Source organism: Tenrec ecaudatus (genome assembly GCF_050624435.1).
Source record: "Tenrec ecaudatus isolate mTenEca1 chromosome 2 unlocalized genomic scaffold, mTenEca1.hap1 SUPER_2_unloc_17, whole genome shotgun sequence".
In the NCBI taxonomy this organism is placed as follows: Eukaryota; Metazoa; Chordata; class Mammalia; order Afrosoricida; family Tenrecidae; genus Tenrec; species Tenrec ecaudatus.
In genome coordinates, this window is record NW_027457577.1 from 153,288 (window position 1) to 224,954 (window position 71,667).

Consider the following 71,667-nt stretch of genomic DNA (forward strand, 5'->3'; position numbering starts at 1 on the left):
GTGGCATCCTCCCAGTGGTTGTTTGCTTGCGCCCATTGGTTCAGCCACTGTGCTAATCAATCTTGGGGCTGCCTCTCTTTTGCTGCCCTTTTACTGCACTTGCGTCTTCCTCTGGGATAGTGTTTCTCAACCTTCTTATTGCTGCGGCTCTTCCATAAACTTCTCAATGTGTACTGGTGACCCCCAAATTATAATTTTTTCTATTGCTACTTCATAACTGAAATTTTGCTACTGTTATGAATCCGTCCACCCCTGTGAAAGGGTCGATCGACCAGCCAAAGTGGTCACGACACAAAGGTTGAGAACCTCTGCTCTAAACTAAGATTAGTTTTCCTTATGGTCTATTTAAGCATATTATTGGACGCATGAGTCCTGTTCTTATTGTTCTTTGGGGCTGCCCAGTGGGTTTGGCTCATAGGGACTTTATGCACAATATCATGAAGCGCTGTCCCATCCTCTGCCATCCTCACAGATTTCTTTTGCTGTCATTCTTTGTTGCAGTCACTGTATTAATCCATCTTTTTGGGGAATGCCTCTCGTTTGCTGCCCTTGTACTCTACGTAGATTTCTTTCTTCCTCTAGAGCAGTGGTTTTCAACCTTTCGAATGCCTCGACCTTTTCAAGTGTTCCTCATGCATTGATGATCCCCAGTAATAAAATTATTTTCATTGCTACTTCATAACTGTAATTAAAAAAAATTATGCATCCAGCCACCTCTGTGGAAGGTTTGTTAGACCAGCAAAGTGGTCACGACTCACAGGTTGAATACCGCTGCTCTAAACTAAGAGTTGTTTCTCCTGTGATCTAGTTCAGTATATTGTTAGACCCTCGAGTCCTGTTCTTATTGTTGTTAGAGGCTGTCAAGTGGGTTTGGCTCAGAGCAACTCTATTCACCGTATCATGAAATGCTGTCCCGTCCGCTCCATCCTCACCCTTTACTTTTGCTTTTTCTCATTGTTGCAGTCACTGTGCTAATCCATCTTTTTGAGGACTGCCTCTGGTTTGCTGACCTTCTACCCTACTGAGATTACTTTTTTCCTCTAGAGCAGTGATTCTCAACCTTCTTAATGCCACAAGCTTTTTAGAGGGTTCCTCATGTATTGGTGACCCCTAAGTAATACAGTTATTTTCATTGCTACTTCGTAACTGTAATTTTGCTCCAGTTTTGAACTGGGCCTCCACTGTGAAAAGATTGTTTGTCTCCCCAAAGGGTCCGTGACCCACAGGTTTAAAACTTCTGTTCTAAACTACATGGAGTTTTCCGTAAGATATAGTTAGGCACACTGTTAGATGCACAAGTCCTGTTGGTACTATATTTAAGTGCCCCGGAGTGGGTTTCGGTCTATAGTAACCCTGTGAACAATATAATGAAACGTCGCACTGGTTTGTGCCATGCTACCAGTGGTGGTTTGCTTGTGCTCATCGTTGCAGCCACTGTGCTAATCAGTCTTGTAGGGGCTGCCTCTCCTTTGCTGCCCTTCTGCTGTACTTGTGTCTTCCTCTAGGACAGTGGTTCTCAACCTTCCCATTTCCACGACCCTTCCCTACACTTCCCAATGTGTAGTGGTGGTCCCCAAAGCATAAATTTTTCCTATTGCTATTTCATAACTGTAAGTTTGCTACTGTTATGAATCCGGCCACCCTTGTGAAAGGGTCGTTCAACCAAACAAAGTTATCTAGACTCACAGGTTGAAGCCCTGGAGCACTTTCTGTTTATCGCAACCCTGTGCACAATATACTGAAGCGCTGCCCTGGCTTTTGCCTTCCTTACTGTGCTTCTTTGCTTGCCCTCATTGTTACCTCCACTGTGCTAATCCATCTTTTTGGGAATTGCCTCTCATTTGCTGCCCTTCTACGCTACCAAGATTTCTGTTCCGCTAGATTAATTGTTCTCAACCTTCCTAATACCACACCACTTTCATACAATTCCTAATGTAGTCATGAATGTCGAACTATAAATTTTTTCATTGCTATTTCATAACTAATTTTGCTACTGTTATGCCTTGGGCCATGCCTGTGAAAGGGTCATTTGCCCCACCTCCTGCCTCCCACCCAAAGGGTTTTCGGCCCATTGTTTAAGAACCACTACTCTAAACCAAGAGGTGTTTCTCTTAAGGTCTTTGTCAGTATATTGTTAGAATCACAAATCCCTTGTTATTTTGTTAAGTGCCCTCGAGTGGGTTTAGGCTCATAGAAACTCTATGCTCAATATAAGGAAACGTTGCACCCCGTGGTGCCATCTTCACAGTGGTTCTTTGCTTGCGCTCATTGTTGCAGCCACTGTGTTAATCCACCTTTCTGGAGGCTGCCTCTCTTTTGCTGCTCTTTTCCTGTATCAAGTTTTATGTCTTTCTCTAGGACAGTGATTCTCAAACTTTCTAATGTTATAACCCTTTGGTACCTTTCTTCATGCAGTCATGAGTGCCCAGTCATAAAATTATTTGCATTGCTACTTCATAGACCTAATTTTGGTACAGTTATGAACGGGCCACCCCTGTGAAAGTGTTGTTCGACGTCCAAAAAGGTTCATGACTCAGAGTTTGAGAACCACTGCTCTAAACGAAGAGGTGTTTCTAGTAAGATGTAGTTCCGCACATTTTGTAAAGCACACCCTCTTGTTGTTAGATGCCATGGAGTGGGTTTTTACGCCCAGCAAGCCTATGCACAATGTATTGGAGTGCTGCCCCATCCTGTGCCATCCTCGCAGTGGTTCTTGGCTTGCCCTCATTGTTGCAACCACTGTGCTCATCAGTCTTGTTGGGGCTGCCTCTCTTATGCTACCCTTCTACTGTACTTGTGTCTTCCTCTAGGTGAGTGGTTCTCAACCTTCTTATTTCCACGTCCCATTCATAGAGTTCCCAACGTAATCATGGTCCCCCGATAACCAAATTATTTCCATTGCTATTTCATCACTGTGATTTGCTACTGTTCTTAATTGGGCCATTCCTGTGAAAGGGTCATTCGACCACCCAAAGTGGTCACGACTCACACGTTGAGAACCGCTGCACTAAACAAAGAGGAGTTTCTCTTAAGGTCTAGGTCAGCATATTGTTAGATTCATGAGACCTGTTGTTATTGTTGTTAGGGGTCATCGAGTATGTTTAGCTCACGGCAATTCTATGCACAATATAATGAAACGTTGTCCCATTCACTGCCATCGTCACAGTGGTTCCTTTGCTAGCACTCATTTTTCCAGACACTGTGCTAATTCAACTTTTTGGGGCTGCCTCTTGTTTGCTGCCCTTCTACTCTACCCAGGTTTCTGTCTTCCTCTAGGACTGTGGTTCTCAACCTTGCTAATGCCACGACCCTTTCATACCTTTCCTTATGTAGTGCTGACTGCCAAATCATAAAATTATTTCTTTGTTACTTCATTACTCTAATTTTTCTACTGTAATGAACGGGCCACCGCTGTGAAAAGGTCGTTGGTCTCCCAAGGGGTGACGATCCACAGGTTGAAAAGTGCTGTTCTACACTAAGAGGAGTTGTTTTAAGGTCTACTTAAGAACATTGCCAGAAGCACAAGTCCTGTTGTTTTTTTGTTAGGTGCTGTTGCGTGGGTTTGACTCATAGCAACTCTAGGCAAAACATAATGAAATATGCCCCTTCCTCTGCCATCCTAACAGTGGATCATTGGCTTGTTCTCACTGTTGCAGCCACTGTGCTATTCCGTCTTGTCGGGAGCTGCGTCACATTTGCTGCCCTTCTGCTCTACCAAGACTTCTGTCTTCCTCTAGTGGAGTGGTTCTCAAATTTCCTAAGTCCATGCCTCTATCATGCAATTCGTAATGTAGTCGTGAATATAGAACAATGAAATGATTTTTGTTTCTATTTCATAGCTATAATATTGCTACTGGTATGAATAGGGCCACACCTGTGAAAGGTTCATTCGCCCCTACCACAAAAGCGATCACGACCCACTGGTGGAGAACCGCTGCTCTAAACTAAGTATTTTCTCTTAAGGTCTTCTTCAGCATATTGTTAGAAGCACAAATCCTGTTGTTATTTTTGTTAGGTGCCATCAAGTGGGTGTTGGCTCATAGCAACTCTATTCACAATATAATGAAAAGCTGTGCTGTCCTCTACCATCCTCTCAATGGTTTTTGGCTTGTGCTAACTGTTGCACCCACTGTGATAATCCATATTTCGGGGGGCTGCCTCTCTTTTGCTGCCCTTCTACTGTACCAACATTTCTGCCTTCCTCTAGGGCAGTGGTTCTCAAACTTCCTAAGTCCACACTGTCATACAATTCTGAATGTAGTCGTGAATGTCCAACTGTACAATTATTTTGTTGCTATTTCATAACTATAATTTTGCTGCTGCTATGAATCAGGTCACCCCTGTGAAAGGGTCAACCCAGTCATCTGCTAAAGGGGTTCCGACCATGTTCACAGCCGCTGCTCTAAACTAAGAGGATTTTCTTTTAATGTCTTCTCTAGCACATTTTTAGAAAATAAATGCTGTTGTTATTTTTGTTAGGTGTCGATGAGTGGGTTTTTGCCTCATAGCAACTCTGTACACAATATAATGAAACGTAGTCATGTCCTGTGCCATCCTCACAGTGGTTCTTCCCTTGCGCTCATTGTTGCAGCCATTGTGCTCATCTATCTTTCTGGGGGCTGCCTCTCTTTGCTGCCCTTCTACTCTACCAAGATTTGTATCTTCCTCTAGGGAAGAGGTTCTCAACCTTCCTCATGCCACAACCCATTAATACCGTTCCTCATGTAGTGGTGACAGCCCAATCATAAATTTATTTTCGTTGCTACTTCAGAAATCTAATTTTGCTAGGAATGACCCACCCTTGTGAGAGTGCTGTTTGACCCACAAATGGGTTCATGACCCAGAGTTGGAGAACCGCTGTTCTAAATGAAGATTTGTTCCTTTTAAGATGTAGTTCAGCACATGTTGAGAAGCACAAGTCCTGTATGTGTTGTGGTTAGGTGCTGTCGAGTGGTTGTTCACTCAAATCAAGTTCATGCACAAAACAATGAAACGCTGCTCCATTCTGTGCCATCCTCACAGTGGTTCTTTCTGGTGCTCATTGTTGCAGCCACTGTGCTAATCAATCTTGTGGAGGCTGCCTCTCTTTTGCTGCCCTTCTGCTGTACTTGTGTCTTCCTCTAGGACAGTGGTCCTCAACCTTCCTATTTCCACGACCCCTTCATACATTTCCATTGTGTAGTGGGCGGTCTCCCAATCATAAAATTTTTCCTTGCTATTTCATAACAATAATTTTGCTACTCTTATGAATCTGGACACCCCTGTGCAAGGTTTGTTCCACCAACCCAAGTGGTCACTAGTACACGTTGAGAACTGCTGCAGTAAACTAAGAGGAGTATCTCTTAAGGTGTAGTTCAGCACATTGTTAGATGCACGAGTCCTGTTCTTATTGTTGTTAGGGGCTGTCGAGTGGGTTTGGCTCAAAAGAACTCTATGCACATTATCAAGAAATGCTGTCCTGTATTCTGCCATCCTCACACTGGTTCTTTTGCTTGCGCTCACTGTTGCAGCCACTGTGCTAATCCAACTTTTTGGGGACTGCCTCGCGTTTGCTGCCCTTCTACTCTACCAAGATTTCTGTTCCTCTGGGGCAGTGGTTCTCAACCTTCCTAATATCACATCACTTTCATACAATTCATAATGTAGTCATGAATGTCCAACTATAAATTTGTTTCATTGCTATTTCATAACTATAATTTTGCTACTGTTATGAATTGGGCCAACCCTGTGAAAGGGGCATTGCCCACCCCCTTCACCCCCCTACTGAAAGGGTTTGTGACCCATTGGTTGAGAATCGCTGCCCTAAATTAACAAATCCCTTGTTATTGTTGTTAGGCTCATAGCAATTCTGTGCTCAAAATAAGGAAATGCTACCCCCTGGTGCCATCCTCACAGTACTACTTTGCTTGCACTCATTGTTGCAGCCACTGTGTTAATCCATCTTTCTGGAGGATGCCTCTCTTTTGCTGCCCTTCTCCTGTATCAAGATTTGTGTCTTTCTCTAGGGCATTGGTTCTCAACCTTCCTAATGCAACAAATTTTAACACCATTCTTCATGTAGTGGTGAGAACCCAGTCATAAAATTATTTTCTTTGCTACTTCATGAATCTAATTTTGCTACAGTTATGAACGGGCCACCCCTGTGAAAGTGTCTTTCGACCACCAATTGGGTTCGTGACCCAGAGTTTTAGAACCGCTGCTCTAAACGAAGAGGTGTTTCTACTAAGATATAGTTCAGCACATTTTGTAAAGCACAAGTCCTGTTGTTGTTTTTAGGGGCTGTCAAGTGGTTTTTTATTCCTAGCAAACCTATGCACAATGAAATGAAACGCTGACCCATCCTGTGCCATCGTCACAGTGGTTCTTGGCTTGCCCTCATTGTTGCAACCACTGTGCTCATTAGTCTTGTAGGGGCTGCCTCTCTTATGCTACCCTTCTACTGTACTTTTGTCTTCCTCTAGGTGAGTGGTTCTCAACCTTCCAAATTCCACATCCATTTCATACAGTTGCAAATGTAGTGATGGTCCCACAATCACAAAATGATTTCCATTGCTAGTTCATAAGTGTGATATTGCTACTGTTCTGAATTGGGCCATTCCTGTGAAAGGGTCATTCGACCACCCAAAGTGGTCACGACTCACAGGTTGAGAACTGCTGCCCTAAACAAAGAGGAGTTTCTCCTAAGGTGTAGTTCAGCATATTCTTAGGTGCATGAGTCCTGTTGTTATTGTTTGAGGGGCCGTCAAGTGGGTTTGGCTCATAGCAATGCCATGCACAATAATATACTCAAACGATATCCCATCCTCTGCCAAGCTCACAGTGGATCTTCAGTTAGTGCTCATTGTTTCAGCCACTGTGCTAATCCATCTTATAGGGGCCGCATCTCTCTTTCTGCCCTTCTACTGCACAAAGGTTTCTGCCTTCCTCTAGGGTAGTGTTTGTCAACCTTCCTAATGCCATGGCCCCTTCATACAGTTCCTCATGTAGTGGTGACCCCACAACCATAAAATTATTTTCACTCTACTTAATAACTGTAATTTTTCTACTGTTGTGAATCAGGCCACCTCTATGAAAGGGTCGTTCAACCCCCCTCAGAGATCATGACTCACAGGTTGAAAACCGCTGCTCTAAAATAAGAAGTTTTCTCTTAAGTTCTAGTTCAGTATATTGTTAAATGCACCAGTCCTCTTGTTATTGTTGTTAACAGCCTTCGAGTGGGTTTTGGCTCATAGCAATTCTATGCACCATATCATGAAACCCTGCCCCTTAATGTGCCATCTTGACGTGCATCTTTAGTTTGCCCTCACTGTTGCCTCACCTGTGCTATCAGTCTTGTTGGCAGGTGCCTCTCATTTGCTGCGCTTCTACTCTACCAAGATTTGTGTCTTCCTCTAGTGCAGTGGTTCCCAAATTTCCTATCACCATGCCTCTTTCATCCAATTCCGAATGTAGTTGTGAATTTCCAACTATAAAATAATTTTTGTTGCTATTTCAAAACTGTAATTTTGCTACTGCTATGAATCAGACCACCCCTGTGAAAGGGTCATTTGCGCCGCCCCCCCGTGAAAGTAGTCATGACCCACTAGTTGAGAACAGCTGCTCTAAACTAAGAGAAGTTTCTCTTAAGGTCATTTTCAGCATATTGTTAGAAACACAAATCATGTTATTGTTGTTAGGTGCCATCAAGTGGGTTTTGGCTCATAGAAACTATTTTTACGATATAATGAAACGCTGCACCTTCCTGTGTCATCCTCACAGTGGTTCTTTGCTTGCGCTCATCGTTGCTTCTACTGTGATAATCCATCTTTCTGGAGGCTGCCTCTCTTTTGCTGACCAACAACATTTCTGCCTTCCTCTAGTGCAGTGGTTCTCAAATTTCTTAATGCCACAACCCTTTAATACAATTCCTCATGTAGTGGTGATCCCCCAATCATAAAATTATTTTCATTGCTGTTTCATAACTGTAATTTTGCTGCTGTTATGAATCAGGTCACCTCTGTGTAAGGTAGTTCAACCCCCAAAAGAGGTTGTGACCCACGGGTTGAGAACTGCTGCTCTAAACTAAGAGGAATTTCTCTTATTGTTTTCTTCAGAATATTGTTAGAAGCACAATCCTGTTGTTGTTTTTCTTAGGTGGTATCATGTCGATTTTGACTCCTAGCAACTCTATGTCTAATATACACTAAGGTTGTGCCCTCTTCTGCCATCCTCACATCTTTTTGGGGGCTGACTCTAATTTTTGCTGCCCTTCAACTGTATCAATATTTGTTTTTTCTTCTAGGGAAGTGGTTTTCAATCTTCCTAATGCCAGGACCATTTCATACAGTTTCTTATGTAGTGGTGAATTCCCAACCCTAAAATTATTTTTGTTCATTATTATAACTGTAATTTTGCTACTGTTATTAATCGGGCCAGCCATGAGAAAGGGTCATTCGACCACCCAAAGTGGTCATGACTCACAGTTTGTGAACCGTTGCCCTAAACTAAGAGAAGTTTCTTTTAAGGTGTAGTTCAGAATATTCTCAGATGCATGAGTACTGCTGTTACTGTTGTCAGGGGCCGTCAAGTAGGTTTGGCTCATAGAAATTCTATGCACCATAGTATACTGAAACGATGTCCCATCCTCTGCCAACCTCACAGTTGTTCGTTGGCTAGTGCTCATTTTTCCAGCTACTGTGCTAATCCATCTTATAGGGGCTGCCTCTCTTTTGCTGCCCTTATACTGTACCAAGAATTCTGCCTTCTTCTAGGGTAGTGGTTGTCAACCTTTCTAATGCCATGGCCCCTTCATACCCCTCATGTAGTGGTGACCCTACAACCATAAAATGATTTTCACTCTACTTCATAAGTGTAATTTTGCTACTGTTATGAATCAGGCCACCCCGATGAAAGTCGTTCAAACCCCCAAAGAGGTCACGAATCACAGGTTGAGAACCACTGCTCTGAACTAAGAGGAGTTTCTCCTCAGGTCTTGTTCAGTATATTGTTGGATGCATGAGTCCTCTTGTTATTGTTGTTAGGGGCTGTTGTATGATTTGGGCTCATAGCAATTCTATGCACAATATCATGAAACACTGTCCTGTCCTCTGCCATCCTCATAGTGGTTCTTTGGCTAGCCCTCATTGTTGCAGCCACTGTGCTATTCCACCTTTTAGGGGACTGCCTCTAGTGTGCTGCCCTTCTACTCTACTGAGATTTCTGTCTTCCTCTAGGACAGTGGTTCTCAACCTTCCTAATGCCATGACCCTTTCATAGCATTCCTCGTGTAGTGCTGACTGCCAAATCATAAAATTATTTTCATTGCTACTTTATAACTCTAATTTTTCTACTGTAATAACCAGGCCACCACTGTGAAAGGGTTGTTTGTCTCCCAAAAGAGGTCACGACACACAGGTTGAGATCCGCTGCTGAAAACTAAGAGGAGTTTCTCCTAAGGTCTAGTTCATCATATTGTTAGATGCATGAGTCCTGTTATTGTTGTTAGGGGCCGACGAGTGGGTTTTTCCTCAGAGCAACTCTATGCACAATATAACGAACCCTGCTCCTTCCTGTGCCATCCTGACAGTGGATCATTGCCTTGCCCTCACTGTTGCAGCCACTGTGCTGTTCCGTCTTATTGGGAGCTGCCTCTCATTTGCTGCCCTTCTACTCTACCAAGAATTGTCTCTTCCTCTAGTGCAGTGGTTCTCAACCTTCCTAATACCACGCCTCTTTCACACAATTCTGAATGCACTCGTGAATGTCCAACCATAAAATTATTTTTGTTGCTCTTTCATAACTGAAATTTTGCTACTGGTATGAATTGGGCCACCTCTCACCCTCCCGTCCCCGAAATGGGTCACGACCCATATATTGAGAGTCGCTGCTCTAAATTGAGGTGCTTCTCTTAAGATCTTCTCTAGCACCTTTTTAGAAGCACAAATCCTATTGTTATTTTTGTTAGGTACCATCGAGTGAGTTTTGGCTCATAGAAACTCTATGTAGAATATAACGAAACACTGCCCATCCTGTGCCCTCCTCACAATGGTTCTTGGCTTGAGCTCATTGTTGCAGCCACTGTGCTAATCCATCATTCTGGGGCCTGCCTCTCTTTTGCTGCCTTTCTTGTGTACCAATATTTGTGTCTTTCTGTAGGGCAGTGGTTCTCAACCTTCCTAATGCTACAACCCTTTAATACTATTCCTCATATAGTGCTGACCGCCCAGTCATACAATTATTTTCATTGAGTTAGGAAGTATGAGTGACCGGCCCCATTACCAGCTAAATGTACAGCACCACCCTCTTCCCCAAAAGAATTCACTTCAGAGGACAACACTGATGCTACAGCTCAAGAAGAGGGGAAGAGGGACTGGTCTGGTTAGAGCACACAGGAGCTAACGAGGGGAAAAACAAAGAAAAGAGTGACACACATCCTGGCTCAACAATCCTTGAGGACAATGTTCCTGCTCCGAAAAGCAGTACACAGAGATGACCACAGGGCCAGCCCCACCATGGGACACAGCGTTGTTCATTGACCCATAGCACCATTGGGGACAACACTGGAGACACACAACGGGAATCATGTCCACCATGAGCTCATCACACCAAATCCTGCCTCTGGGGCAATGCAGCAGAGCAGCAGGGGAAGCAAATCAATGAAGTCCCCAGGGATAGTGGTGGTGCCAGGGCATGGCACTCCATCAGACTTGACTGGAAAGCACCTGTTAAGGAAAACAAACAGACCCTGAACTATTCATACTTTTATGTGTCTATGCGTGTGTGTGTTGTTGTTGTAGCTATTGTTTTACTTTCTGTTGTTGCTTCGTGGTACTCAGTCTTGTGATAGTACATAGAATGTCTACCTGGAATGGATAGGTGGAATATACAAGCCAGAAGAGAGAGCAACAAGATGACAGTTCTGGGGGGACAAGGGGGTAGGCGAGGCAGGGGAAAGGAAGAGGGGGTTATCAAACACAGGGACAAGGGAATAACAAGTGATCCAAAATCAATCTCAAGGAGGGGCATGGGAGGTCTGGATCATGGGCAATGTAACTGAGAGGAATTCCCAAATGAAGGCAGAACATGATAGTGGGACAAGAGGAAAATACAAAGAAACAGAGGAAAGAACTGGGAGGCAAAGGATAGTCATAGAGTTTTAAATATAGACATATAAATATAAATATATGTATATAAGACAAGGGGGGAATAGATCTATGTACATACATTTGTAGGTTTAGTACTAAGGAAACAGATGGACAGTGGACCCCCGCTTAAGTACTCCCTCAACACGAGAACACTTTATTCTAACAATTTGGCAATCTGAGATGCTCACTTGCCTGGCACGATCACTGATGACAATGGGTGCACAAGCAAATATAAATTTACTTTCATTGCTATTTCATAACTGTAAATTTGCTACTGTTATGAATCGGGCCAACCTTGTGAAAGGATCATTGCCCCTCTTCCCCCCCCCCACCCCACTAAAAGGGTTTGTGACCCACTGGTTGAGAACTGCTGCTCTAAACTAAGAGAGGTTTCTCTTAAGAACTTCTTCAGTATATTGTTAGAATCACAAATCCCTTGTTATTGTTGCTAGGTGCCGTAGAGCGGGTGTTGGCTCATAGCAACTCTACGTACAATATAATGAAACACTGGCCCCCCTAGTGCCATCCTCACAGTGGTTCTTTGCTTGCGCTCATTGTTGCAGCCACTGTGCTAATCCACCTTTCTGGCGGCTGCCTCTCTTTTGCTGCCCTTCTCCTGTACCAAGATTTGTGTCTTTCTCTAGGGCAGTGGTTCTCAACCTTCCTAATGCTACAACTCTTTAATACCATTCTTCATGTAGAGGTGAGTGCCCAGTCATAAAATTATTTTTGTTGCTACTTCATAAATCTAATTTTGCAACTGTTATGAACGGGCCACCTCTGTAAAAGTGTCATTCGACCTCCAAAAAGGTTCATGACCTGTGAGAACCACTGCTCTAAATGAAGAGCTGTTTCTATTAAGATGTAGTTCAGCATATTTTGTAAAGCACAAGTCCTGTTGTTGTTGTTAGGTGATGTTGAAAGGGTTTTGACTCATAGCAACTCTATGAACAATATTATGAAACGCTGCCCCATCCTGTGCCATCCTCACAGTGGTTCTTTGCTTGCCCTTATTGTTACAACCACTGTGATAATCCATCTTGTAGGGGCTGCCTTTCTTTTGCTACCCTTCTACTGTACACTTGTCTTCCTCTAGGACAGTGGTTCTCAACCTTCCTATTTCCACGTCCCTTTCATACAATTCCCAATGTAGTTATCGTCCCCGAATCTAAAATTATTTCCATTGCTATTTCATAACTGTAATTTTGCTACTGTTATGAATTGGCCCATTCCTGTTAAAGGGTCATTGAACGACCCAAAGTGGTTGTGACTCACACGTTGAGAACCGCTGTTCTAAACTAAAAGGAGTTTCTCTTAAGGTCTAGTTCAGCATATAGAGAGATGCACGAGTCCTCTTATTATTGTTGTCAGTGGCCGTTGAGTGTGTTTGGCTCATAGCAATTCTATGCACAATATAATGAAATCCTGTCTTGTCCTCTGCCATCCTCTCAGTGGTTCTTTTGCTAGCACTCATTGTTGCCACCACTGTGCTAATCCACCGTTTTGAGGGTCTGCCTCTCATTTGCTGCCCTTCTACTCTAACAAGATTTCTGTCTTCTTCTAAGGCAGTGGTTCTCAACCTTGGTAATGCCATGACCATTTCATAATGTTCCTCATATAATGCTGACTGCCAAATCATAAAATTATTTTCAATGCTACTTCATAAATCTATTTTTTCTACTATAATGAACGGACCGCCACTGTGAGAGGGTTGTTTGTCTCCTGAAAGTGGTCGCAACCCACAGGTTGAGAAACGCTGCTATAAATTAAGAGAAGTTTTTCTTAAGGTCTACTTCAGCACATTGTTAGAAGCACAAGTCCTGTTGTTTTTTTGTTGGTTTGTGTTGTGTGGGTTTGACTCATAGCTACACTATGCACAATATAATGAAACACTGCCCCTTCATGTGCCATCTTGACAGTGGATCTTTGATTTACCCTCACTGTTTCAGCCATTGTGCATTTCCTTCTTTTTGGGAGGTGCCTCTCATTTGTTGCCCTTCTACTCTACCAAAACTTGTGTCTTCCTCTAGGGCAGTGGTTCTCAACCTTCCTAATGCCATGTCTCTTCTATGCAATTCCTAATGTAGTCGTGAATATCCAAGTAGAAAATTATTTTTGTTGCTATTTCATAATTATTTTTGCTACTGGTATGAATCAGGCCACCCTTGTGAAGGGGTCATTCGCCCCCCACCCCCCAAAAAAGGGGTGGCAATCCACTGGTTGAGAACTGCTGCTCTAAACTAAGAGGAGTTTCTCTTTTTTTTGGTTTATTTTAACAATTTTTGGGGCTCATACAATTCTTTTCACAGTTCATACATATACATACATCAATTGTATAAAGCACATACGCACAGTCCTTGCCCTAATCATTTTTTTCTCTTTTCTTCTTTTACATTTTATTAGGGACTCATACAACTCTTACCACAATCCATACATATACATACATCAATTGTATAAAGCACATCCATACATTCCCTGCCCCAATCATTCTCAAGGCATTTGCTCTCCACTCAAGCCCCTTGCATCAGGTCCTCTTTTTTTTCCCCCTCCCTCCCCATTCCTCCCTCCCCCATATGCCCTTGGTAATTTATACATCGTTATTTTGTCATATCTTGCCCTATCTGGAGTCTCCCTTCCCCCCTTCTCTGCTGTCCCTCTCCCAGGGAAGAGGTCACATGTGGATCCTTGTAATCAGTTCCCCCTTTCCAACCCATTCATCCTCCACTCTCCCAGCATCGTCCCTCACACCCTTGGTCCTGAAGGTATCATCCACCCTGGATTCCCTGTACCTCCAACCCTCATATGCACCAGTGTACAGCCTCTGTCCTATCCAGCCCTGCAAGGTAGAATTCGGATCATGGTAGTTGGGGGGAGGAAGCATCCAGGATCTGGGGGAAAGCTGTGTTCTTCATCGATACTACCTCACACCCTAATTAACCCATCTCCTCTCCTAAACCCCTCTATGAGGGGATCTCCATTGGTCGACACTTGGGCCTTGGGTCTCCACTCTGCACTTCCCCCTTCATTTAATATGATATATACATATATACACATACACACATACATATATACATATACACATATATACACATACATACACACACTTATATCTTTTTTTTTTTTTGCATGATGCCTTATACCTGGTCCCTTGGGCACCTCGTGATTGCACTGACCGGTGTGCTTCTTCCATGTGGGCTTATTTGCTTCTGAGCTAGATGGCCGCTTGTTCACCTTCAAGCCTTTAAGACCCCACACACTATCTCTTTTGATAGCCGGGCACCATCAGCTTTCTTCACCACATTTGATTATGCACCCATTTGTCTTCAGCGATCCTATCATGGAGGTGTGCAGTCAATGGTATGATTTTTTGTTCTTTGGTGCCTGGTAATTGATCCCTTTGGGACCACTCGATCACACAGGCTGGTGTGTTCTTCCGTTCTTCCATGTGGACTTTGTTGCTTCTGAGCTAGATGGCCGCTTGTTTATCTTCAAGCCTTTAAGACCCCAGTCACTATCTCTTTTGATAGCCAGGCACCATCAGCTTTCTTCACCACATTTACTTGTTCACCCACTTTGGCTCCAGCCGTTGTGTCGGGAGAGTGAGCATCATAGAGTTCCAATTTAGTAAAAGAAGGTATTCATGCATTGAGGGAGTGTTTGAGTAGAGGCCCAAGGTCCTTCCGCCACCTTAATACTTGACCTATAAATATAGACACATAGATCTATTTCCCCATCCTCCTATATATATTTGCATGTACATGTCTTTGTCTAGACCTCCATGAATGCCCTTTGACTCCTAGCTCTTTCCTCCATCTCCCTTGACTTGAGGAGTTTCTCTTAAGCTCTTCTTCAACATATTGTTAAAAGCAGAAATCCTGTTGTTATTGTTGTTAGGTGCCATAGAGTGGGTGTTTGCTCATAGTAACTCTACGTACAATATAATGAAAGACTCCCCCCCCACCCCCTTGTGCCATCCTCACAGTGGTTCTTTGTTGTCCTCCTTGTTGCAGCCTCTGTGCTAATCCATCTTTCTGAGGGCTGCCTCTATTTTGCTGCCACTTTCCTTTACCAATTTTTGTGTCTTCCTCTAGGGCAGTGGTTCTCAAACATCCCAATGCCACAACCCTTTAATACCTTTCCTCATGTAGTGGTGACCGCCCAATCATAACATATATTTTCATTGGTACTTCATAAATCTAATTTTGCTATTGTTATGAACAGGTCATACCTGTTAAAGTGTCGTTAGACCCCAAAATGGGTTCATGACCCAGAGTTTGAAAACTACTGTTCTAAACGAAGATTTGTTCTTTTAAGATGTATTTTAGCACATTTTCAGAAGCACAAGTCCTGTTTTTGTTGTTGTTAGGTGCCATCGAATGGTTTTTGATTCATAGCAACTGTGTGCACAATATCATGAAATGCTGCCCCCTCTTGTGCCATCCTCACAGTGGTTCTTTGCTTGCGTTCATTGTTGCAGCCACTGTGCTAATCAGTCTTCTAGGCTGCCTCTGTTTTGCTGCCCTTCTACTGTACTTGTGTGTTCCTCTAGAAGAGTTTCTTCAACCTTCATATTTCCACAACCCTTTCATATATTTCCCATTATGCAGTGGTGGTACCCCAATCATAAATTTTCCCCCTGGCTATTTCGTAACTGTCATTTTGCTACTGTTATGAATCTGGCCACCAAAGTGGTCAAGACTCACAGGTTGAGAACTGCTGCTCTAAAATAAGAGTAGATTCTTTTACAGTTTAGTTCAGCATATTGTTAGGCACACGAGCCCTGTTCTTATTATTGTCAGGGGCTGATGAGTGGGGTTGGCTCACAGCAACTCTCTGCAAAATGTAATGTAATGCTGCCCAGGCCTGTGCCATCCTCGCAGTGGTTCTTTGCTTGCGCTCATTGTAGCAGCTATTTTGCTAATCCATCTTGTAGGGGCTGCCTCTCTTTTGCTGCCCTTGTACTGTACCAACATTTCTGCCTTCCTCCAGGGCTGCGGTTCTCAACCTTCTAATGCCATGTCCCTTTTATAGCATCCCCCATGTAGTGGTGATCCTGCAATCATAAAATTATTTTAATTGGTGTTGCATAACTGTAATGTTGCTGCTATTATGAATCACGCCACACTTGGGAAAGGGTCGTTAGACCCTCCCCCAAAGAGGCCACAACCCAGAAGTTTCGGAACCGCTGCTCTAAAATAATAGAAATTTCTCTTAATGTCTTCCTCAGAATATTGTTAGAAGCACAATCCTGTTGTTTTTGTTAGATGCTGTTGAGTCGATTTTGACATATAGCAACTGTATGTGCAATATAATGAAAGGCTGCCCCGTCCTCTGCCATCCTCACAATGGTATTTGGTGGTGCTTATTATTACAGCCACTATGCTAATCCGTCTTATTGGGCTGCCCCTCTTTTGCTGCTCTCTGCTGTACCAAGATTTCTGTCTTCCTCTAGGGTTGTGGTTCTCTACCTTCCTAATGCCACGATCCCTACACACAGTTCCTTATGTAGTGGTGACCCCACAATCATAAAATTATTTTTGTTACTCCTTCATAACTATAATTTTTCTACTCTTATGAATCAGGCCACTTCTATGAAATGGTCATTTGACACACACCCCCAAAGGGGTCACAACTAACAAGTTGAGAGTCGATGCTCTAAACTAAGAGGAATTTCTCTTAAGATTTAGTTAATTATATTGTTAGATTCACGAGTCCTGTTGTTATTGTTGTTAGGTGCCGTCAAGTGGGTTTGGGTCAGAGCAAATCTATGCACAATATAATGAAACACTGCTCCGTTCTCTGCCATCCTCACAGTGGTTCTTTTGCTAGCGCTCATTGTTGCAGCCACTGTGCTAACCCGCCTTTTTGGGGACAGCCTCTCGTTTCTGCCCTTCTACTCTACCAAGATTTCTGTCTTCTTGTAGGGCAATGATTCTCAACCTTCCTTGTAGCGGCTTCCTCTGTTTTGCTCTCCTTCTACTGTAATTTTGTCTTCCTCTAGGACAGTGATTCTCAACCTTCCTTATTCCACAATACTTTCATATACTTCCCAATGTATAGTGATGGTACCCCAATCATAATTTTTCCCTTGCTATTTCATAACTGTAATTTTGATACTGCTATCAATCCAGGCACCCCTTTGAAAGCATCTTTCTACCAACCAAAGTGGTCACGAATCACAGGTTGAGAAGAGCTATTCTCAACTAAGTAGAGTTTCTCTTAAGGTCTAGTTCAGCATAATGTTAGACGCACAAGTCCTGATCTTCTTATTTTTAGGGGCTGTCGAATGGGTCTGGCTCATAGCAACTCTATGCACAATATCATGAAACACTGTCCCGTCCTCTGCCATCCTCACAGTGGTTCTTTTGCTAGGGCTCCTTGTTGCAGACACTGTGCTAATCCATCTTTTTGGGGACTGCCTTTCATTTGGTGCTCTTCTACTCTATCAAGATTTCTGTCTTCCTCTAGGGCAGTGGTTCTCAACCTTCCTAATGCCACGCCCTTGTCATACCATTCCTCATGTATAGGTGACCCCCAGTCATAAAATTATTTTCATTGCTACTTCATAACTGTAATTTTGCTACTGTTATGAACTGGGCCCCCACTGTGAAAAGGTTGTTTGTCCCACCAAAAGGCTTGCGACCCACAGGTTGAGAACTGCTGCTCTAAATTAATAGGCGTTTTTCTTAAGATATCATTAGGCACATTTTTAGATGCACAAGTCCTGTTGTTATTCTTTTTAGGTGCCTCGAGTGGGTTTCTGATCAGAGCAACACTCTGCAAAATGTAATGTAACGCTGCCTAGGCTTGTCCCATCCTCACAGTGGTTCTTTGCTTGCGCTCATTGTTGCAGCTACTTTGCTAATTCATCTTGTAGGGGATGCCTCTATTTTGCTGCCCTTCTACAGTACCAAAATTTCTGCCTTCCTCTAGGGCAGTGGTTCTCAACTTCCTAATGCCACGTCAATTTAATACCGTTCCCCATGTAGTGGTGATACCCCAATCATAAAATTATTTTTATTGCTGTTTCATAACTCTAATTTTGCTACTGTTATGAATCAGGCCATCCCTGTGAAAAGGTCATTAGACCAACCAAAGTGGTCAAGACTCACAGGTTGAGAACCGCTGCTCTAAAATAACAGGAGTTTTTCTTAATGTCTTCCTCAGCATATTGTTAGAAGTACAATAATATGGATTTTTTTTCCGGTGCTGTCGAGTCGGTTTTGACTCATAGCAACTACATGCCCACTATAATGAAAGGATGCCCCCTCCTCTGCCATCCTCACAGTGGTATTTGCTGGTGCTTATTTTTCCAGGTACTATGTTAATCCATCTGATTGGGGCTGCCTCTCTTTTGCTGCCCTACTGTACTAAGATTTCTGTCTTCCTCTATGGCTATGGCGCTCATCCTTACTAATGCCACGGCCCCTTCATACCGTCCCTCATATAGTTGTGACCCACACCCATAAACTTTTCGTTGCTACTTTGTAACTGTAATTTTGCTACTGTTATGAACAGTTCCACCCCTATGAGAGATTCATTCGACCCCCCCCCCAAAGATGTACCAACTCACAGTTTGAGAACCGCTGTTCTAAATTAAGTGGAGAAATTGACAACCTTCCTGTTGCTCTTAAACGCGGCACCCCCCCACCCCCTATCATCATCCCAGTTCTACCTCGCAAACCTGGTTATACCAGAGGATGCACAGCAGTACAGATGAGAACTAGAAACAGAGGGAATCCAGGACAGATGAACCCCTCCGGACCAGCAGGGAGAGTGGCGATACCCGGAGAAAAGCGGGGATCGGAAGGGAGAACCGATCACAAGGATCTATATATAATCTCCTCTCTGGGGGATGGGTAACAGACAAGTGAGTGTAAGGAGACTCTGGGCAGAGTAAGATAAGATAAAATAATAACATATATCATTAAGTGCTCATGTGGGAGGGGGAAGCAGGGAAGGAGGGGCAGGAGAAAAAGGGAAATGAGGAGCTGATTCTAGGAACCCAAGCAGAAATCGGATGTTGAGAATGAGGAGGGCAACTAATGTATAAGTGTGCTTTAAACAATTGATGTATGTATGGATTGTGATAAGAGTTGTATGAAGCCCAATAAAATGATTTAAAAAATATTTTATTAGGGGCTCATACAACTCTTATCACAAGCCATACATATACATACATCAATTGTATAAAGCACATCTGTACATTCCCTGCCCTAATCATTTTCGAAGCATTTGCTCTCTTCTTAATCCCTTTCCATCAGGTCCTCTTTTTTCCCTCCCTCCTTGCTACCCACTCCCTCATGAGCCTTTGATAATTTATAAATTATTATTTTGTCATATCTTGCCCTATCCAGCATCTCCCTTCACCCCCTTTTCTGTTGTCCCAGGGAGGAGGTCACATGTAGATCCTTGTAATCAGTCCCCCCTTTCCAACCCACTCACCCTCTACTCTCCCAGTATCGCCACTCACACCCCTGGTCCTGAAGGCATCATCCACCCTGGATTCCCTGTGCCTCCAGCTCTTATATGCACCAGTGTACAACCTCTGCTCTATCCAGACTTGCAAGGTAGAATTCGGATCATGGTAGTGGGAGGGGGGAAGGGGGAGGGAGAGGACGCCTTTAGGAACTGGAGGAAAGCTGTATTCTCATCGGTGCTACGTCGCACCCTGACTGACTCATCTCCTCCCCTAGACCCCTCTGTGAGGGGATATCCAGTGGCCAACAAATGGGCTTTGGGTCTCCACTCTGCACTTTCCCCTTCATTCACTATGGTAAGATTTTTTTTTGATGATGATGCCTTATACCCGATCCCTTTGTCACCTCATGATCGCACAGGCTGGTGTGCTTCTTCCATGTGGGCTTTGTTGCTTCTGAGCTAGATGGCCGCTTGTTCACCTTCAAGCTTTTAAGACCCCAGACACTATCTCTTTTGATAAAAAAAATTAAGAGCAGTTTTTCTTAAGGTCTAGTTCAGTATATTGTTAGATGCACGAGTCCTCTTGTTAATGTTGTTAGTAGCTGTTGAGTGGTTTTTGGCCCTTATCAACTCTAGGCACAATATTATGAACCCCTGCCCCTTCCTGTGCCATCCTCACAGTGGTTCTTTGCTTGCACTCATTGTTGCAGCCACAGTGCTAAGCCATATTTCAGGGGACTGCCTCTCTTTTGCTGCCCTTCTAGTGTACCAAGATTTATGTCTTTCTCTAGGGCAGTGATTCTCAACCTTCCTAATGTCTCAACCATTTAATACCGATCCGAATGTAGTGGTGACCGCCCAGTCATAAAATTATTTTCACTGCTACCTAATAAATCTAACTTTGCTGCTGTTATGAATGCCCACCCCCCTGTAAGAGTGTCGTTCTCCCTCAAAAGGGTTTGTGACCCAGAGCTTGAAAATCGCTGTTCTAAAGTAAGATTTGTTTCTTTCAAGATGTAGTTCAGCACATTTTGCTAAGCACAAATCCTGTTTTTGTTTTTGTTAAGTGTCGTCGACTGGTTTGTGACTCCTAGCAACTCTATGCACAACATAATGAAACACTGTCCCATCCTGAGCCATCCTCACAGTGGTTCTTTGCTTGCCCTCATTGTCCCAGCCACCGTGCCAATCAATCTTGTAGAGGCTCCCTCTCTATTGCTCTCCTTCTACTGTACTGGTGTCTTCCTCTAGGACAGTGATTCTCAAACTTCTTAATTCCACAAGCCTTTCACACACTTCCCAAAGTGTAGTGGTGGTACCCCAATCATATTTTTCCCTTGCTAGTTCGTAACTGTAATTTTGCTACTGCTATGAATCCTGCCATCCCTGTGAAAGTGTCTTTCGACCAACCAAAAAGGTCGCGAGTCACAGGTTGAAAACCACTGCTCTCAACTAAGTGGAGTTGTCTTTAGTTCTAGTTCAGCATATTGTTAGATGCACTAGTCCTGTTCTTATTGTTGTTAGGGGCTGTCGTAAGGATCTGGCTCATAGCAACTCTATGCACAATATCATGAAACGCTGTCCCGTCCTCTGCCAATCTCACAGTGCTTCCTTTGTTAGGGCTTCTTGTTGCAGACACTGTGCTAATCCATCTTTTTGGGGACTGCCTTTCGTTACTGCCCTTCTACTGTACCAAGATTTCTGTCTTCCTCTAGGGCAGTGGTTCTCAACCTTCCTAATGCCACAGCCTTGTCATACCGTTCCTCATGTATTGGTGACCCCCCAATCATAAAACTATTTTCATCGGTACCTCATAACTGTAATTTTGCGACTGTTATGAACTGGGCCCCCGCTGTGAAAAGGTTGTTTGTCCCCCCAAAAGGTTTGTGACCCACTGGTTAAGAACTGGTTCAATAAACTAAGCAGAATTTTTCTTAAGATATAGGTAGACAGACTGTTAGACACACAAGTCCTGTTATTCTTTTTAGGTGCCTTCGAGTGGGTTTCTTATCAGAGCAACTCTCTGCACAATGTAATGAAATGCTGCACAGGCCTGTGACATCCTGACAGTGGATCTTTGGCTCACCCTCACTGTTGCAGCCACTGTCCTATTTCGCCTTGTTCGGAGCTGCCTCTCTTTTGCTGACTTTCTACTCTTCCAAAATTTCTGCCTTCCACTAGGGCAGTGGTTCTCAACCTTCCTAATGCCATGCCCCTTCACACAATTCCTTACGTAGTAGTCAATGTCCGACTATAAAATTATTTTTGTTGCTAGTTCATAATGGTAATTTAGCTACTGTTATGAATTGGGCCACTCCTGTAAAAGGGTCATTTTTCTCCCTTAAAATGGTTCGCAGCCCACTGTTGAGAACCCTTGCTCTAAACTAAGAGGAGTTTCTCTTAACATCTTCTTCAGCATATTGTTAGAAAAACAAATCCTATTGTTATTGTCATTAGGTACTATCTTGGGTTTTGTCTCATAGCAACTCTATTCACTATATAATGAAATGCTTCCCCGTCCTGTACCATCCCCACAGTGGTTCTGTGTTGCACTCATTGCTGCAGCCACTGTGCTGATCCATCTTTCTGGGGGCTGCCTCTCCCTTGTTGCCCTTCTTCCGTACCAAGATTTGTACTTTTCTCTAAGGCAGTAGTTCTCAACCTTCCTAATGCCACAACCCTTTAATAGCATTCCTCAAGTAGTCGTGATCACCTGATCATTACGTTATTTTCATTACTACTTCATAAATCTAATTTTGCTACAGTTATGAATGGGCCATCCCTGTGAAAGTGTCATTCAACCCTCAAAAGGGTTCATGACCTAGAGGTTGAGAACCGTTGTTCTAAACGGAGATTTGTTTCTTTCAAAATATAGTTATGCACATTTGAGAAGCAGAAGTCCTGTTTTTGTTGTTAGGTGCCTTCAAGTGGTTTTGGACTCATCGGAATACTATGTACAATGTAATGAAATACTGTCCCATCCTGTGCCATCTTCACAGTGGTTCTTTGCTTGCACTCATTGCTTCAGCCACTGTGTTAATCAATTTTATAGGAGCTGCCTCTCTTTTGTTGCCCTTCTACTGTACTTGTGTCTTCCTCTAGGAGAGTTGTTCTGAACATTCTTATTTCCACATCCCTTTCATAAGTTCCCAATGTAGTGATAGTCCTCAAATTATGAAATTTTTCCATTGCTATTTCATAACTGTAATTTTGCTACTGTTATGAATCGGGCCATCCTTGTGAAAGGGTCGTTACACCACCCAAAGTGATCACGACTCACAGGTTGAGAACCGCTGCTCTAAATAAGAGGAGATTCTCTTAATGACTAGTTAAGCATTATGTTGGATACACGAGTGCTGATGTTATTTTTCTTAGGGGTCGTCGAGTGGGTTTGGATCATAGTAACTCAGTGCATAATATAATGAAATGCTGACCTGTCCTCTGCCATCCTCACAGTGGTTCTTTTGCTAGTGCTCATTGTTGCAGCCACTGCGCTAATCCACCTTTTTGGGGACTGCCTCAAATTTGCTGCCCTCTTCTCTACCAAGGTTTCTGTCTTCCTCTAGGGCAGTGGTTCTCACTTTGCTAATGCCATGACCCTTTCATACCGGTCCTCATATATTGGAGACTACCAAATCATAAAATTATTTCTATTGCTACATCATGACTCTAATTTTTCTACAGTAATGAACGGGTCACCACTGTGAAAGGGTTGTTTGTCTCCCAAAATGGGTTGTGACCCACAGTTTGAGAACCACTGCTCTAGACTAAGAGGAGTTTCTCTTAAGGTCTAGTGCAGCATATTTTTAGATGCATGAGTCCTGTTGTTATTGTTGTTAGGGCCATTGAGTGGGTTTGGCTCATAGCAATTCTATGAACAATATAATCAAATGCTGTCCTGTGCTCTACCATATGCACAGTGGTTCTTTTGCTAGCGCTCATTGTTACAGCCACTGTGCTAATCCACCTTTTTGGGGACTGCCATTCTTCCAAGAATGTTCCTAGAAGAGAGGATGGCAAAATTTTGTCATGCTGGTTTTGGACATGTCGTTAAGAGAGACGAATTGCGAAAAGAGGACAGCATGTGTGGTAAATTAGTGGATCGGGGGAAACTCTTCATGACACGGACTCGCACAATAACTGCAACAAAGGCCCCAAACCTGTCAATGGGCAGGAAGATTGCGTAGGATCTGGCAATAATTTGTCCTGTAAGACCTAATGTCACAAGGAGTCAAATTTGATTTGTGGGCGACTAACAACAGCAATAAGGTCTCTCTATCTATTGATGCATTCAATTTCAACCTCGAACACACAATCTAAGAACGATTTTTCACTTCCCTTCTATACACAGCAGCACAAGAGGGGCTCAATTATTTGTCTAAGGTCTTAGAGCTAGAAGGAGATAGAGCCAAGACAGGACAATGGAGTGTTCTAACAGCAGAGACATTAATCATAAGTGGGGCCTCTGTCTTCTGTAAATATCATTAGCATAACATACTTGGCACCAGCCCTGCCACATGGTAACCTTTCAGCAGATAGTTGCTATCTTAGTGCCATCCAGTTGAAGCCAAGTCAGCGACCATGTAGGACAGGGTAGAACTGTCTTTGTGGGTTTCTGACACTAAATCTTTATAGCAGTAGAAATCCTTCCTTGTCTTGGATTCAACATTATACCCCACAGCCTCTAATAGCTCCTCTCTCCAAACCAAAACAGGCACAAGAGAGTTGATTCTGACTCATGGTGACCCTGGGCTAGGCCCCGGGTTGGCAAGGAGCCTGATGCAGGGTCCCTGGTGGGCAGTGGGCCCAGGACAGGGTTTTGGTGGTGAGCTGGCCCCATTTGGGGGCAAGAGGCCTAGACTGAGGTCCCCAGTTAGTGGGCAGGGTAGGGCGGGTTTTTTGTGGCATGCCATGCACTAGGTGGGCCTCAGATGTGGGCCTCAGACCTGGGGTGGGATCATGGTGGCAAGGCCCAGATGGGCAGGAATCTGGGTGGGGTTGGGGAGGCCACACAGGCCTCACCTGGTCAACGAAGTCCTAGGTCTTGTCCATCAGGTTGTTCTGGTCCATGGTGGCGGCTCATCTAGGGGACTGGCTTGCACAATGCTCAGAGTTTTGCCTGCTCAGCTCCTGAGCCCTTGGCCTCCACAAAAAGTGCTGGCTGGTCACCTGCCTTTTCCTCACCTGTGGATCCAGCTGCTTCCAAGTAGGCCAAGCCTTTATGGGGCCACATGCCTCTGCCTGTGTGCCCCGCCTCCTCACCCTTAAAGGGGCCGCACGACTCTGCCAGATAACTCTTTCAAAAGTATTCTTCAAAGTGTTGAAGAGCAAGAAGGTTACATTGAAGATTACGGTGCACCTGACTAAAGCCATCTTATAGTCATATTTTCAATGGCCTATGCACGTGAAAGTTGGACATTGAAAAGGAAGATCAAAGAAGAATCAATGCATTTGAATTGGGAGGCTGGTGAAGAATATTGAAAGTACTATGAGCTACCAAAAGAACAAACAACTGTAGCTTAGAAGTACAGCCAGAATACTCCTTAGAAGCAAGGATGCTGAGACTTCCCCTCACATACCTTGGACATACTGTTAGGGAGAGACCAGGCCTTGGAGGAGGAAGGACGTCCTGCTTGGTGAAGAGAGATCAGCGAAAATGAGGAAGACCTTCAGTAAATGGATTGCCATAGTGGCTGCAACAAGGGGCTGAAACATAACAACTATTGAGAGGATGGTGCAGGACTGGGTGGTGTTTCATTCTATTGTCCATAGGGTGGCTAGGAGTTGGAACTGACTCAATGACATCTAACAGCAGAAGAAATGTCTACACCCACTACTAACAGGACAGGAAGGTTTCTAACCCCTCGCATCTCTCAACTCCAGGAACAGATATGCCTCCTTCCTTCTACCTGTATAACCAGTATCTAGAACAGAGCTCAACGACGAAGTGCCTAACAAACCTGATGTAGCTGTTACTTAGCTCTTTGCCTCATAGGCCTCAGTTCCCCAGCCCGAAACAATAACATCAATGTTGTTGATTGTTGCCATCAAGTAGATTTCTACTTACACCTACCTCATACCTGTCTACCTAGAATCCCACCTTATGAAAGTAAGCCAGAACAATGATTCTTTCCTACGGTGTCTGGAGACTATGACACACCACTCTGAAGGCACCATCATGTAAATGTTGAACTGCTAACTGAAAGGTTGACAGTTCAAACCCACCAGCTGCTTCAAGGGAAAATGAGGAGGCTGTCTATTCCAGTAATGTAGTACAACCTTGGAAAACTTACATAGGGTCTCCATGAGTTGGAATTGACTGGACAGTAATGAGTTTGCTGTACCTGGAATGATGATGCGACCAGAGAAAGATGAGAGGGAAGACTGAAAAGGAAACACCGCCCTGCCCTCCATCTGGCAGTTTTGTGATTTTTTGCAGCAGATGGTTCGAAGGGAACAGGGAATAAAGAGGTGGAGTGAATGGCACAGTTGAGCGCTATTTGCCATTCTGACCAAGTGCCTCTGTGAGAAAAGGGGGAGGGAAGGCTCGACCTGGGCCTTGATCAAATTCTAAGAAAATATTTGGATTTCCAGAATGGGGGAGGTTTCCCAAGCCTGGGTAGTAACAGGAGCTGACAGCTGTCACCTGTGGCCCTGTGGACCCTGTTCAAAGAATCTCCTGGACTGGGTGGGAGGTGGGTGGTTAGGCAGAGAGACAAAGAGAGAGTTCAACTTCCTCGGGTTGTGTCTGGTCTGAAGGGTTTATAGACAGGAATTCTGGCTCTTTGCCTGCCTGAGCCTCCTCAAATCCACGCTCCCCCTTCCCCGGCCCTCCACAGGGACACCTTCCAGAGGTTTCTTGTACCCATATGTGGGTTTTGGCCCTTCTGGTTTTAGCTCTGCTCAGTGGCAAGGTACTTGAAGGGTGGTTGTGGGATTTGTACAGCTGTCTTTGGGGGTAAATATGTGATACTTTCCTAAATGTCTCCTGCAGATTAGGCTGTGTTTCCAAACTCCCTGTCCTCACAGAGGCTCCACAGAGTGGGAAATGACTCTGATTCCACCTGGCAGTTCCTGATTGAGCACAAGGATGTCCCATTCTTGTCTAGGCATGGGACCAGGGATCAGGGTGCTAGGAGAAGGACAAATGGGTCCCCCAAAGGAGATGTGTAATGACCACAAAAGTGACATGCTTGTGGTCACCTATTAATTGTACATCGTGATGTTTGCCCTTCTCAAGGTGGAAACATACAAATTAGCCTATGCCTATTCTCTAAAATCACGTGTACCTGCTTGTTACACAAGGTTTTGGAAAGTTCTTTCATGGGCCACAAAGAAGGGTGGCTGATCCAACCTTTCAGTAGCTCATCAATCAGTGGGTATCTCTAGCTGATTTAGAGTCGTATCCAGAGAGCTAGTGGTGAGAAGGGGTAGGAAGCTGTGTGGGGCTGGCCAAGGGGAGAATACAGAGTACTTTGAGCCAGACTGAGTAATGAATGGGTGGCAGGATGGATATGGAAGGAATCTGGGGAACGAGTTTGCATCTGCCTCTTCAAGGATCTCACCATTCTCTCTTCTCAACCGGATTTGTCGACCTGTTTCCAATGCAGCCTCGAGCTGCCTTCTCTGGGCTTCCAAACCACACAAATGACAATGCAGACACACACACATACAGGTGTGCACACGCATGTACACACACATACACACATACACTCTCAAGAAGCAAAACCTACTTCTGGTGAATCCAGCCAATTCAGATGCATAGCAACGCTAGAGGAAAGAGTAGAACTGCCCATGTGGGTTTCTGACACTATACATTTGTCCATTGTCAGACGGCCTCATCTTTCTCCCTCTCAGAGCAGCTAGTAGGTTTGAACTGCTTGCCTTGTGATTAGTAGTGGGATGCTTAACCCACAGCATCACCAAAGCTCCTCAGCAAGAAGGTTATTACCACAAATACGGCCACTGCCCCTTTTTCCCTTCTTTTCTGAGGGATAGGGAAGGAAAGAGTTCTGTCCAGGGTTTGACTACCTTTAAAGAAAATGGGAGGTCCAGGGTGATGAAAGCAGATGGCTGGAATATTCCTGCCTGGCATCCTGGGCCACCCAGAAATATTCTCCCTTGGGGGCTCTGTGAAGCAGGCACACTCAAAGATCACAGGATCTCGGTCTCAGCTGTAAGCCTCGGGGCTTGGGTTCCTTAGGACCTGTTCGTTGTGGAGAGGCTGCTTGATGGAGAGCCTCATAACTTAGCATCATGGCTGCTCAGACATGACATCTCTGAGTCATGTAATTTACATTTCATGCATAATTGAAGCAGCGAATGGTGTCATTATCCAAGGGGGAAACAAGTTGTTACAGTGTTAATTATACTGCAGGCATGTTTCCTCTCCTTTGTCCCCAAATGCTCCAGGGAGAGTTCCCAGGTAGCAGTCAAGTGGGTGTCCAAGAGAGTGGCTTTGGCACGCTCCACAGTGTCAGGGCTGAGGAGTTGTGTCAAGGCCAAGAATGTTTTAGATTATTGTTGCAGAAACTGTGTCCATCCTTCTTGGTGAGGGCCTTCCTCTTTTTGGAGCCCCTTTACCAAGCATGATGGCCTTTTCCATGATGTCACTCCTGATAACTGCTGATGTCCAAGTATGTGAGACGAAGTCTAGCCATTCTTGCCTCTAAGGAGCATTCTGGATGCACTTCTTTCAAGACAGATCTTGCTCCTCAACTGAAATTCTTGCAGAGAGAGTGAAAGCACACCTGATTTACCTAGAGTCTCATTTCCCACAGTGGGTGACACCACCCACCTGCTGGGCACAGAAAAACCCAGGGATCTACAAAGCAGAGATCTACATTTTATCCTGGATGGTGGGCTATGGTACAGAATTCTTTCATTGCCGGGGGTGGTAGGGGGGGGTGGGCTGGGCTGAGTAATTTCTTTTTCTGAAAAGAGTGCAGTAGGCAGAATAACTTTGGGAAACTTTGGTCTAGAGCAGGAGCTGGAAATCTGTTTTTCTGCCAAGGGTCATGTTGTGATTTATAATATCATTCATGGGGAAATACAAGTCAAATATTTAATGAACTCACCCCTAAGGTGATGGCTACAAATGTTTCTCTTTGATCAGATATGTGGTGCTGGCAAGTATTGATGATTTGTGGGGCCATATACAGCCCTCGGGCCATACGTTGGTCTAGGGTGGTGGATCTCAACCTGTGGCTCACGACTTCTTAGGGGATCGAATGACACTTTCACAGGGGTTGCCTGATTCATCACAGTAGCAAAATTGCAGTGATGAATTACCAATGAAATAATTTTATGATCAGGGGTCAACACGACCTGAGGAACTGTATGAAAGGGTCATGGCATTAAGAAGGTTGACAACCACTGGTCTAGGGAATGGTTGTGATACCCATGTAGGACACACATGAACTTCATAGGCAGTAAGGCAGTGTAGCACTTAGATTTCATTGGAGAGGAAAGAACTATTGATCATGTTTCAAGGGAAAACAAATCTGGAAGGAAATGCTATTGTGATGAAAACCAAACTAAAAACAAACTCTTGAAAAATTTCTGTATGCTAGGGATGAATTGCAATCAAGAAAATTAAATGATCTGTTAGGAGTCCAGCAGAACACAAGCCATGCAGAAGTTTTAATTAAAGAGAGTTTAATGAAGTCTATTCACAGTGGTTGGGGATGGGGTTAAGGAAACCAACAAAAGATAAGGAGGCCCCAAGGGGCTAACGAGAGCATAAAGCTGTTGCCACGTGTCCTATGGAATTTTCTCTTCAGCTTTTTGACTTCATCATTTCTTCTCATTGTCTTTGCTACTCTATGATGTAGAGAAATTCTGACTCATAGGAATTTTATACTACTGTCCTCTCCCAATTTCCTTTGTTTTCCAACTTCATATGTGTTAAAATACGTAGTATTTCATCAGAATTTACTATGCTCTAAACCAGTGGTTCTCAACCTTCCTAATTCCTTGGCACTATAATGAAGTTCCTGCTGTTGTGGTGAACATCCATTCATAAAATTATTTTCGTTGCTACTTCATAACTGTAATTTTGCTACTAATAAGGAGAGGCCCACTACTGTGAATGGGTAGTTCAAAACTCAAAGAGGTCCTGATCCACAGGTTGAGAACCTCTGCTCTAAACTAAGAGGTGTTTCTTTAAGATGTAGTTCAGTATATTGTTAGACATACAGTCCTGCTATTGCTGTTGTTAGGTGCCGTCGAGCGGATTTTGGCTCACAGCAACTCTATGTACAATGTACTGAAACGCTGCCCCATCCTGTGTATTCCTCACTGTGGTTCTTTGCTTGGGCTCATTGTTGCTGCCACTGAGCTATTCCAAGTTGTAGGGGCTGCCTCTCCTTTGCTGCCCTTCTACTGTACCAATATTTGTGTCTTCCTCTTGGACAGTGCTTCTCAAACTTCCTAATTCCATGACACTTTCATACAGTTTCCAATGTAGTGGTAGACCTTCAATCATAAAATTATGTATTTTGCTACTTCATAACTCTAGTTTTGCTACTGTTATGAATAGTGCCACCCTGTAAAAGGTTCAGTTAACCCCCAAAGGGGTCACGACCCACATTTTGAGAACTGCTGCTCTAAATTTAGAAGAGTTTCTCTTAATGTCTACTTCACCATACTGTTAGAAGCTCAAGTCCATTTGTTGTTGTTGTTAGGTGCCGTCGAGTGGGTATGTCCCATAGCAGCTCTATGCACAATATAACGAAACACCACCTGTCCTGTGCCTTCCTCACAGTGGTTCTCTGCTTGTGCTCATTGTTGCAGCCACTGTGCTAATGCATCTTGTTGGGGATGCCTCTCATTTGCTGCCCTTCTGTACCAAGGTTTGGATCTTCCTCTAGAGCAGTGGTTCTCAACTTTCCTAATGCCATGATCTTCTCATTCCAATTCTCATTTTGTGGTGACCCCCAACCATAAAATTATTTTCGCTGCACCTTCATAACTGTAATTTTGTTACTGTTATGAGTCACGACACCCCTGTGAAATTTTCATTCCACCCTCCAAAGTGGTCGCGACACACAGGTGAAGATCCTCTGCTCTAAACTAAGAGGAGATTCTCTTAAGATATAATTCAGCATATTGGTAGATGCACAAGTTCTGTTGTTGTTGTTGTTAGGTACCATTGAGGGGGTTTTGGCTCACAACATCTTTATGCACAATGTAATGAAACCCTTTCCCATCCTGTGCCATCCTCACAGTGATTCTTTGCTTGCGCTCATTGTTGCAGCCACTGTGCTAATCCATCATTTGGGGGTCTGCCTCTCATTTGCTGGATTTCTACTCTACCAAGATTTCTGTCTTCCTCTAGGGCCGTGGTTCTCAACCTTCCTAATTCCACGACCCTTTCATACCATTCCTGATGTGGTGGGAACCCCCTAATCATAAATTTATTTTCATTGCTACTTCATAACTGTAATATTTCTACTGTTATGAACTGGGCCACCCCTGTGAAAGGGTCGTTCCTCACCTCAACGGGGCCCCAGCCCACAGGTTGAGAACCGCTGCTCTAAACTATGAAGAATTTCTCTTTAGATATATTTAAGCACATTGTTAGAAGCAAACGTCCTGTTGTTATTGTATTTAGGTGCCATAGAGTGGGATTCAGCTCACAGTAACTCTATGAAAATATAATGAAACGCTGCCCCGTCCTGTGCATTCCTCACTGTGGTTCTTTGCTTGCTCTCATTGTTGCTGCCACTGTGCTAATCCAACTTATAGGGGCTGCCTCTCTTTGCTGCCCTCCTGCGATACAAACACTTCTGTTTTCCTCTTGGTCAGTGGTTCTCAACCTTCCTAATTCCATGACCCTTTCATACAGTTCCCAATGTAGTCGTGGACCCCCAGTCATAAAACTTTTTTCACTGCTGTTTCATAACTATAATTTTGCTACTCTTTTGAATCAAGCAACCCGTGTGAAAGGGTCATTCGACCCACTCGCTCCCCAAAAGGGTTCGCGATCCACAGGCTGAGAACCCTGCTCTAAACTAAGAAGAGTTTCTCTTGAGCTCTACGTCAACATATTGTTAGCAGCTCAAGTATTTTTGTGTTGCTGTTAGTTGCCATCAAGTGGGTTTTGACTCTAGGCAACTCTATGCACAATAAAATGAAATGCTGCCACATCATGTGCCTTCCCCAATGTGGTTCTTTGATGTCACTCATTGATACAGCCACTGTGCTATTCCGTCTTGTAGGGTCTGCCTCTCATTTACCGCCCTTCTGCATTACTATGTTTTGTGTCTTCCCCTAGGGCAGTAGTCCTCAACCTTCCTAATGCCAAAACGCGTTCATACAGTTCCTTATGTAATGGTGAATCCTCAATCATAAAAACATTTCAATGCTACTTCTTAACTATAATTCTGCTACAGTTATGATTTTGGCCACCACTGTGAAAAGGTCTTTTGACACCCTCAAAAGTGTCACGACCCACAGGTTGAGAACTGCTGCTCTAAACTAAGATGAGATTCTTTTAATATCTACTCGAGCTTATAGTTAGAAGCACAAGTACTGTAGTTACTTCTGTTAAGTGTTGCCCAGTGTATTTCAGCTCATAGCAAGTCTGTGCACAATATAATGAAACGCTGCCCCGTCCTGTGCCATCCTCACACTGGTTCTTTGCTTGCGCTCATTGTTGCAGCCACTGATCTATCCCATCTTCTAGGGGCTGCCACTCTTTTGCTGCCCTTCTACAGCACCAAGATGTGTGTCTTCCTCTAGGGCAGGGGTTCTCCACCTTCCTAAAGCAACGACCATTTCATACCAACCCTCATGTAGTGACAATCACCCAATCATAAAATGTTTTCCATTGCTACTTCATAACGGTAATTTTTGCTACTGTTTGGAATAAACCACACCTTTGAAAGTGTCGTTCAACACCCTAAAGAGGTCGCAACCAACAGGTTGAGAATCGCTGCTCTAGACAATAGGAGTTTTTCTTAAGGTCTTCTGCAGCATATTGTTACAAGAACAAATCCTTTTGTTGTTGTTGTTGGGTGCTGCCAGGGGGTGGGTGGGTTACTCATACCAACTCTATAACCAATATAATGAAAGGCTACCCTCTCCTCTGCCATCCTCACAGTGGTTCATTTGCTTGTGCTCCTTGCTGCAGCCACTGTGCAATTCCATCTTGTTGGGGCTGCCTCCCTTTTGCTACCTTTCTACTGTACCAAGATTTCTGTCTTCCTGTAGGGCAGGGGTTCTCAACCTTCTTAAGGCCACGACCGTTTTATACAGTTCCTTATGTAGCGGTGATCACTCAATGATAAAATTTTGTTAATTTCTACTTCATTAACTGCCCTTCTACTGTACTTGTGTCTTCCTCTAGGACAGTGCTTCTCAACCTTCCTACTTATATGAATTTTCCATATATTTCCCAGTGTGTAATGGTGGTCCCAAAACATAAAGTTTTTTCGACTGTTATTCCATAACTATAATTTTGCTAGTCTTATGAAGCTGGCCACCCCTGTGAAAGGGTCGTTTGACCAACCAAAGCGGTCATGAATCACAGGTGGAGAACCGCTGCTCTAAATTAAGAAAGTTTCTCCTATGATCTAGCTCAGTATATTATTACACACACGAGTCCTGTTCTTACTGTTGTTCGGGGCTGTCGATTGGGTTTGGCTCATAGTTGGCTCACAGTAATTCTATGCGCAATATCATGAAACACTGTCCCGTCTCCTGCTATCCTCACAGTTTTCTTTTGCTTTCATTCATTGTTGCACTCCCTGTGCTTATCCATCTTTTGGGGACTGCCCCTCCTTTGCTGACTTTCTACTCTACTAAAATTTCTTTCTTCCTCTAACACAGTGGTTCTCAACCTTCCGAATGCCATGGCCTTTTCTGACTGTTCCTCATGTATTGCTGACCCCCCAGTCATAAAATTATTTTCATTGCAACTTCATAACTATTTGAAATAGGCTACCCCTGTGAAAAAGTCTTTTGTCCCTTCGAAGGGGTCGCAACACAAACATTCTGAACTGCCGCTCTAAACTAAGTGGAGTTTTTCTTAACATAGAGTTAGGCACATTGTTGGACGCTCAGCTCCTACTGTTATTAATTTTGGTGCCCTGGAGTGCGTTTTGGCTCATAGCTACCCTGTACATAATAGAATGAAATTCTGCACAGGCTTGTACCATCCTTTCAATGTTTTTTTTTGCTTGCACTCATTTTTGCAGCCACTGTGCTAATCAATCTTTTAGGATCTTCCTCACTTTTGCTACCCTTCTACTGTACTTGTGACTTCCTCTAGGACAGTGGTTCTCAACCTTCTTATTTCCGTGACACTTCCATACACTTCCCTAATGTTTAGTGGTTGTCCCCAAATCATAAAATTTTTTCTATTGCTGTGTCATTACTGAAATTTTGTAAATGTTATGAATCCTGCCATCCCCGTGAAAGGGTTGTTCGACCAACAAAGTGGTCATGACTCACAGGTTGAGAACTGCTGCTTTAAACTAAGAGTAGTTTCTCTTATGATCTAGTTCAGCATATTGATAGATGCATGAGTACTGTTCTTACTGTTGTTAGGGCTGTCGAGTGGGTTTGGCTCATAGCAACCCTATGCACAATATCATGAAATGCTGTCCAGTCCACTGTCATCCTCACAGCTCGCTTATTGTTGCAGTCACTGTGCTAATCCATCTTCTTGGGGACTGCCTCTAGTTTGCCGACCTTCTACTCTATCAAGATTTCTTTCTTCCTTTAGAGTAGTGATTCTCAACCTTTTGAATACCACGACCTTTTCAACTGTTCGTCATGTATTGGTGAAACCTAGGCATAAAATTATTTTTATTGCTACTTCTTAACTTTAATTCTACAGTTTTGAACTGGGCCACCACTGTGAGAAGGTCATTTGTACCCCCAAAGGGGTCACAACACACAGGTTCAACTGCTGCTCTAAACTAAGTCGTGTTTTTCTATATATATATTTAGACACATTGTTAGGTGCAAATGTCTTATTGTTATATTGTTAGGTGCCCTGGAGTGGCATTCAGTTCATAGCAAACCTGTGCGCAATATAATGAAACGCTGCCCTGTCCTGTGCCATCCTCTCAGTGGTTTGTTGCTTGCGCCCATTCTTGCAGCCACTGTGCTAATCAATATTTTAGAGGCTTCCTCTCTATTGCTGCCCTTTTACTGTACTTGTGTCCTCCTCTAGGACGGTGGTTCTCAACCTTCATATTTTCATGACCCTTCCAAACACTTCCCAGTGTGTAGTGGTGGTACCCAAATCATAATTTTTTTCTATTGCTATTTCATAACTGTAATTTTGCTACTGTTATTAATCCGGCCACCCCTTTGACAGGGTAATTTGAACAACCAAAGTGGTCACTACTCACACGTTGAAAACCGCTGTTCTAAACTAAAAGTACTTTCTTTTATGGTCTAGTTCAGCATATTGTGAGACACACGTGTCCTGTTTTTTATTGTTGTTAAGGGCTGGTGAGTGCGTTTGGCTCATAGCAACTCTATGCACAATATAATGAAATGCTGTCCCATTCTCTCACAACTTCACAGTATTCTTTTGCTTTCACTCATTGTTTCAGTCTCTATGCTAATCCATCTTAAGGGGACTGTGTCTCATTTGCTGACCTTCTGCTCTACTAAGATTTCTTTCTTCCTCTAGAGCAGTGGTTCTCTTTATTCTGAATTGCATGGCCTTTTCAGACTGTTCCTTAAGTATCGGTGACCGACAGTTATAAAATTATTTTCATTGCTACTCCATAACTGTAATTTTTCTACAGTTTTGAACTGGACCACCCCTGTGAAAAGGGTTTTTGTCCCCCCAAAGGGGTCATGACCCACAGGTTCAGAACTGTTGCTCTCAACTAAGTGTAGCTTTCCTTTTCTTTTTTGTTTTTTTTTTTAACAATTTATTGGGGCTCATACAATTCTTATCACAGTTCATACATATACATACATCAATTGTATAAAGCACATCTGTACAGTCTTTGCCCTAATCATTTTTTTCTCCTCTTTTCTTTTTTTACATTTTATTAGGGACTCATGCAACTCTTATCACAATCCATACATATACATACATCAATTGTATAAAGCACATCCATACATTCTCAAAGCATTTGCTCTCCACTTAAGCCCCTTGCATCAGGTCCTCTTTTTTTCCCCCTCCCTCCCCTTTCCCCCCTCACTCATGTGCCCTTGGTAATTTATACATCGTTATTTTGTCATATCTTGCCGTATCCGGATTTACCTTCCCCCCCCCCCCTTCTCTGCTGTCCCTCTCCCAGGGAAGAGGTCACATGTGGATCCTTGTAATCAGTTCCTCGTTTCCAACCCACTCACCCTACACTCTCTCAGCATCGTCCCTCACACCCTTGGTCCTGAAGGTGTCATCCACCCTGGATTCCCTGTACCTCCAGCCCTCATATGTACCAGTGTACAACCTCTGCCCTATCCAGCCCTGCAAGGTAGAATTCGGATCATGGTAGTTGGGGGAGGAAGCATCCAGGATCTGGGGGAAAGCTGTGTTCTTCATCGGTACTACCTCGCACCCTGACTGACCCATCTCCTCTCCTAAACCCCTCTATGAGGGGATCTCCAGTGGCCGACACTTGGGCCTCGGGTCTCCACTCTGCACTTCCCCCTTCATTTAATATGCTACATATATACATACACATATATACATATACACATACATACACACACTTATATCTTTTTTTTTTTTTTTTGCATGATGCCTTATACCTGGTCCCTTGGCACCTCGTGATCGCACTGGCTGGTGTGCTTCTTCCATGTGGGCTTTTTTGCTTCTGAGCTAGATGGCCGCTTGTTCACCTTCAAGCCTTTAAGACCCCAGACACTATCACTTTTGATAGCCGGGCACCATCAGCTCTCTTCACCACATTTACTTGTTCACCCACTTTGGCTCCAGCCGTTGTGTCGGGAGAGTGAGCATCATAGAGTTCCAATTTAGTAAAAGAAGGTATTCATGCATTGAGGGAGTGTTTGAGTAGAGGCCCAAGGTCCTTCCGCCACCTTAATACTTAACCTATAAATATAGACACGTAGATCTATTTCCCCATTCCCCTATATATATTTGCATGCACATGCCTTTGTCTAGACCTCCATGAATGCCCTTTGACTCCTAGCTCTTTCCTCCATCTCCCTTGACTTTCCTCCTGCCCTACTACCATGCTTCGTCGCCACCTGGGCTAGAGTATACCTCTTCTCTAAGCAACCTTACCCTTGATCATTCCCCACTAGGCCTGCCACTCCCCCCTCTCTACCATTTGGGGTCCCATGTTTTTCCCTTGTCCCTGTGTTTGTTAACACCACTTCCTTATCCCCCCTACCCCCCCCACCCCAAGTCCCCCTGGAACTGTCGGTCCCATTGTTTTTCCTCCAGATAGTTCATCCAGCCTGTCCTATTCAGGCAGACCTGTGGAGACACTAACCTGCACGAAAACAAGACAGAGGAAAACAAAGCAACAGTATACAACCAGACAACAAAACAACAAAAACAAACCACTGAGAAAGAACAGAACAAAACAGTTCACAAGAGAAAAGCTTGTAGTTAGTTCAGGGATCGTTTGCTGGCCCTTAGGAGCGTTTTCCAGTCCAGTCTGTTGGGGCACCACGCCCTGGCCCCAAAGTCCACTTTCAGCATTCCCTGGGGACCTTGCCATTCCATTCCCTTGCTGTTCCGCTGCACTCCCCCAGTGATTTGCCTCGGTGTGGTGGGATCAGATCAGGTGCAATTCCCACACTGTGTCTCCGGTGCAGTCACCTGTATCGCCCTTAGTCACTGATTGGCATCATTTCTCATAGTGGGGCCAGCCATGTTGTTCTCTCTGTGGACTGGCTGCTCTACTCAGGAACATCATCCTCACGGCCTGGTGGGCCAGGCTGTGTTCCACTCTCTCCTCCTGCCCCTTCATCTGCTCCCGTGTGCTCTGATCAGATATGTTCATCTCCCGGAGCTGCAGAGTCAATGTCGTCCTTTGGAACAAATTCTTTTCGGGGGAGGGGCAGGAATCCACTTAATTTATGGTGCTGGGGCCAGCCTCCAAGACCTCTAATTGGAGCTTTTCTTAAGATATAGTTAGGCACATTGTTAGATGCTCAAGTCCTGTTGTTATTATTTTTTGGTTGCCCTGGAGTGGGTTTCGGTTCCTAGCAACCCTGTGCACAATATAATGAAACGCTGCCCAGGCTTGTGCTATCCTCACAGTGATTCTTTTCTTGCGCTGATTGTTGCAGCTACTGTGGTAATCCATCTTTTACGGGACTACCTCTCATTTGATACCCTTCTACCGTACTTGTGTCTTCCTCTAGGACCTTGGTTCTCAACCCTTCTATATCCACGACCCTTCCATACACTTCCCAATGTGTAGTGGTGGTGCCAAAATAAATTTTTCTCTATTGCTATTTCATACCTGTAATTTTGCTACTGTTATGAATCCGACCACCCCTTTGACAGGATAATTAGAACAACCAAAGTGGTCACTATTCACACGTTGAGAACCGCTGCTCTAAACTAAGAATAGTTTCTCCTATGGTCTAGTTCAGCATATTGTTAGACACACGTGTCCTGTTTTTATTGTTGTTAAAGGCTGATGAGTGGGTATGGCTCATAGCACAGTATAATGAAATGCTGTCCTGTTCTCTCACATGTTCACAGTTTTCTTTTGCTTTTGCTCATTGTTGCAGTCACTGTGCTAATCTATCTTAAGGGGACTGCATCTCATTTGCTGATCTTCTACTCTACTAAGATTTCTTTCTTCCTCTAGAGTAGTGATTCTCAACTTTCTGAATTGCACAACTTTTTCAGACTGTACCTCAAGACTTGGTGACCCACAGTCATAAAATTATTTTCATTGCTACTTAATAACTGTAATTTTTCTACAGTCTTCAACTGGACCACACCTGTGACAAGGTCGTTTGTCCTCCCAAGGGGTCACGACCAAAAGTTTCAGAACTGCTGCTCTAAACTAAGTGGACTTTCTCTTAAGATATAGTTAGGCACATTGTTAGATGCACAAGTCCTGTTGTTATTATTTTTAGGTGCCCTGCAGTGGGTTTCAGTTCATAGCAACCCTGTGCACAATATAATGAAATGCTGCCCAGGCTTGTGATATCCTCGCAGTTGTTCTTTGCTTGGGCTGATTGTTGCAGCTACTGTGCTAATCAATCTTGTAGGGGTTTCCTCTCTATTGCTGTCCTTCTACTGGACTCACTTGTGTCTTCCTCTAGGACAGTGGTTCTGAACCTTCCTATTTCCACGACCCTTCCATACACTTCCCAGTGTGTAGGGGTCGTCCCCAAATAATAATTTTTTTTCAATTTCTACTTCATAACTGTAATTGTGTTATTGTTTTGAATCCAGCCACACCTGTGAAAGGGTCCTCGGCCAACAGTGTGGTCACGACTCACATTTTGAGAACCCCTGCTCTAAACTAAGAGTAGTTTTTCTTATGGTTTAGCTCAGCATATTGTTAGATGCATGAGTCCTGTTCTTATTGTTGTTAGTGGCTGTCGAGTGGCTTTGGATCATAGCAACTTTATGCACAATATCATGAAACACTGGCCAGTGCTCTGCCATCCTCACAGTTTTCTTTTGCTTTCACTTATTGTTGCAGTCACTGTGCTAATCCATCTTTTGGGGAACTGCCTCTCATTTGCTGCCCTTCTACAGTACTTGTGTCTTCCTCTCGGACCGTGGTTCTTAACCTTCCTTTTTCTATGACCCTTCCATACATTTCCCAATGTGTAATGGTGGTTCCTAAATAATAAATTTTTCTCTATTTCTATTTCATAACTATAATTTTGCTACTGATATGAATCTGCCCACGCCTGTGAAAGGGTCATTCAAACAACCAAAGTGGTCATGACTAATAGGTTGAGAACCGGTCCTCTAAACTGAGTAGTTTCTGCTATTATCTAGTTCAGCATATTGTTAGATGCACAAGTCTTTTTATTATTGTTGTTAAAGGCTGGTGAGTGCATTTGGCTTATAGCAACTCTATGCACAATATCATGGAACACTTTCCCGTCCTCTGCGATCCTGACAGTTTTCTGTTGCTTTGGCTCATTGTTGCAGTCACTGTGCTAATACATCTTTTGGGGGAACTGCTTCTCGTTTTCTGACCTTCTACTCTACCAAGATTTCTTTCTTCCTCTCGATCAGTGGTTTTCAACCTTCACGACCTTTTCAGACTGTTCCTCATGTATTGTTGAACCCCCAGTCATAAAATTATTTTCATTTCTACTTCATCATTATTATTTTGCTACAGTTTGGAACTGGGCCACTCCTGTGAATAAGTTTTTTGTCCCCCACAAACTGATTTGTACCCCCAAACTGGTCAACTGCTGCTCTAAACTAAGTGGAGTTTTTCGTAAGATATAGTTAGGTGCAGAAGGACATTGGGTCCTCACTCAAGTACTCCCTCAACACAAGAATACTTTCTTCTATTAAATTGATATTCATGATGCTCACTGTCCCGACACAACCGTTGAAGACAAAGCGAGTGAACAAGCAAATGTGGTGAAGAAAGCTGATGGTGCCTGGCTATCAAAATATATAGCGTCTGGGGTCTTAAAGGCTTGAAGGTAAACAAGCGGTCATCTAGCTCAGAAGCAACAAAGCCCACATGGAAGAATACACCAACCTGTGTGATCACGTGGTTCTGAAGGGATCAGGTATCAGGCATCAAAGAATAAAAAATCATATCATTGGGTGCACACCTCCAGGATACGATCACTGAAGACAAATGGGTGCATAAGCAAATGTAGCGAAGAAAGCTGATGGTGTCTGCCTATCAAAAGAGATAGTGTCTGGGGTCTTAAAAGCTTGAAGGTAAACAAGCTGCCATCTAGCTCAGAAGCAACAAAGCCCACATGGAAGAAGCACACCAACCCGTGTGATCACGAGGTGTCGAAGGGATCAGGTATAAGGCATCATCAGAAAAAAAAAAAAACTCACCATAGTGAATGAAGGGGGAAATGCAGAGTGGAAACCCAAAGCCATTTGTCGGCCACTGGAGATCCCCTTGCAAAGGGATCTAGGGGAGGAAATGAGTCAGTCAGGGTGCGATGTAGCACCGATGAAGAATACAGCTTTTTTCAAGTTCCTAAATGCTTCCCCCCGCCTTCCCCAACTATCATGATCTGAATTCTACCTTATACGTCTGGATAGAGCAGAGGATGTACACTGGTGCAAATAGGAGCTGGAGGCACTGGGAATCCAGGGCGGATGATACCTTCAGGACCAGGGGTGTGAGTGGCGATACTGGGAGGGTAGAGGGAGAGGGGGTTGGAAAGAGGGAACTGATTACAAGGATCTACGAGTGACCTCCTCCCTGGGGACAGACAACAGAAAAGAGGGTGAAGGGACATGTCAGATAGGGCAAGATATGACAAAATAATGATTTATAAATTATCCAGGGCTCATGAGGGAGGGGGGAGTAGGGAGAGAGGGGAAAAATAGGACCTGATGCAAAGGGCTTAAGTGGGAGAGCAAATGCTTTGAAAATGATGAGGGCCAAGAATGTACACATGTGCTTTACACAATTGATGTATGTATGGATTGTGATAAGAGTTGTATGAGCCCCTAATAAATTGTTTTTTTTTAAAAAAGAACAACAACAAAATAAGATATAGTTAGGCTAAAATAAGAGCAGTTTCTCCTATGGTCTAGTTGAGCATATTGTTAGATGAACATGTCCTGTTCTTATTGTTGTTAGGGGCTGTTGAGTGGGGTTGGCTCATAGCAACTCTATGCACAATATCATGAAATGCTGTCCCACCCTCTGACATCCTCACAGTTTTCTTTTGTTTTCACTCATTGTTGCAGTCACCGTGCTAATCCTCTTTTGGGGGGCTGCCCCTTGTTTGTTGACCTTTTTGCCCCTTATTTGCTGTTGCCCCTTGCTTGCCCCTCATTTGCTGCCGCTTGCCCCTCATTTGCTGCCCCTCATGTGCTGACCTTTTACTCTACCAAGATTTCTTTCTTCCTCTAGAGCAGTGGTTCTCAACCTTCCGAATGCCACGGTCTTTGCAGAGTGTTCCTCATGTATTGGTGACACTCCAGTCATAAAATTTCTTTCATTGCTACTTCATAACTAAAAATTTGCTACAGTTTTGAACTAGGCCACCCCTGTGAAAAGGTTGTTAGTCCCTCCACAGGGGTCGCGACCCACAGGTTCAGAACTGCTGCTCTATATTAAGTGGATTTTTTCTTAAGATATACTTAGGCACATTGTTAGATGCACAAGTCCTGTTGTTGTTCATTTTAGGTGCCAAGGTGTGGGTTTCGGTTCATCGCAACCCTGTGCACAATATAATGAAATGCTTCCCGGGCCCTTGCCATCCTCCCATTGGTTTCTTGCTTGTGTGCATTGTTGCAGCCACTGTGCTAATCAATCGTGTAGGGGCTGCCTCTCTTTTGCTGCCCTTCTACTGTATTTTGTCTTCCGTTAAGGACAGCGGCTCTCAACCTTTCTGTTTCCAAGACCCTTCCATGCACTTACCAATGTGTAATGGTGGCACCCAAATCAGAAGATATTTCTGTTGTTATTTCATAAAAGTAATTTTGCTATTGTTATGAAGCCAGCCACCCCTGTGAAAGGGTCGTTCGACCAACGAAAGTCGTCATGACTAACAAGTTGAGAAATGCTGCTCTAAACTAAGAGTAGTTTCTCCTATAGTCTAGTTCAGCATATTGTTAGAGGCACTACTCCTGCTCTTATTACTATTAGGGGCTGTTGTGTAGGTCTGGCTCATAGCAACTCTCTGCACAATATCATGAAACTCTGACCATTTGTCTTCCATCCTCGGTTTTCTCTTGCTCATTGTTGCAGTCACTGTGCTAATCCATCTCGTTGGGGACTGCCTCTCATTTGCTGACTTTCTACTCTACCAATATTTCTTTCTTCCTCTAGAGCAGTGGTTCTCAACCTTTCGATTGCCATGGTCTTTTCAACTCTTCATTATGTATTGGTGACCCCCTAGTCATAAAATTATTTTCATTGCTACTTCATAAATGTAATTTTGCTACAGTTTTGAACTGTGCCACCCCTGGGAAAAGGTCTTTTGTCCCCCCCAAAGGGGTCACCACCCACAGGTTCAGAACTGCTGCTCTAACTAAGTGGACTTTTTCTTAAGATAAAGTTAGGCACATTGTCAGATGCACAAGTTCTCTTGTTATTATAGTTAGGTGCCCTGGAGTGGGTTTTGGTTCATAGCAAACCTGTTCACAATATAATGAAATTATGCCCAGGCTTGTGCCATCCTTGAAGTTGTTCTTTGTTTGTGCTCCTTGTTGCCACAATTGTGCTAATCCATCTTGTAGCGGCTCCTTCTCTTTTGCTGCCCTTCTTCTGTACTTGTGTCTTCCTCTAGGACCATGGTTCTCAACCTTCGTATTTCTACAACCCTTCCATACACTTCCCAATGTGTAGTGGGGGTCCCCAAATCATAAAATTTTCTCTATTGCTATTTTGTAACCGTAATTTTGCTACTCTTATGTATCTGGCCACCCCTGTGAAAGAGTCGTTCGAACAACCAAAGTGGTCACGACTCACAGGTCGAGAACCACAACTCTAAACTAAGAGTAGTTTCTTCTATGGTCTAGTTCAGCATATTGTTAGATGCACAAATCCTGTTCTTATTGTTGTAAGGCACTGCCGAGTGGGTTTGGCTCATAGCAACTCTATGCACAATATCATGGAATGCTGTACCATCCTCTTCATTCCTCACAATTTTCTTTTGCTTTTGCTCATTATTGCAGTCACTGTGCTAATCCTTCTTTTTTGGGACTGCCTCTTGTTTGCTAACCTTCTACTCTACCAATATTTCTTTTTCCTCTAGAGCAATGGTTCTCAACCTTCTGAATGCCATGACCTTTTCAGAATGTTCCTCATGTATTGATGACCCCCCAGTCATAAAATTATTTTCATTGCTACTTCATAACTGTAAGTTTGCTACAGTTTCGAACTGGGCCACCCCTGTGGAAAGGATGTATGACCCCAAAGGGGTCGTGAACCACAGTTTCAGAACTGCTCCTCTAAACTAAGTGGAGTTTTTTTTTAACCCCTTTATTTTGGAGTTTTTTAAAAAAGATCAAATTAGTTACATTTTCAGATGCACAAGTCCTGTTTTTTATTATTTTTAGATGCCCAGAGTGGGTTTCAGTTCATCGCAACCCTGTGCACAATATAATGAAACGCAGCCTTGGCTTATGCCATCCTCGCAGTGGTTCTTTGCTTGAGCTCAGTTTTTGCAGCCACTGTGGTAATCAATCTTGCAGGGGCTTCCTCTCTTTTGGTGGCCTTCTACTGTACTTACTTGTTTCTTCCTGTAGGAGAGTGGGTCTCAAACTTCCTATTTCCACGACCCTTCCATACACTTCCCAATGTCTAGGGGTGGTCCCCAAATCAAAACCTTTTTTCTATTTCTACTTCATAACTGTAATTTTGTAAATGTTTTGAATCCAGCCACCCCTGTGAAAGGGTTGTTCGACCAACAAAGTGGTCACGACTCACAGGTTGAGAACCACTGCTCTAAACTAAGAGGAGTTTCTCTTAATATCTAATTCACCCTATTGTTAGACGAACAAGTCCTGTAGTTATTGTTGTTAGATTTTCTCGAGTGGCTTTCGACATATAGCAACTCTAAGCACAATATAACGAAATGGTGCCCTGTCCTCTGCCATCCGCACAGTGGTTCTTTTGCTTGCTTGGATTGTTGCAGCCACTGTCATATTCCGTCTTGCTGTGGGTTGCCTCTTTTTTGCTGCCCTTCTACTGTATTCAGACTTGTGTCTTCCTCTAGGGAAGTGGTTTGCAACCTTCCTAATGCCACGACTCTTTCACACCATTTCTCCTGTACTGGTGACCCCCAATAATAAAATTATTTTCCTTGTTACTTCATAACTATAAATTTGCTACTGTTATGAATCAGGCCACCCATGTGAAATGGTCGTTCTTCAGCCCAAAGGCATCGTGACCCACAGTTTGAGAACTGCTACTCTACACTAATAGGAGTTTATTTTTAAGGTCTACTTTAGAATTTTGTTAGAGGCACAAGTCCTGTTGTTTTTGTTGGCTGCCTTCGAGTGCTTTTTGGCTTATAACAACTCTATGTAAAATATAACGAAACTCTGTCCCATCCCGTGCCATCCTCACAGTGATTCTTAGCTCGTGCTCATTGTTGCAGCCACTGTGCTAATCCAACATGTAGGGGCTGCCTCTCCTTTGCTGCCCTTCTTCTGTACCAACATTTGTGTCTTCCACTAGGACAATGGTTCTCAACCTTTCTAATTCCATGACCCTTTGATACAGTTCCCAATGTAGTGGTGGACCCCCAGTCCTAAAACACTTTTTGCTGCTATTTCATAACTATAATTTTGCTAATCTCATGAATCAAGCAAACCTTGCAAAAGGATCATTCAACCCACTCACTCCCCAAAAGGGTTCATAATCCGCAAGTTGAGAACCCTGCTGTAAAATAAGAGGAGTTTCTCTTAAGATCTACGTCAGCATATTGTTAGAAATGCAAGTCCTTTTTGTGTTGCTGTTAGTTGCCATCGAGTGGGTTTTGACTCTTAGCAACCCTACGCACAATATAATGAAATGCTGCCCTGTCCTGTGCCGTCCTCACACTGGTTCTTTGATGGCACTCAGTGTTGCAGTCACTGAACTATTCAATTTTGTAGGGTCTGCCTCTCATTTGCTGCCCTTCTGCAGTACCACGTTTTGTGTCTTTCTCTCAGTCAGTGTTTCTCAACCTTCTTCATGGCATGCCCCCTTTATACAATTCTTAATGTAGTGACGACCCTCCAACTATAAATTTTTTGGTTACTTCATAACTGTAAATTTTCTACTGTTATGAATTTGGCAACACCTATGAAAAGGTCATCTGAACCCCCAAAGGGGTCGTGACCCACACGTTGAGAACCCCTGCTCTAAATTTAGAGAAGTTTCTCTTGAAGATCTAGTTCAGCATACTGTTAGAAGTACAAGTCCTGTAGTTATTGTCGTTAAGTTCCATTGAGTGGGTTTTGTCCCGTAGCAACTCTATGCACAATATAATGAAATGCTGCCCTGTCCTGTGCCATCCTCACAGTGGTTCTTTGCTTGGCCTCATTGTTGCAGCCACTATGCTAATCCATCTTGGGAACTGCCGCTCTCTTCTTTCCCTTCTGTACCAAATTTGTGTCTTGCCCTAGAGAAGTGGTTCTTAACCTTCCTAATGCCAATACCCTTTCATACTGATTCTGATTTAGTGGAGACCCCCAACCATAAAATTATTTTCATTGCTATTTTGTGACTGTAACTTTACTACAGTTATGAATCGGGCCACTGCTGTGAAAGGGTCACTTGACCCTCCAAAGGTTGAGAACTGCTGCTCTAAAGTAAGAGGAGTTTCTCTTAAGACCTACTTCACCATATTGTTAGAAGCATAATTCCTGTAGTTATTTTTGTTAAGTGCCGTCGAGTGGGTTTCTGGTCACAGCAACTTTATGCACAATATAATGAAATGCTGCCCAGTCCAATGCCATCCTCAGAGTTGTTCATTTGCTTGGGCTGATTGTTGCAGCCACTGTGTTAATCAATCTTGTAGGGGCTGCCTCTCATTTGCTGCCCTTCTACTCTACCAAGAATTCTGTCTTCCTCTAGGGCAGTGGTTCTCAACCTTCCTAATGCCATGACCCTTTCATACCATTCCTCATGTAGTGCTGACTGCCAAATCATAAAATTATTTTCATTGCTACTTTATAATTCTAATTTTTCTACTTTAATGAATGGTCCCCCACTGTGAAAGGGTCGTTCATCCCCCAAAAGGGGTTACAACCCTCAGGTTGAGGACCACTGCGCTAAACTAATAGGAGTTTCTCTTAAGGTCTACTTAAGCACATTGTTAGAAAAACAAGTCCTGTTGTTTTTCTTGTTAGTTGCTGTCCAGTGGGTTTTGACTCAGAGCAACTCTATGCTCAATATGATGATGCACTGTCCCATTTTGTGCCATCTTCAAAGTGTTTCTTTGGCTTGCGTTTATTGTTGCAGTACACTGTGCTATCCCATCTATATTGGGGCTGACTCTATTTTTGTTTTCCTTCAACTGTATCAAGAATTGAGTTCTCCTCTTGGACAGTGGTTTTCTACATTCTTACTCATGACCCTTTTATACAGTTCCTCATGTCATCATGACCACACAACAATAAAATTATTTCTGTTGCTACATCATAACTGTAATTTTGCTACTGCCATAAATCAGGCCACCCCTATGAAAGGACTTTTTGACCCCCTAAGTAGTCACGACCCACAGGTTGAGAACCGCTGCTCTAAACTGAGAAGATTCTCTTAAGGTCTTCTTCAGCATATTGTTAGAAGCACAAGTCCTGTTGTTATTGTTGTTGGGTGCAGTAGAATGGGTTTGGCTCATAGCCACTCTGTGCAAAATCAATGAAACTCTGGGGGTCTTAAAGGCTTGAAGGCAAACAAGCGGCCATCTAGCTTGGAAGCAACAAAGCCCACAGAGAAGAAGCACACAAGCCTAAGTGAATATGAGGTGCTGAAGGGATCAGGTAGCAGACACCAAATAACAAAATCCATCATTGTGTGATCACCTTGCCCACATAAACACTGAAGACGAATGTGTGCATAAGTAAGTGTGGTGAAGAAGGCTGATGGTGCCCAACTGTTGAGAAACATAGTGTCTGGGAACTTAAAGGCTTAAAAGTAAACAAGCAGCCATCTAGCCCAGAAGCAACAACACCCACATGGAAGCAGCACACCAACATGTGTGATCATGAAGGGCCGAGAGGACCAGGTTTCAAGCAACAGCGTCATGGGGAAAAATCATATCGTTGTGAATGAGGGAAGTGCATTATGGGAACCCAATGCCCATCTGTAGACAACTGGACATACCTTGCAGAGGGGTAGTGGGGAGGAGATGAGTCACTCAGGGTTCAGTGTAGCAATAATGAAACTCAAAACCTTCCTCTAGTTCTTAAATGCTTCCTCCCCGCCAACTATCGTGATCCAAATTCTACCTTGCAAACCTGGTTAGACCAGAGGATGCACAGTGGTACAGTTGGGATCTGGAAACACAGGGAATCTAGGACAGATGAACCCCTCAGGACCAACGGTGAGAGTGGCAATACCGGGAGAGAAGAGCTGGTAGAAAAGGGGAACTGATCTCGGGGATCTACATATAACCTCCTCTCTGGGGGATGGGTAACAGGAAAGTGGGTGAAGGGAGACGCCTGGCAGTGTAAGATAAGCTAAAATAATAATTTACAAATTATTAAGGGTTCACGAGGGAGAGGGGAGCAGGAAGGGACAGGGAGGGGAAAAAATGAAAATGAGCTGATGCCAGGAACCCAAGCAGAAGACAAATTTTGAGAATGATGAGAGCAATGAATATATATATATAACATTATAACTAATTAAGGAATTTATTAGCAAAATTACAGCATAGAAAGTCAATGCATTAAAATGTTATTTTTTAAAACTAGCATTTCAATCAGACAATAAAATCAGAAATGCAGTTCAATTATTGAAAGGTATACCATCTATGCACTGAGAACTATAAAACTCCTGAAAGAATTCATAGTAAACTATTAATTGTGAAGATGGTAACTATATTTACAATCATTGTAACTCCAATAAAAGTTACTCTGGCTTTTGCGTAGGAATTGACAAGTGGACTTACAATGTAGGCTTATGGTTAGGGGTAGTGTTAGCATTGTTACAATTAGGGTTAGGTGTCAGGTTTGGGTTAGGGTTATTGTTATGGTTAGGATGAGGGTTAGTTTTAAGGTTGGTGCTATGTTTAGAGTTACTTTTAGAGTTAGGGTAAAGGTTTTAGGGTTAGATTTAGGAATAAATATTGGGTTAGGTTTAGAGTTAAGGCTAGGGCAGTTAAGTTTAGTGCTAGTTAGATTAGGGTTAGGGTTGTTCTGTTTAAGATTAGGGTTAGCACTGTTAAGTTTAGGGTTAGCAAGAGGGTTTGGGTTAGGGTTGCTATGTTTTGGGTTAGGGATAGGATTAGGGTTAGGGTTGTTAGGGTTAGAGTTAGGGTTATGTTTAAGGTTGTTAGCATTAGGGATAGGCTTAGGGTTATGTTTAGCATGAGGGTAAACATTTGGGTTAATATTACTAGGGTTAAATTTAGGGTTACCATTGTTAGCATTCGGGTTCGTGTTTTGGTTAGGTTTAGGGCACTTAGGGTTAGGGTTACAGATAAGGTTGTTAGGATTAAGGTTAGGGATAGGGTATTTGCAGTTACAGGTAGGGTTAACATTAGACTTCTTAGAGTTGGGGCTGTAAGGGTTAGGTTTAGGGATAGGTTTGGGGTTCTTAGGGTTAGGATTGGTGTTAGTTTTGTTAGGGTTAGTGTCAAAGTTACGGTTAGGTTTAGGGCTAAGTTTAGGGTTAGGATTAGAATTGTTAGGTTTAGGTTAGGGATGTTAGAGTTAGGGATGTTCGGTTTAGAATTCAGGTTAGGGTAGTTGGGGTTAAGATTAGTGTTAGGGTAGAGTTAGGGCTAGGATTGAATTTAGTTTTAGGTTTGTTAGGGTTAGGAATATGATTAGGATTAGGGTTAGGGTTGTTAGGGTTAACATTAGAGGTTTTAAACTTAGGGTTAAGGTTAGGGTGTAAGGTTTAGGGTTTGGGTTCAGGTTAGGATTAAGGTTAAGTTTGTTAGGGTTAGGAGTATGGTTAAGGTTCGGGTTAGGTTTGGCCTAGGGTTAGGGTTGTAATGGGTGAGAGTTAAATTTATGGTTATGCTTAGGATAAGACTTAGGTTTAAGATTAGGGCTAAAATGGTTAGGTTTAGGGTTATGGTTATGCTTGTTAGGGTTAGCGTTTTGGTTAGGTTTAGGGTTGTTAGGGTTATGGTTTGAGTTAGTGTTAGTGCTAGGTTTAGAATTAGGTTTAGGGCTATGGTTATGTTTAGGGGTTTAAGGTTGTGATCAGGGTTGTTAAGGTTGTGGTTAGGGTTAGTATTACACTTGTTAGAGATTGTGTAGGGTTGTTTGGGTTAGGGTTAATTTTAGGGATAGGGTTGTTAAGAGTTAGGATTAGGCTTAGGCTTAGTGATTGGGTTAGGGTAGGGTTAGGTTAGGGTTAGCGTTGATAGTGTTATGGTTAGGGTTTGTGTTAGGATTGCTAGGATTATGGTTATGGTTGTTAGGTTTAGGGTTGTTAGGGTTAGAATAGGGTTGTTAGAGTTATATTTAGGGTTTGTGATAGTTTTAGGTTTAGGGATAGGGTTGTTATGTCTAGTGTTCTGAATAGGCTTAGGGACAGGTTTAGGGTTAAGGTCCGGTTTAGGGTTGTTAGGGTTAGAATAGGGTTGTTAGAGTTATATTTAAGGTATGTGTTAGTTTTAAGTTTAGGGATAGGGTTGTTATGTCTAGTGTTCTGAATAGGCTTAGGGACAGGTTTAGGGTTAAGGTCCGGTTTAGGGTTGTTAGGGTTAGGGTCAGGGTTAGGGTTAGGATTGTTAGGGTTAGGGTTGTTAGGGTTAGGTTTATTAGGGTTAGGATTAGGGTTAGGTTTAGGGATAGTGTTAGGTTTAGGGCTAGTTTTAGTGTTGTTAGGGGTAGGTTTAGGGTTAAATTTAGGGTTAGGTTGAGAGTTACAGTTAGGATAGTTAAGTTTAGTGTTAGGCATGTTGGGGTTAGGGTTAGGATTAGGGTTAGGGTTGTTTGGGCTAGGGTTTGGGATGTTTGGGTTAGGTTTGTTAGGAATAGGGTTAGGGTTAGGGTTAGCATTAGGGATAGGGTTAGGCTGAGGTTTATGGTTAGAGTTGTTATATTTAGACTTAGGCATAGGCTTAGGGATAGGTTTAGGATTGTTAGGGTTAGGGTTAGTGTTAGAATTAGGGTTGTAAGTGTTAGGGTTGGGGTAGGGTTTTTAGCATTAGAATTAGTGTTTGGGTTCGAGGTAGGGTTAGGTTAGGTTTGTTATGTGTCAGGTTAGGGATAGGCTTACGGTTCAGTTTAGTATTAGGGTTAAGGTCTGGGTTAGTATTGTTAGGGTTAAATTTAGGTTACCGCTGTTAGGGTTCAGGTTCGTGTTAGCGTTAGGTTTAGGGTACTTAGGGTTAGGGTAATGGATAGGGTTGTTGGGATTAAGGTTAGTGATTGGATTTTTTGTTTTACAGCTAGGGTTAATGTTCACGTTGCTTTGGTTAGGGTTATAAGGATTAGAGTTAGGGATAGGTTTGGGGTTCTTAGGGTTAGGATTGGTGTTAGTTTTGGAAGGGTTAGTGTTAATGTTATGGTTATGATTAGGCTTAAGGTTATGGTTATGGTTAGGATTATTAGGTTTAGGTTAGGGATGTTAGAATTAGGGTTTTTCGGTTTAGGATTCGGGTTAGGGTTAGATTTTTATAGGTGTTAGGGATAGGGTTAGGGTTAAGGTTGTTAGCGTAAGGGTTAGGGTTGTTAGGGTTTGGGTTAGGGCTATTATTAGGTTAGGGTTGTTAGGGTTAGGGTTCAGGTTAGGATTAGCGTTAAGTTTGTTAGGATTAGGGGTATTGTTCAATTTAGGGTTAGGTTTGGCCTAGGGTTATGGTTAGGGTTGTAAGGGTTAGAGTTAAGTTTATGGTTAGGATTATTAGGTTTAGGTTAGGGTGAGGGCTAGGATTGTTAGGTTTAGTGTTATGGTTACATTTGTTAGAGTTAGGGTTTTGGTTAGGGTTAGGGTTCTTAGGGTCATGGTTCGGGTTCGGGTTAGAATTAGGTTTAGGGATATGTTTACGTTTAGGGGTGTTAAGGTTGTGATTAGGGTTAGGGTTAGGATTATGCTTGTTAGGGATACCTTAGGGTAGTTTGGTTTACATTTAATATTAGGGTTAGGGTTGTTAGGGTCAAAAGTAGGTTTAGGCTTAGTGATTGGGTTAGGGTGTGTTTAGGGTTAGGGTTCTTAGGGTTGTTAGGGTTAAGTTTAGGGTTAAAATTAGGGTTTGGATTATGGTTAGTATTTGGATTAGATTTAGGATTGTTAGGATTATGGTTCTGGTTGTTAGGGTTAGGGTACTTATGGTTAGAATAGAAGTGTTAGTATTAGAATTAGGGATTGAGTTAGTGTTAGGGTGGTTAGATTTACGGTTTGAGTTAGTTTTAGGTTAGGATTGTTATGTTTAGGGCTATGGATAGGCTCAGGGTTAAGGTCTGTGTTAAGGTTGTTAGGGTTATGGTCAGGGTTATGGTTAGCGTTAGGATTAGGATTGTTAGAGTTAGGATTAGGGCTCTTAGCATTAGTATTAGGCTTAGGCTTATGGTTAGTGTTAGGTTTAGAATTGTTAGGGGTAGGTTTAAGGTTAAATTTAGTGTTAGGTTTAGAGTTAGGTTTAGGACAGTTAAGTTTAGTGTTAAACATGTTAAGGTTAGGGTTGTTAGGGTTAGGCTTGTTTGGATTAGGGTTAGGGTAAGTGTTAGGGATAAGGTTAGGGTTACGTTTATGCTTAGAGTTATGTTTAGGGTTAGGGATAGGCTTAAGTTTAGAGTTAGTTTTGTTAGGATTAGGTTTAGGGTTATTACATGGGTTGTTAGTGTTAGGGTTTTGGTTAGGGTTCTTAGTGTTAGAGTTAGATTTAGAGTTAGTTTCAGGATTAATATTAGAGTTAGTGTTACGGTAGTTTAGTTTAGGGTTAGGGAATGGCTTAGTGTTAGGGTTAGGGTTAACGTCTGGGTTAGTATTGTCATAGTTAAAGTTAGGTTTACCATTGTTAGGGTATGGTTATGGCTACCATTGTTAGGAATAGGGTTAGGGTTAGAGTCCTTAGGGATAGGGTTGTTAACTTTAAGGTTATTCATAGGGTTGTTAGGGTTATGTTTAGGATTACCATTACTTTTGTTAGGGGTAGGGTTGTAAGAGTTGGGATTTTGGATGGGTTTAGAGTTGTTATGGTTAGGGTTGGGGTTAGTGTTGTTGGAGTTACTGTTAGGCTTAGGGTTGGGGTTACGGTTAGGATTTTTTGGTTTAGAGTTAGGGATGCTAGGGTTCAGGTTGTTTGGGTTAGGATTCTGGTCGGTGTTGTTGGGGTATGGGTTAGAATTAGCATTAGGATTAGGGTTAATATTAGGGTTAGGGTTATGGTTAAGTTTGTTATGTTTAAGGTTAGGGCTAGGCTTAGGCTTAGGGTTAGGTTTACGATTCCTAGGGTTAGGATTATTGATAGGGTTGTTAGTGTTAAGGTTAGGGTTAGGGTGGTTAGGGTTAGAGTTAGCCTTAGGGTGTTAGAGTTAGCTTTTGGGTTAGTGCTGTATTGATTAGGGTTAGGGTTAGGTTTGGGATTCTGAAGGTTAGGGTTCTGGTTATTGCTAGGGTTAAGATTGTTAGATTGACCGTTAGGGATGTTGTGGTTAGGATTTTTTGGATAAATTTAGGGTTAGGGTTGTTAGGGTTAGGGTAAGTGTTATGGTTCTTAGGGTTAGTGATAGGTTTAATGTGAGGGTTAGGGCTAGAGTTAGTGTTAGGGTTAGGGTTGTTAGGGTTTTTAGGGTTACGGTTAGCATCCAAGATCATGTTAGTGTTGTTAAGGTTAGTATTAGCATTAACGTTGTTAGAGTTAGGGTAAAGGTCAGTGTTTTAGGGTTAGACTTGGGGTTCAGTTTAGGATTATGGTAGTTTTGGTAGGGTTAGAGTTGTAAGGGTAAGGGATAGGGTTAATTTATGGTAAGGGTTAGGAATAGACTTAGCATTAGGGTTAGGGTTAGGATTATTATGTTTAGGGTTAGTGTTACGGTTGCTAGGGTTTTGTTTACAGTAAGGGTTAGGGGTTTTAAGGTTTGGGTTAGGGTTAGGCTTAGGGTAAGTTTTTGGGTTGTCATGGTTAGAGGTAGCGTTAGGGTTAGAGTTAGAATTAGGGTTGTTAAGGGTATGGTTAGTGTTAGGGTTGTTAGCATTAGGGTGAGGGTGAGGATTAGGGTTAGGGTTAGTTTTAGGGTGGTTAGGGTTAGGTTTAGGGTTATTATTTTTACTGTTATTGTTAGGGTTAGAGTTTTTATTGTTAGCGCTAGGGTTAGGAATTTTAGGGTTAGGGTTTTTTGTGTTGGCATAGGGTTGTCAGTGTGAGAGTTAGGGTTTGAGTAGGGATAATGTTAGTGTGATGGTTAGGGTTGTTATGTTTAGGAATAGGGATAGCTTGGGGTTAGGATTAGGGTTAAGATCTGGGTTAGGTTCGTTAGGGCTAGGGTTATGGTTAGAGTTAGGATTGTTTGGTTTAGGATTAAGGGTCAATTTAGGGTTAGGGTTAGGATTTGGGTTAGGCTTGGGGTTATTGTTAGGTTTTAGGGTTAGTTTTGGGGTTATGTTTATGGTTGTTAGGATTAGGGTTATGGTTAAATTTAGGGTTAGGTTTAGAGTTATGGTTAGGATAGTTAAATTTAGTGTTAGGCATGTTAGGGTTGTTAGGGTGAAGATTAGGGTTAGGGTTTTTAGGATTATGTTTAGGGTTAGAGTTAGCATTAGGTTTATGGTGAGGTTTAGGTTTGCTTAGGGTGAGGGAATGGTTTAGGATTAGGATTAAGGTCCAGGTTAGGATTGTTAGGGTAAAAGATAGGGTTACCTTAGTTAGGGTTATGGTTAGGGTTCATAGGGTTTGGGTTACGGATAGCTTTGTTAGCGTTAAGGTTAGGCATAGGGTTGTTACGGTTATGGTTATGGTTAGTGTTATTGTTGTTAGGGGTAAGGTTGTAAGGGTTAGGTTTAGGGATAGTGTTGGGATTCTTAGGGTTAAGTTTGGGGTTAGTCTTGGTAGTGTTATGTTTAGGGTTAGGATTTGGGTTGGGATTGTTAGGTTTAGAGCCAGGCATGCTAGGGTTTGGGTTAGAATTCAGGTTAGGGTTGTTGTGGTTTGGGTTAGAGTTAGGGTTAGGGTTAGAGTTACTATTAGGTTAGGGTTAGGGTTAGGTTTGTTATGTTTTGGGTTAGGGCTTGGTTTAGGCTTAGGGTTAGGGTCTCCAGGGTAGGGTTATGGAAAGGGTTGTTAGTGTTAAGGTTATTGTTAGAGTGGTTAAGTTTAGGGCTAGGGTTAGTCATAGGATTGTTAGAGTTAGGTTTGGCATTAGGGTTGTAATGTTTAGGGTTACAGTTAGGGTTAGGATGTGGGATCTCAGGGTTAAGATTAGGATTGTTAGATTTACAGTTAGGGATGTTAGGGTTAGTTTTATTCAGGTTAGGATTAGGTTTAGGGTTTTTAGGGTTATGATTAAGGTTAGGGATAGGTTTAGTGTTCCGGTTAGTGTTGTTAAGATTAGGGTTAGCATTAAGATTGTTAGAATTAGGGTAAAGGTTAGGGTTGCTAGGGTTAGTCTTAGGGTTCAGTTTAGGATTATGTTTAATTTTTTTAGGGTTAGCATTAAGGATAGGGTTAGTTTTAGGTTTAAGGTTGTTAGGGTTCAGTTTATGGCAATGTTTATGAATAGATTTAGGGATATTGTTAGGGTTAGGATTGTTAGGTTTAGGGTTAGTGTCACAGTTGATAGTCTTAGGGTTCTGTTTAGAATAAGGGTTATAGGTGTTAAGGTTAGGTTTAAGGTTTATGGTTGTCAGGATTAGGGTTAGTGTTAGGGTTAGGCTTAGAGTTAGGGTTGTTAGGGTTAGTGTTAAGGTTCTCATGGTTGGTGTTGAGGTTAGGATTAGGTTTAGGCTTAGGGCTAGATTTAGTTTTAGGGTGGTTAGGATTAGGGTTAGGGTTGTTAGTTTTTAGTGTTATGGTTTGGGTTAAAGTTTTTAGTGTTAAGGTTAGGTTAAGGATTGCTAGGGTTAGGGTTATTAGGGTTAGTGTAGGGTTGGTAGTGTTAGAGTTAGGGTTAGGGTTAGAGTGAGGGTTTGGGTTGCTATGTTTAGGGTTAGGTTTATGCTTAGGCTTAGAATTAGGGTTTTAGGGTTATGATTAGTGTTAAGGTTCTTAGGGTTAGTGTTACTGTAAGATTTAGGAGAAGGCTTTTGGTTAGGTTTAGTTTTAGGTGGTTAGGGTTGTTAATTTTAGTGTTATGGTTAGGGTGAAGGTTTTTAGGGTTAGGGCTAGGTTTAGGATCGTTATAGTTAGGGTTAGGTTGTTGGGGTTAGTGTAGGGTTGTTAGTGTTAGAGTTAGTGTTAGAGTTACCGTGAGGGTGAGGGTTAGGGCTGTTATGTTTAGGGTTAGGGATATGCTTAGGGTTAGGTTTAGGGTTAACATCCAGGTTAGGGATGTTAGGGTTAGGGTTAGGTTTACGGTTACAGTTAGGGTTAGAGTTAGGATTGTTAGGGTTAGGGTTAGGGGTCAGGTTAGGTTAGGCTTAGGGCTAGTGTTAGATTTAGGGTTAAGGTGGTTAGGGTTAGGGTTAAATTTAGGGTTAGGTTTAGAGTTAGGGTAAAGATAATTAAATTTAGTGTTAGTGATGTTAGGGTTCAGGTTATTAGGGTTGGGATCAGGATTAGGTTTGTCAGGATTAGGGTTCATATTATGGTTAGGGTTATGGGTAATATTCGATTTAGGGTTAGTTTTAGGTTTAGGGTCGTTAAGGTTAGGGTTAGCATCGGTGTTGTTAGATTTAGGGTAAAGTTTAGGGTTGTTAGGGTTAGACTTGGAGTTCAGGTTAGGATGATGATTAGGATTGTTAGCATTATGGTTAGGGTTAAGGTTAGTGTTAGGTTTAGGTTGAGGGTTGTTAGGGTTAGGGTTACATTTATGGTATGGTTAGGAATAGACTTAGGGTCAGGGTTCAGGTTAGGATTGTTAGGTTTAGGATTAGGGTTGTTAGTGTTACGGGGTTTTTTAGGGTTTCATGTAGGGGTGTTAGTGTCAGGGTTAAGCTTAGGGTTATTTTTAGCATTGTTAGTGTTAGGGTTACTGTTAAAGTTAGGGTCAGAGTTAGGGTTTTTAGGGTTAGGATTTGTGTTAGGGTTGTTTGGGTTAGGGTTAGGCGTAGATTTAGGCTTTGGGATAAGGTGAGTTTTAGGGTGCATAGATTTAGGATTAGAGTTGTTAGGTTTAGTATTAGGCTTATGGATAGGATTTTAGGGTTAGGGTTTTTCATGTTAGAGTAAGGATTGTTAGGGTATGACTTAGGGTTAGGGCTAGGGCTAGGATTGTTAGGGTATGGGTTAAAGTTAGGGTGAGGGTTAGGCTAAGATTTGTTAGTGTTAGGATTAGAGATAGGTTTAGGGTTAAGATTAGGGTTAAGGTCCAGGTTAAGTTTGTTAGAGTTAGTGTTAGTGTTAGGGTTAGCATTGTTAGGGTTAGGGTTAGTGTTATGCTTGATAGGGTTAGGATTAGGGTTAATCTTCGTGTTAGTGTTACATTTAAGGTTAGTTTTAGGATTAGGTTTATGGTCAAATATAGGGTTAGTATTACAGTTAGGCCTAAGATAGTTAAGTTTCGTGTTAAGTAGGTTAGGGTGAGGGTTGTTAGGGCTAGGATTAAGGTTGTTTGGGTTAGGGTTGGGGATATGCTTAGAGTTAGGGTTTGGGTTAGGGTTGTTAGTGTTAGAGTTAATGTTAGAGTTAGGGTTAGGATTAAGATTGGAGTTAGGGTTAGGGTTTTCATGTTTAGGGTTAGGGATAGGCTTAGGGTTAGGTCTAGGATTAGGCTTAAGGTCTGGCATAGTATTGTCAGGGTTAAAGTTAGGGCTACTGCTTTTAGGGTTCAGGTGAATGTTAGGGTTAAGTTTAGGGTACTTAGAGTTAGGGTTATGGATGGGTTTGTTTGGGTTAAGTTTAGGGATAGGTGTTTTGGGGTTACAGTGTGGGTTAATGCTAGGCTTGTTAGATTTAGGGTTGTACGGGATAGGGTTAGGCGTAAATTTGGGGTTCTTAGGGTTAGGTTTTGTGTTAGTTTTGTTAGGCTTAGTATTAGTTTTAGGGCTATGGTTAGTTGTTAGGATTGTTAGCTTTAGGTTAGGGATGTTAGAGTTAAGGTTGTTCGGTGTAGGATTCGGGTTAGGGTTCCTGGGGTTAGGGCTAGTGTTAAGGTTAGGGTTAGCATTAGGCTTAGTGTTAGGGTTAGGGTTAGATTTAGTTTTAGGTTTGTTAGAGATGGGTTAGTGGTAGGATTGTTAGGGTTACAGTTCGTGTTTCGGTTGTCAGGACTAGGGTTAGGTTTAGCCTTAAGGTTAGGGTTGGGGTTGTGTTTAGGGTTAGGGATATTGTTAGGGTTAGGTTTAGGGTTGTTATGGTTAGGATAAGGGTTATGTTTAGAATTAGGGTTGTAAGTGTTATGGTTAGGGTTATTAGTGTTAGAGTTAGTGTTAAAGTTAGGGTTAGGATTAGGGTTGTTATATGTAGGGTTAGGGATAGGCTTAGGGTTAGGCTTAAGTTTAGTGTTAAGGACTAGGGTAGTATTGTTAGGATTAAAGTTAGGGTTACCATTGGGTTCTTGTTCGTGTTTTACTTAAGTTTAGGATACTTAGGGTTAGGGTTATGGATAAAGTTTTTAGGGTTAAGATTAGGGATAGGGATGTCAGGGTTATGGTTAGGGCTAGGTTTGAGGTTCTTAGGATTAGGGTTGGGGTTGGTGTTGTTAGGGCTAATGTTAGGGTTAGGATGGCTAGTTTTAGAGTTAAGGATATTAAGGTTAGGGTTGTTCAGGTTAGGATTCATGATAGGGTTATTGTGGTTTGGGTTAGAGTTAAGGTTAGGCATAAGTTTAAGTTTAGGGTTCCTAGGGCTAGGGTAACAGATAGGGTTGTTAGTCTTAAAGTTTGGGTTAGGGTGGTTAGGGCTTGGGTTAGGGATAGCCTTAGGGGCATTAGGGTTAGTGTTGGGGTCTGAGGGTTATAGTTATGTTTAGAGTTATGGTTAGGATTAGGATAGTTAGGTTTACAGTTAGGGATGTTAGGGTTAAGGTTTTACAGGTTAGGATTAGGATTAAGGTTGTTGGAGTTAGGTTTAGTGTTAGGGTTGTTAGGGTTAGTGATAGGTTTAGTTTTAGGCTTAGGGCTAGGGCTAGGATTAGGTTTAGGGTTTTTGCAATTAGGGTTAGGTTTGTTAGTTTTTACTGTTATGGTTAGGGATAGTGTTAATTTTAGGGCTAGTATTGTTAAAGTTAGGATTATCATTAAAGTTATTAGAGTTAGGGTAAAGGTTACGGTTGTTAGGATTAGGTTTGGGGTTCAGGTAAGAATTATGAGTAGGTTTGGTAAGATTGGGGTTAAGGATAAGGTTAGGTTTAGGTTTAGGGTTGTTAGGGTTAGTGTTATGGTTAAGTTTATGGTAAGGGTTAGGAATAGACTTAGGGTTAGCATTAGTATTAAGATTGTTAGGTTCAGGTTTATTGTTATAGTTGTTAGTGTTAGGGTTTTGTTTAGTGTAAGTGTTAAGGGTTTTAGGGTTAGGGTTATGATTAGGGTTAGGTTTAGGGTTATCAGGGTTGAGGTTGGTGTTAGGGTTAGGGTTAGAGCTAGGGTTGTTAGGGTTAGGGTTAGTGTTACTGTTGTTAGGGTTAGGGTTACTGTTGTTAGGGTTGTTAGTGTTAATGTTAGGGTTACGTTCAGGCTTAGGCTTAGGTTAATTTTAGGGTTGTTAGTGTTGGGGTTAGGGTTAGTGTAGGATTGTTAGTGTCAGGGTTAGTGTTTTTAGTGTTAGGGCAGTGTTGTTAGTGTTAGAGTTAGGGTTTGATTTAGCATTAGGGTTAGGTTTGGGGATGTTACATTTAGGGTAGGGGATGTTACATTTAGGGTAGGGATAGGCTCAGGTTTAGGTTTAAGTTACGTGTTACGGTTATTAGGGTTAGAGTTAGGATTAGGGTTATTGTTAGAGTTAGGATTGTTAGGGTTAGGTGTCAAGTTTGGGTTAGATTTATGATCAGGGTTAGGCTTAGGGTTATTGTTAGGTTTAGTGTTAGGGTTGTTAGGCTTAGAGTTATGGTTAAATTTAGGGTTAAGTTTAGAATTAGGGTTAGGATAGTTAAGTTTAGTGATAGGCATGTTAGGGTTAGGGTTGTTAGGTTTAGGATTGTTAGGATTAGCATTAGGATTATGGTTGGCGTCAGTATTAGGGTTATTAAGATTAGACTTAGCATTAGTGTTGTTAGAATTAGGGTACAGTTTAGGATTGTTAGGGTTATGCTTAGGGTTCAGGTTTGGATTTTTTTAGGTTTGTAAGGGTTAGGGTTAGGTTTGGTGTTAAGATTATGGTAAGGTTTAGGTATAGATTTTGCATTAGGGTTCAGGTTATGACTGTTAGATTTAGGTTTAGTGTTACAATTGTTAGTGTTAGGGTTTTGTTTAGGGTTAGGTTAGGCATGTTAGGGTTTGGCTTAGGGCTAGTTTTAGGTTTGTTAAGGGTAGGGTTAGTGTTAGAGTTAGGGTCATAATTATGGTTGTTTGGGTTAGGGTTAGAGTTAAGGTTGTTAGGTTTAGGGTTAGGCATAGGCGTAGGCTTCAGTTTAGGATTAGTTTTAGGGTGGTTAGGGTTAGGGCTACACTTGTTAGTTTTAGTGTTATGGTTAGATTTAGGGTTTTAGGGTTAGGATTTTTAGTGTTAGGGTTAGGGTTATGATTGTTAGGGTATGGTTTAGGTTTAGCATTAGGGTTAGGATTGTTAGGGTATGGGTAAGTGTTAGAGGTGAGTTAAGGTTGTTAGTGTTAGGGTTAGGGATAGACTTAGGGTTAGGTTTAATGTCTGGGATAGGTTTGTTAGGGTTACGGTTAGGGTTTGGTTTGTCAGTGTTAGGAATGTTACGGTTAGGGGTTAGGGGTCAGGTTAGGTTTACAGTTAGCATTGTTAGGGTTAGGATTAGTGTTAAGCTTAGGGTTAGTCTTTAGTTTTAGGGTTAAATTTAGGGTTCTGTTTAGAATTAGGGGTAGGATAGTTAAGTTCAGTGTTAGATAAATTAGAGTTAGGGTTTGGGTTAGGATTATGGTTAGGGTTGTTAGGGTTTGGTTAGGTATGTTAGGGTTAGGGTTGTTCGGGTTAGGATTCGGGTTAGGGTTATTGGTGTTAGGGTTAGTGTAAGGGCTGTTAGGGTTAGGGTTAGTGTTAGGGTTTGGGCTAGGGTTAGGGTTAGGTTAGTTTAAGTTTGCTTGGTTAGGTTTGTAAAGGTTAGGGTTAGAGTTAAGAATATGATGAGGGTTAGGGCTAGGGTTGTTAGGGTTAGGGTTAGTGATAGGGTTTTTAGTGTTAGGGTTAAAGTTAGGGATATAAGGGTTAGGGTTAGGGTTCAGGTTAGGATAATGGTTAAGCTTGTTAGGGTTAGGGGTAGGGTTAAGTTTGGCGTAGGTTTTTGGTTTTGGTTAGTTTTAACTTATGGTTAGGCTTAGGATAAGCCTGAGGTTTAGGGTTAGGGCTAGGTTTGGGTTACAGTTGTTAGATTTAAAGTTTTGGTTAAGGTTAGGGTTAGAGGTTTAGGGTTAGGGACGTTAGGGTTAGGGTTAAGTTTTGGCTTGATAGAATTAGGGTTAGTGTTAGGGTTAGAGTTAGGGTTATTAGGGTTAGAATTAGGGTTATTAGGATTAGAGTTAGACTTAGGCTTATGGTTAGGGTTAGTTTTAGTGTGCTTATGGTTAGGAATGGAGCTGTTAATTTTAGTGTCATGGTTATGGTTATTGTTATATTTTTAGGGTATGGTTGTTAGGGTTAGAATTAGGGTTAGGATTGCTAGAGTTAGGGATAGGGTTTAGGTTAAGTTTATGTTTAGTGTTGTTACAGTAAGTGTTAGGGTTAGACTTAGGGTGAAGGCTACGTTTAGTGTTAGTTTTTAGATTAGGGTTGGGTCAGGGTTATTAAGTTTAAGGTTGTTAGGGTTAAGTTTGTTTCTGCTAGTGTTAGGGTTTGGGTTTGGATTAGGGTTAAGGTTAAGTTTAGGGTTATGATTGTTAGGGTTAGGGTTAGGGTTTTTAGGGTTAGGATTAATATTAGCCTTAGGGTTAGTTTTAGGCTTAACATTGTTAGGGTTACAGTTAAATTTAGGGTTAGGTTTAGAGTTCGAGTTAGGATAGTTTAATGTTAGGCATGTTAGGGTTAGGGTTGTTAGGGTTAGGATTAGGGTCAGGGTTGTTAGGGCTAGGGTTAGGGATGTTAGGGTAAGGGTTGTTAAGATTAGGGTTAGGGTTGGGATTTGCGTAAGGGATAGGGTTAGATTTAGGATTATGGTTATAGTTGTTATGTTTAGGGTTAAGGATAGGGTTAATGTCAGGGTTAGGATTGTTACGGTTAGGGCTAACGGTTGGGTTGTTAGTGTTATGGCTATGGCTAGAATTGTTAATATTAGAGTTAGGGTTAGAGTTAGTGTTAAGATTAGGTTTAGAATTAGGATTAGGGTTATCATTAAGGCTACATTTAGTGTTGTTAAGTTTAAGGTGAGGGATTGGCTTAGGGTTAGGTCTAGAGTTAGGGTTAAGGTCTGGGTTAGGTTTGTTAGGGTTAAAATTAGGGTTACCATTGTCAGTGTTAGGGTTAGGTTTATGGTTCTTAGGGTTAGACTTATGGATATGGTAGTTAGGGATAGGGTTGTTAGGGTTACAGTTAGAGCTAGCATTAGTGTTGTTAGGGGTAGGGTTGTAAGGGTTAGGATTAGGGAAACGTTTGGAGTTCTTAGGGTTAGGGTTGGAGTTAATGTTAGGGTTGGTGTGAGGGTTTAGATAGGGTAGTTAATGTTATGGTTAGGGTTAAGTTTAGAGTTATATTAAGGGTCCAGGTTAGGATTGATAGGGTTAGGTTTATAGTTAGGATTGTTAGGGTTAAGGTTAGGGTTAGTGTTGTTTGGACTAAGGTCAATGTCAGGGTTGTTACAGTTAGGTTTGAGTATATTAGTATAAGGGTTAGTTTTGGGTTTCTTAATGTTAGGGTTAGTTTTAGTGTTGTTAGCGTTTTGGTTATGGTTAAGGTTAGGGTTAGGTTTAAGTTTATTTTATGCTAAGGATTAAAGTTGTTAATGTTAGGTTTAGATTTTAGCATTGTTAGGGTCAGAATTAGGGTTAGGGTTGTAAGGGTTAAGGTAAGGGTTAGAATTGTTAAGGATAGGATTTTGGTTAGCATTAGGGTTTTTAAAGTAAGGGTTGGCATTAGGGATTGGGTTGTTAGCATTACAGTTTGGGTTAGGGTTAGGCTAGGCTTTCTTAATGTGAAGGTTAGGGTTAGGGCTGTTAGGGTTAAGGGTAGCATTGTTAGGGGTAAATTTAGGGTTATGGTTGTTAGGGTAAGGTTAGAATGAAGGTTATTAAGTTTAGGGTTCTTAGGTTTAGGGTGATGGATAGGGTTGTTAGGGTTTAGTTTTGCGTTGGGGTTGTTAGGATAGGCTTAGGGTTAGAGTTATGGTTGTTAGAGTTAGGACTAGGGTTAGGGATGTAAGGGTTTGTGTTAGGGTTAGGGTTAGTTTTGGGTTTATTAGGGTTAAGTTTTAGGATTGTTAGTGTTAGGATTAGGTTTAAATTTATGGTTAGGATTCCCTTTAGGGTTAGGATTAGAGTTAGGGTAAGGATTTTACATTTAGTGTACGGTTAGGGTTCTTAGAGTAAGGTTTTGGTTAGGGTTAGGGTTAAGGTTGTTAGTGTTACGGTTAGGCTTAGGCTTAGTGTTAGGGTTAGTGTTACAGTTAGGGTTAGCATTAGCATTGTTAGGGCTAAGGTTAGGGAAATGGTTAGATTTAGGGGTGTTACTTTTATGGTTATGGTTAGAAACAAGGTTGTTAATGTCAGAGTACGGGTGTTAGTGGTAGGGTTTGGTTTAGGGTTAGGGTTTTGGGGTAAGGTTTAGGCTTACGCTTAGTGTTAAGGTTAGGTTTAGTTTTAGGGTTTGACTCATTACGGATAGGTTTAGGATTGTTTGGGCTAGGGTTAAGTTTAGAGTTTAAGATAGGGTTAGAGTTAGGGTAAAGTTCAGGGTTGTTAGGGTTAGACTTAGGGTTCATTTTAGGATTATGGTTAGGTTTGTGAAGGTTATAATTAGGGTTATGATTAGGGCAAGCTTGAGGCTTAGGCTTGTTAGCGTCAGGGTTAAGTTAGTGTTAGGGTTAAATTTATGGTAAGGGTTAGGGACAGATTTAGGGTTAGGATTAAGTGTGTTAGTGGTAGGGTTAGGCTTAGGGTTGGTTTTAGAGTTGCTAGGGTTAGAGTTATTGTTAGAATTAGGGATAAAGTAAGGGTTGTTAGGATTAGGATTAAGGATAGGGTTGTTAGGGTTAGTGTTAGGTTTAGGCTTCGGGTTAGATTTAGTTTTAGGGTGGTTAAATTAGGATTAGGTGTATTTTAGCTTTAGGGTTTTGATTGTTAGGGTTAGGGTTAGGTTTTTTAAGGTTAGGGTAGGGTTGTTAGTGTTAGAGTCAGGGTTGGATTAGGGTAAGGGTTGTTATGTTTAGGGTTACGGATAGGCTTAGGGCTAAGGTCTGGTTTAGGGTTTTATGGTCAGTGTTAGAATTAGAGTTAGGGTTATGGTTAGGGCTCATGTTAAGTTTAGGGTTAGGGTGGTTAGGGTTAGGATTATGTTTAAATTTAGGATTAGGTTAAGAGTTAGACTTAGGATATTTAAGTGTAGTGTTAAGCATGTTAGGGTTAGGGTTAGGATTAAGGTTAGGGTTTTTAGGGTTAGGGTTAATGTTGTTAGGATTAAGTTTATGATTAGGGTTAGGGTAAGCATTAGGGTTAGGTTAAGGGTTAGGGTTGTTAGGATTAGGTTTAGTGTTAGGGTTGTTAGAGTTAAAGTTTGGTATAGGTTAGTGTTAGGGTTATTTGGGTTAGCTTTGGAATTAGAATTAGGGCTAAGGTTGTTTGGGTTTGGGTTAGGGTTCTGGTTTGGGTTGTTAAGGTTAGGGTTAACATTAACGTTAAGGTTGTTAAGGTTAGGGTTATTGTTAGGGATAGGGTTGTTAGCGTTACAGTTTGGGTTAGGTTTAGGGTTAGGTTTGAGTTTCTTTGTGTAAAGGTTAGGGTTAGGGCTGTTAGGGTTAAGGGTAGGATTATTAGGATTAAAGTTAGAGTCATGATTGTTAGGGTTAGGATTAAGTTTAGGGTTCTTAGGGTTATAGTTACAGATAGGGTTGTTAGGGTTAAGGTTTGTGTTTGGGTTGTTAGGGTTAGGTTTAGGATTAGAGTTAGGGTTGTTAGGGCTAAGACTAGGGTTAGGGATTTAAGGGTTTGGGTTAGCGTTAGGATTAGTTTTGGGTTTCTTAGGGTGAAGGATAGGGTTCAGATTAGGTTAAGGTTTAGGGTTGTTACCATTAGGGTTAGGTTTAAAATTACGGTTAGGATTCCATTTAGACTTGAGGTTAGTGTTAGAGTGAGGAATGTGAGGTTTAGTGTTAGGGTTCTTACAGTAAGGAATGGGTTATGGTTAGGGTTAAGGTTGTTAGTGTTACGGCTAGCATTAGGCTTAGAGTTAGGTTTAGTGTTGCTACGGTTAGTATTAGTGTTAGAATTAGGGTTAGCATTGTTAGGGTTAGGGAAATTGTTAGTTTTAGGGGTGTTATTGTTATGATTAGGGTTATGGTTAGAATTAGGGTTGTTAATATCAGGGTAGTTTTGCTAGGGCTATGGTTTGGTTTAGGGTTAGGGCTTTTTGGGTAAGGTTTAGGGTTAAGTTTAGGTTTAGGGTTTGGCTTGTTACGGATCCATTAGTATTGTTAGGTTTGGGGTTTAGGATAGGGTTAATGTTTATGTTGTTAGAGTTAAGGGTAAAGTTTAGGGTTGTTAGGGTTAGGCTTAAGGTTCAGGTTAGGATTGTGAGGGTTAGGGTTAAGGTTAGGGTGACGTTGAGGTTTAAGGTTGTTAGGGTTAGGGTTAAGTTTATGGTTAGGGTTAGGAATAGATTTAGTGTTAGGGTTCAGGTTAGGATTGTTAAGTTTAGGGTTAGGGATACAGTTGCTATTGTTAGGGTTTTGGTAAGGTTAGGGGTGTTGGGGTTAGTGTTAGGCTTATGCTTAGTTTTAGGGTTCCTAGGGTTAGGGTTATTGTTAGAGCTAGGGACAAAGTAAGGGTTGTTAGGATTAGGGCTAATGTTGGGTTGTTAGGGTTATGGTTAGTGTTAGGCTTAGGCTTATGCTTTGGGTTAGGTTTAGTTTTAGGGTGGTTAGGGTTAGGTGTGTTAGTTTTAGTGTTAGGGTTATGGTTTTTAGTGTTAGTTTTAAGGATTTTCATTGTTAGGATTAATGTTAAGGTTAGGGTTAGGTTTGTTAGGGTTAGGGTAGGGTTGTTAGTGTTAGAGTCAGAGTTTGAGTTAGTGTTGTTTTGTTTAGGGTTACGGATAGGCTTAGGGTTAGGTTTATGGGTAAGGTCCGCTTTAGGGTTTTTACGGTCAGTGTTAGGGTTAAGATTAGGGTTAGAGATAGGGGTCAGGTTACCATTAGGGTTGTTAGGGTTAAATTTAGGGTTAGGTTAAGGGTTAGGATTAGGATATTTAAGTTTATATTTAGGCATTTAGGGTTTTGGTTGTTAGGATTTGGATTGGTTTTTAGGGTTAGGGTTTGGGATGTTAGGCTTAGTGTTATTAGGATTAGGTTAGAGTAAGCGTTAGGTTTAGGGTAAGGGTTAGGATTTTAGTGTTAGGGTTAGGTTTAAATTTATGGTTAGGACTCAGTTTAGACTTAAGGTGAGGGTGAGGATTGTTAAGTTTAGTGTTACGGTTAGGGTTCTTAGAGTAAGGTTTGAGTTAGGGTTAGGGTTAAGTTTGTGAATGTTATTGTTAGGATTAGGTTTAGTATTAGGTTAGGATTAGGTTTAGGATTAGGTGTTAAGGTTAGCGTTAGCATTTTTATGGTGAGAGTTAAGTAAATGGTTCAGTTTAAGGCTGTTAGGGTTATGGTTAGAATTAGGGTTGTTAGTGTAAGGGTATGGTTGTTAGGGCTAGGGTTTGGTTTACGGTTAGGGCTGTTAGGGTAAGGGTTAGCCTTAGGTTTAGTGTTACAGTTAGGGTTAGGTTTACATTTAGGGTTTGGCTTGTTATGGTTAGGTTTAGGTTTGTTAGGTTTAGGGTTAGGTTAGGGTTAATGATAGGGTTACTGTTAGGGATAAGGTTGTAAAGATTAGGGTAAGCGTGCGTGTTGTTTGAGTTATGGTAAAGTTTAGGGTTAGACTTAGGGTACAGATTAGAATTATGGTTAAGTTTGTGAGGGTTCGGTTTAGGATTAAGGTTAAGGTTAGGGTGAAGTTTTGGTTTAGTGTTGTTATGGATAGTGTTAGGGTTAAGTTTATAGTAAGGTTTAGGAATATACTAAGGGTTAGGCTTCGGGTTAAGATTGTTAGGGTTATGGTAATGGTAAAATTTAGGGTAAGGTTAAGAGTTAGGATTAAGATAGTTAAATTTAGTGTTTAGCATGTTAGACTTAGGGTTGTTAGGGTTAGGATTAGGGCTAGGGTTCTTTTTTATGTTGTGAAATATTTATTTCTAATTACAAATAAATGAAATGTCGTCTTGAAGCATAGTGTAGTGTAAAACAGTCTTCATGTTTGTACTCCTATGTGGGCGCATCTGCATGTGGGTGGATCCGCCTGGAGATGGATAGAGAAGCGGGGTCTCAGTTCCTAAGGCCATCAGAAATATGTGTTTTTCGATGGTCTTAGGCAATCCCTGTGAAAGGGTCGTGTGACCCCCAAAGGGGATGCAACCCACAGGTTGAGAACCACTGCTCTAGGCAGTCTTTGTAAGGTTCGCTATTTTGTGAGATTGGGGGGGTGGGGGGGGGTGGAGGGGCCTGCTTGTCTCTTTCCTTGCTTGCTTGCTCACTTTTTTGTCATCGTGTTAATGTCTTCCAAATCCTCCTGATGTTGTTAGAAATAAGAACAATTATCTTATATGTCCTTTTTGCCTCTGGGTCAGAAAGGGCCTGCCCTTGAGGTGATGGGAAAAGGATGGGAACTTGTGCTTGAAACGAGGCTTAGAAGAGAATCAAGTCTCTTTGAAAAGAATGCTCCCTGTGTTTCTTCAACTTCCTGCATTTTGAGCATTGCTGACCTCTCTTCTCAAAGTGAAGTATGTGCATCTCAATTTTTGTGTGTGTATCATTCTTGACTTCTTTCCATCCTTAAGCCATTGCTATCTTGGGGTCTGTTTTCTCTTTGTTGTGCTCTGGGTGAGGTTGTTCTATGTGTTGGTCTCTTATTTGTGCTTGGTGAGTGTTGTTCTTCTGCCTATACTGAATCGGCTAGGATCTTTTGTAAGGCTGGGTTTGTTGTAACGTATTTTTTGTGTTTTTTCCTTGTCTGGGAAGACTTTTACTTCTCCATCGATCTTGATCGATAATTTGGCTGGGTAGAGTATTCTTGGATTTGCGTTGTTTTCTTTCAATTTTTGGAATATGTTACTCCACTCTCTCTTTTTTTTCATAGTTTCTGCTGATAGGTCTGAGCATATCCTTATGTGGGAACCTTTATATGTGATTGCTTGTTTTTCCCTAGCTGCTCTCATGATTTTCTCCTTTTCCTCAAAGTTGGATAGTTTAACTATTATGTGCCTTGGTGATTTCTTCTTGGGGTCCCATCGTGCTGGTGTTCTTTCAGCCTCTTGGATGGTTGCTTGGTTTTCATTCATTAGGCTGGGGAAGTTTTCCTCCAAGAATTCTCTCGCTATTGTTGCAGATGACTTCTTTGTTGTGTCTTCCTCCGGTAGGCCAATAATTCTAATGTTGTTCCGCTTCATAGCATCAGACATTGCTCTTAGGTTTTCTTCGGCTTCTCTGATGCGCTTATTAGATTTTTGTTCACGTTTATTAAAGCCTGCTTGGCTGTCCTCCACGACACTGATGCGGTTCTCTGATTCCTCCAATCGATTCTCAAGAAACACGATTCTGCTATTGTTTTTCGTTATCTGCTCCTTAAGCTCCTGTATTTCCCTTTGGTGTATGTCTTTTATCTCCTCTATCGTTTCATCCTTTTTCTGTATTGTTTCCCTCATATCCTGCATGGCTCCAAGCAGCATTCTGAGAGTTTCTTTGTATGGCATCTCAATGTCTGCTTCTTCTATGTATGTTGCTATGTTCAGGACATCTTCTGCCTTCGTCTTTTGTTTCTCCTGATTTTTCGTTGAGGTTGTTGGGGGTGATGGCTGTTTGCGTTGAGTTGTTTTTGAGGGACCAGGTGCCATTTTCTAGTCTCTCTCTAGAAGACTTATAGGAATGAGGGCTAGGGTTCTTAATGTTAGGGTTAGGGATTTTAGGTTTAGGGTTGTTAGGATTCGGATTATGATTAGGGTTAGCATAAGCTTTAGTGTGAAGTTAAGGTTTAGGGTTGTTGTGTTTAGGGTTAGGGATAGGCTTGGCGTTAGGTTAGGGTTTTTGGGGTTAGGGTTAGGGCTAGCATTAGGGTTGTTAGATTTAGAGTTAGCGATAGATTTAGTGTTAGGTTTGGGGTTAGGGCTAATGTCTATGTTAGGATTAAAGTTAGGGTTACCTTTGTTAGGGTTAGGGTTCGGGTTTGGGTTAGGTTTAGAGCAATTAGGGTTAGGGTTACAGATAGGGTGGTTAGGTTTAAGGTTACGGATAGGATATTTAGAGTTTGGGTCACTTTTAGGGTTAGGGTTAATTTTGGGGTTAGGGATAGGGTTGTTAATATTGTTAGGGTTACATTTAGGGTTCAGGTTAGGATTGATAGGGTTAGGTTCACGGTTAGGATTGTTAAGGTTAATGATATGAGGGCTAGGGTTAGGGGTGCTAGGGTTAGGGTTAGAGTTAGGCTTCTTAGGGTTAGGGTCAGTTTTAGGGTTGTTAGGGTTTGGGTTAGGGTTAAGGTTAGGTTTAGGGGTAGTTTTAGTGTTAGGGTTAAAGTTGTTAAGGTTAGTGTTAGATATAGCGTTAGGGTTACTGTTAGGGTCAGGTTTAGGGTTAGGGTTTTAGGCTCAAGGCAAGGTTTAGGATTTTTAAGTTTAGGGTTAGGGTTAGCATTAGGGTTGTTAAGGTTAGGGTTAAATTTTTAGGGTTAGGGTTCGGGTGGCTAGGGTCCAGGTTAGGGTAAGTATTAGGGTGGTTAGGGTTATAAGGTTTATTGTTAATGTTAGGTTAGGTTGAAGTTCTTAGAGTTAAGAGTAATGCTAGGGTTAGGGTTGTTCGGGTTAGGGTAGGGTTTTTAGGTATAGGTTTAGGGATGTGAGAGTTAGGGTTGTTCTGGTTAGGATTTGGGTTAAGGTTGTTATGGTTAGAATTAGGGTTGCTAGTGTTAGGATTAGTTATAGGTTTGTTAGGATTAGCATTAGGGTTAGCATTAATGCTAGTTTTAGGTTTCAGGTTACTGTTGTTAGGGTTAATGTTAGCGTTGTTAGGGTGAGTGTTAGGGTTAAGGTTATGGTTATGGTTAGGGTTAGACTTAAGTTTAGAATTAGGGTTATGATTGCTGGGCTAAGGGTTACAATTAGGGTTAGGTTTGTTAGCGTTATGGATTGTGTTAGGGTTAGGTTTGGATTTCGTAGTGTTAAGGTCAGGGTTGTTAGGGTTAAGGTTATAATTGTTAGGTTTAAAGTTATGGTTATTAGGCTTAGGGTTAGGATTAAGGTTAGCGTTATGTTTAGAGTTCTTAGTCTTAGGGTTACGTATAGGGTTGTTAGGAGTAAGGTTAGTGTTAGGCTTACAGTTAGAGTTAGGGTTGTTAGGGTTAGGGCTAGGGTTTGGGTTGGAAAGTTTTGGGTTTGTGTTACGATTAGGTTTGGTTCTTAAGGTTAAGGGTAGGGTTACCGTGCTTAGGGTTAGGGTTAGGTTAAAGTTTAGGGTTGTTAGGGTTGGGTTATGTTTAAATTTATGATTAGAATTCAGTTTAGACTTAGGACTAGTAATGTTAGGTATAGTGTTAGGGTCAGGGTTTATAGAGTAAGGTTTGGGTTAGGGTTAGGCTTAAGGTTGTTAGTGTTAAAGTTAGGGCTAGGCTTATGGTTATGTTTAGCGTTGTTAGGTTTAGGGTTAGTGTTAGGGCTAGCATTAGCATTGTTAGGGTAATGGTTAGGGAAATGGTTCGGTTTAAGTGTGTTATGGTTATGGTTAGGGTTAGGATTAGGGTTGTTAGTGTCACTGTAGGGTTGTAAGGGCTAGGACTTGGTTTAGGGTTAGTGCTATTAGGGAAAGGGTTAGGCTTAGGCTTAATGTTAGGGTTATGGTTAGGTTTATGTATAACATTTGGCTTGGTACTCTTAGGTTTAGGGTTTTAGTAGTTAGGGTTGTTAAGGTTAGAGTTAGCTTTCGTGTTGTTAGTGTTAGGGTAAAGTTTAGGGTTAGCCTTAGGGTTCAGGTTAGGATTATGGTTATGTTTGTGAGGATTAGGGTTCAGGCTATAATTAGGTTTAGGTTTAGGATTTTTATGGTTATGGTTAGGGCTCAGTTTATGTAAGGGTAAGGAATAGAATTAGGGTTAGGGTTCTGGTAGGATTGTTAGGTTTAGGGTTAGGTTTACAGTTGTTAGTGTGAGGGTTTTATTTATGGTTAGAGTTAGTGGTGTTAGGGTTAGTGCTAGCATTAGGATTAGGGTTAGTTTTAGGGTTTCTAGGGTTAGGGTTATTGGTAGGGTTAGAGACAGAGTTAGGGTTGTTAGGATTAGGGTTAGTGTTAGGATTTCTAGGGTTAGGGTTATTGGTAGGGTTAGAGACAGAGTTAGGGTTGTTAGGATTAGGGTTAGTGTTAGGGTTAGGGTTAGTGTTAGGCTTAGGCTTCGCGTTAGGTTACATTTTAGGGTAGTTAGGGTTAGATGTGTAAATTTTAGTGTTAAGGTTATGGTTAGGATTATGGTTTTAGTGTTAGGGTTTTTTAAGTTAGGGTTAGGGTTTTGATTGTTAGGGCTAGGGTTAGGGTTAGGTTTATTAGGGTTAGGATAGTGTTTTTAGTGTTGGAAAGTTTTAGGTTCGTGCTAGGATTAGACTCAGGGTTTGAGTTAGGTTAGGGTCAGGGTTATTATATTTAGGGTTAGTGATAGGCTTAGGGTTTGATTAGGTTTATGGTTCAGTTTCGGGTTGTATGGTCATTGTTAGTGTTATGGTTAGGCTTAGGCTTAGGAGTCAGATCAGGGTTAGCATTGTTAGGTTTAGGATTAGGGTTAAATTTAGGGTTCATTTTAGGGTTGAGTTAAGAGTTAGAGTTAGGAGAGTTAAGTTTATTTTTAGGCATGTTAAGTTTATGGTTATTATGGTTAGGTTTAGGTTTAGTGTTTTTAGGGTTAGGGTTAGGGATGTTAGCGTTGTTAGATTAGGATTATGGTTAGGTTTAGTGCAAACTTTAGTGTTAGGTTAAGGTATA